Source organism: Tursiops truncatus, chromosome 1 (assembly GCF_011762595.2).
Source record: "Tursiops truncatus isolate mTurTru1 chromosome 1, mTurTru1.mat.Y, whole genome shotgun sequence".
NCBI lineage: Eukaryota > Metazoa > Chordata > Mammalia > Artiodactyla > Delphinidae > Tursiops > Tursiops truncatus.
In genome coordinates this window covers 73,962,632-74,034,720 of record NC_047034.1, presented here as the reverse complement: position 1 = coordinate 74,034,720, position 72,089 = coordinate 73,962,632, and the positions used below count along the sequence as shown (strand labels likewise).

The 72,089-nt window shown below is 39.9% G+C and overlaps 3 long non-coding RNA genes across 4 annotated transcripts; all 3 read left to right on the top strand.

Annotated features, from left to right (window-relative positions):
- Positions 1–15,149: 15,149 nt before the first annotated feature.
- Positions 15,150–30,851, top strand: LOC117312704 (uncharacterized). 2 transcript variants are annotated; one of them, XR_004527170.2, is made up of 4 exons: positions 15,150–15,263; positions 16,037–22,257; positions 23,031–29,279; positions 30,061–30,851. It is a non-coding gene; the product is annotated as an uncharacterized lncRNA (long non-coding RNA). The 2 variants fall into 2 exon arrangements; XR_012333051.1 differs by lacking the exon at positions 15,150–15,263 and adding an exon at positions 15,289–15,308.
- Positions 30,852–35,376: 4,525 nt separating this feature from the next.
- LOC117312708 (uncharacterized) lies at positions 35,377–37,827 on the top strand. The gene is made up of 2 exons (XR_004527177.2): positions 35,377–36,427; positions 37,187–37,827. It is a non-coding gene; the product is annotated as an uncharacterized lncRNA (long non-coding RNA).
- A 13,651-nt stretch (positions 37,828–51,478) lies between these two features.
- LOC109547418 (uncharacterized) lies at positions 51,479–59,127 on the top strand. Its single transcript, XR_004527174.2, has 2 exons — positions 51,479–52,355; positions 58,519–59,127. It is a non-coding gene; the product is annotated as an uncharacterized lncRNA (long non-coding RNA).
- Positions 59,128–72,089: the final 12,962 nt, after the last annotated feature.

The following is a 72,089-nucleotide window of genomic DNA, read 5'->3' as shown; positions in this document are numbered from 1 at the left end:
ATGAAAGATGACACAAATAGATGGAGAGATATACCATGTTCTTGGATTGGAAGAATCAACATTGTGAAAATGACTATACTACACAAAGCAGTCTACAGATTCAATGCTATCCCTATCAAATTACCAGTGTCATTTTTTGCAGAACTAGAACAAAAAAATCTTAAAATTTGTATGGAGACACAAAAGATCCTGAATAGCCAAAACAGTCTTGAGGAGAAAAAACGGAGCTGGAGGAATCAGACTCCCTGACTTCAGTCTAGACTACAAAGCTACAGTAATCAAGACAATATGGTACTGACACAAAAACAGAAATCTACATCGATGGATCAGGATAGAAAGCCCAAAGATAAACGCATGAACCTGTGTTCACCTAATCTATGACAAAGGAGGCACGGATATACAATGGAGAAAAGACAGTCTCTTCAGTAAGTGGTGCTGGAAAAACTGGACAGCTACATGTAAAACAATGAAATTACAACACTTACTAACACCATACACAAAAATAAACTCAAAATGGATTCGAGACCTAAATGTAATATTGGACACTATAAAACTCTTAGAGGAAAACATAGGAAGAACACTCTTTGACATAAATCATAGCAAGATCTTTTCTGACCCACCTCCTAGAGTAATGGAAATAAAAACAAAAATATAGAAATGAGACCTAATGATACTTAAAAGCTTTTGCACAACAAAGGAAACTATAAACAAGATGAAAAGACAACCCTCAAAATGGGAGAAAATATTTGCAAATGAATAAACAGACAAAGGATTAATCTCCAAAATATATAAACAGCTTATGCAGCTCAATATCAAAAAAACAAACAACCCAATCCAAAAAAGGGCAGAAGAGCTAAATAGACATTTCTCCAAAGAAGACATACAGATGGCCAAGAAGCACATGAAAAGCTGCTCAACATCATTAATTATTGGAGTACGCAAATCAAAATTACAATGAGGTATCACCTCCTATGGGTTAGAATGGGCATCATCAGAAAATCTACAAACAATAAATGCTGGATAGGGTGTGGAGAAAAGGGAACCCTTTTGCACTGTTGGTGGGAATATAAATTAATACAGCCACTATGGAGAACAGTATGGAGGTTTCTTAAAAAACTAATAGAATTGCCATATGACTCAGCAATCTCCCTACTGGGCATATACCCAGAGAAAACCATAATTCAAAAAGACAGATACACCCCAATGTTCATTGCAGCACTATTTACAATAGCCAGGTCATGGAAGCAACTTAAATGTCCATCGGCAGATGAAAGGATAAAGAAGATATGATATATAGAGACAATGGAATATTACTCAGGCTTAAAAAGGAATGAAACTGGGTCATTTGTAGAGATGTGGATGGACCTAGAGACTGTCATACAGAGTGAAGTAAGTCAGAAAGCGAAAAACAAATATCATATATTAATACATATATGTGGGATCTACCAAAATGGTAGAGACGAACTGGTTTGCAAGGCAGAAATAGAGACACAGATGTAGAGAACAAACGTACGGACACCAAGGGGGGAAAGTGGTGGGCATGGGGGTTGAGATGAATTGGAAGATTGAGATTGACATTTATGTACTAATATGTATGAAATAGATAAATAAGAACCTGCTGCATAGCACAGGGAACTCCACTTCGCTGTACAGTTGAAACTAGCACAGCATTGTAATACACTATACCCCAATTAAAATAAACTTTTTTTTAAAATTCACATCCAACTAAAATAAATAAATAAATAACCCATCTCCCAGCTTCTGACTAGTGGGCAAAGCTTTCAAAGGAAAGCTTCTGTTTTTTCTCTGTAGGTTGCCAGATTGGTAGGAGCAGAAGCCACATTTCTAGTGACTACGGAGGAAATTAGTAAGCAGGGTCTAGGAAGTAGTCATTAAAATGGTTTTCATTGAATGGAATTCGCCCAATATTAGCATTAGGAGCAATAGAGTGTTGCAACATCCAGACTTTGAGTCGCCATCAGTTATTTCCATTATCCATAGGAAGAGCAGTAGGCTCTGTTTATATCAGAGTTTCTACATGAAATGTTTGTATTTTAAATTTGTCATATTTTGATATTGTGAAGACACTATGGTCAACAGATAGAGTATATTTTTAAGGAATAAACCCTACTGGACCCTTTCAAAAGATTTTGAAATTTTGGTGGATGATCCAAACCCAGCTGTCTTTATTAGGAATATACAAGAGCTTGAAGCAGCCTATACAAAATATAAAGAAAAGATGGGATTACTTGAAAGAGAAACCTGGCGTCTTTTTCAAGAGTTAATATACCCACCTCACACCAGTTAGAATAGGCATCATCAGAAAATCTAGAAACAACAAATGCTGGAGAGGGTGTGGAGAAAAGGGAACCCTTTGCACTGTTAGTGGGAATGTAAATTGAAAACAGCATGCAGCTTCCTTAAAAAACTAAAAATAGAATTACCATATGACCCAGAAATCCCACTACTGGGCATATACCCAGAGAAAACCATAATTCAAAAAGACACATGCACTCCAATATTCACTGCAGCACAATTTACATTAGCCAGGTCATGGAAGCAACCTAAATGCCCATCGACAGATGAATGGATAAAGAAGATGTGATACATATACACAATGGACTATTACTCAGCCATAAACAGGAACAAAATTGGGTCATTTGTAGGGACGTGGATGGACCTAGAGACTGTCATACAGAGTGAAGTAAGTCAGAAAGAGAAAAACAAATATCGTATATTAATGCATATGTATGGAATCTAGAAAAATGGTGCAGATGAACTTGTTTGCAAGGCAGAAATAGAGACACAGATGTAGAGAAAAAAATGTATGGACACCAAGGGGGAAAAGTGTGTGTGGGGGGGTGGTGGGATGAACTGGGAGATTGGGATTGATATATATACACTAATATGTATAAAATAGATAACTAATAAGAATCTGCTGTATAAAAAATAAATTAAATAAATAAATAAATAAATAAATAAATAAATAAAAATAAAGGAAAGCTTCAAGGATGTGCAGGTGAGAGCTACATACAGAACAGCACAGTCGGCTCTGACAATCATCTTGAAACTGGTCTGGTCAGTGTCATCTTGATTGTTTTAAGCACAGTTAATCTTCAATTCCAGGGTCAATTTGTTCCCATTTTCTTGAGGCCAGTTCCTGGAATTGTGCAAACCATAGATTCAGTACTGCTCAAGATGGAGCAGTTTATGTCATGGCTACAATCTGGTCATCATGCAGTTAGCTTTTTCCCTCTAGCAGTGGTTATGGTACCTGCAAAACAACACAGGAATGTGTCTCAGATACTGTTATCTATGTACTTCAGGGAGAAACTAAAGATTCTGTGACTGCTATATGACTGCTTTACAGTGTAAATTGTAAACAGTTCTTCTGGCCCAGCTGCTATTTTTTCACTACATGTCTACATCCTTTCAATCATTAATTCTTGAGTCAGGCTTTTGTGACTCAGGAGAGGCCCCTAGAAGACTAAAGCCTTTTTCTGCAAACAAGAAACTGGGAACATGGAAGGGCTTTCGTACCAGGGAGGGCCCAGTCAGGGAGGGCCCAGCAGGGTCCTGCTCAATTTCAGCAACATTTTAAATTATTCTTAGAGATTACCTTGAATTTCACTGGGACATTTGAGAGTGTAGGGCCATCACAGATCAAGTGGTTTGAGGCAAGAAAGCATGAGACGAGTTTTGGAAACAGCAATCCCCTTAACAGCTGTGTTAAGGAAATGTGGGAGCTCAGATGGGAATTCTAGGTGGTGTCAGCTTGTGCAGGATTTTTAAACAGTTCATATCTTCTCTCCTTCTTCAAGTGCTTCAATTATTCTCACTCATAAATCCTAGCATACCACTCCCTGCTTTAGGTTAAGCCAGGGATGTGACTGTCTGCACATGTGGCCACTTCTGCCTCTCATAGCAGACATCTCTAATCAATATTCACACTCTTTCCAGTCAAGCCAAAACTCAGCCTCAGTGCTCTCAATTCACTGTTGATTTTGAAGGGATGAAATGCTGTTGCTTTCCCAGACCTAATCGTATGTTTCCAGGATCTTAGCCCTTAATGGGACCTTAGAGGAAATTTTAGCCAATCGTGTCATATTGGAGAACAAAAGAGTTGAGGCCCAGACAAGTTAAGGGATGTGCCCAACATCTCACAGGCGGTGAGGGGCAAGTATCAGTAGTGCTATCTCTTTACTCCCTTGGCTCCTTCCCTATGTCTCTAAGGACATTGTGTCACATCCAAGGAGAAGGTGACTAGTACTTTGGTACCACTCGACTCCCAAGAGGCAACATTGGCACTCTTCCCAGAGATGGATGCTTTGCCAATGCACCCCCTCCCCTTCCACAGCCAGTCTTCAACTTCCACAGGTGAGTGCATTGGTATTCCATTGGAACTAGCCTCTCACCAGGTCCAGGACTTTATTTCCCCCTTTACATAACTCCTAGGACAGTGGAGGGTCTTCTAGAAACATATCATAGGGGGACAAGGGGTGGAGGGAGGAGATAAACTATTCACACTTTTCTCGAGACTCATCCTCTCACTCTTCTCTCTCCATGGGACTGCTTTTAATGCTATGATACAGAACATCTCACATTAGGATCTGAGCATCTTATTTCCAAACTGATAAATTAAAGGGGGAAATGATTCATGTTGCAAATGGATTTCCCACATTAAAAAAAAAGGCCACAAGTTCTCTTTAAGTAGCATCTTCTAGAGTGTTTGTTGACAGATTGTTAAGTAATTAGCTGTGGTAAGCTCGAAACTGAAATGTTCTAAGCCATGACTGCTGGTTAAGTATCAAGCAGAAATTAAGATAAAGCAAATATCACATGATTATGACTTTTTTATGCTATTTTTTTACATCTTTATTGGAGTATAATTGTTTTACAATGGTGTGTTAGTTTCTGCTTTATAACAAAATGAATCAGTTATACATATACATATGTTCCCATATCTCTTCCCTCTTGTGTCTCCCTCCCTCCCACTCTCCCTATCCCACCCCTCCAGACGGTCACAAAGCACCGAGCTGATTTTTACAATAGGGTGCAATTTGCTTGGTTTTAAGTTTTTATTTTACTGGATTAGCAGCTAAAATACAGGAATGTTGGCAGCCCCAAACCTCCTCTGTCCTCTATACAAGGACAGTCCTCCCCTCCTAAAAGCCTCTTATGAGTAACCCAGAGCTCTCCTTTTTGATTTACTTTGTTTCATTCTTGGAAATAATGTGATAAATATGTTCCATGTGTCTCCAGATGGAGCCATCAACAACCCTTCTTTTCCCCCAAAGCCTAGAGAAAAAAGCGCCCTCATGAAAATGTGTCTAGATGGAGCATCAGATGATTAGCATTGTGTCTGGCATGGTCCCCTCCCAGTGTCATGTCTCTGCTGCCCAGTCACCCCATTGTTTGTCTGTAAGGTGGGGCTGGGGTTTCTCAAGCTTTGACTCACCTTCAGAAATGAGTCTTGCCTGTGCCCTCCCCTCCCTGATGGAGTCACAGGCGCATACCTGCTCTCAGTTGTCTGCTCCATAGAGAGGCAAGATGCAGAGCCTGGCTTCCTGATTTCAATACATTATGGTCCTTTGAAATGAGAGAACAGATGCAGGACTCATGTTCGACCAGGCAACAGTCCCATGGCCAGGCTGGGGAGATGTGGGTGGGAGCAGGCACTACAGAGTTGGCATTCCACATAGCTTCTCAGGCCCACCTCACCTGGAGAAGTTGTTTACATGAGGGTGATCTGAGGGGTGCCAGGAAGTCTCTCCTCCTTTGAAAGAACAATCCAATCCCCCAGCCATTTAGGGTGCCTGGCAACAAGCCATTATAGATTTCAGAGACTTGGGTGGGCCATCCTTTCTGGATTCCAGATCCAGCTACCATCAGAGCCACATTTTTCTCATCTATAACATTAATAATACAGTTAGCTTTCTTCATAGAGAATTGTGAAAACTGTATACAGAGGTGCTTTATAAGGTTTAATGACTAATAAAAATGCACCTGTGCCTGGCAGTGTAAGGGAGAGGGATGAGTTAGGGTCTCAGAGGAAGAAGGGTGGACAGGCTTGGTGGGAAAGAGAGCCTGGTGTGTGCCAGGGAAGAAAAACTATACTGTAATGGTACAAGAGGTGGAGACCACCAGAACCAGCTTCCTAATTTTGTCATTAATGTAGACCCTGGTAGAAAACAACACAGTGACACAGGCACTTCAGCTGACTGAAAATTGCTATGAAGTCAGAAGATCTGTGATCCAACTCTGGCTTTGACATTAACCCTGTGTGACCTTGGGTCAAGCATGTCCTCATTCCAAGTCTCAGTTTCTCCCTCTATAAAATGAGGATATTGTGGCCAAGAGGGAAGTTGAGTGCCAGAGTTTTGAAAGGTTTAACGCGTTAGATGCATATAAGCTTGAATGACTCTTGGAGATTTATGACCTAGAGGACACTGCCACCTCAACTCCAGCCATGTTCTCTATAAAGGCCACCCCTGGAGTACCCTCTGAGATGGCAACTGTGTTATAAGACAAGGTTGATCACTAGATAGAGTTCTCCAAACTAAGCAGGAGTTGTTGATGGACAAAGTAAGAGGCCAATGAGCAGACTGAGAAAAATAAAAAGTAACGTGTATTCCAGAGAAGCTGTGTGGGTGACAGACAGGTGGCACAATCCACCCCATCGTGAGCAGCACACGTACACTGATGCCTCCTACATGCCAGGCGCGGGAGAACACCTTGATCAGTGCCCACGCCAAATCCATCCTATCCCATGTTTCCCTTTTGGAGAATTTGCATCAGGATGAGCATACTGGAGTGGGAACAGGGGACAGGGGCATAGGTGGAGAAGGTATAGAGGGCAACCGACTTAACTCAGGCTACTGATTTAAATAATACTGTCATCCAAAATCATCCTTAGAGAAACACAAAGAATAATGTTTGACCAGAAAACTGGGGACCTGTGCAAGTGAATATGACCTATAAATTAACCTGAAAACCTTCCTTCCAGCACATTGACAAATTGTATGAAGAATGTAGAGCAGGAAATAGGTTCATTTGACACATGCTCCACCATGACAAAAATGGAAAATGCAAAAAATTGGTGAAAAATATAACAAACTTCTTATTACTGATTAAGAAGTTGTACATGAATGGCAATGAACTTCAGTGACTGATTTTTAATCAAGTGATTTCAACTTTCTCATGAATTTACCCTAGATTTGATGTGAAACAAAATGTGTTTAAATAATTCATATGTATTAAATACATACAAAATTAGTTGCGTGAATGGCATTGCATAATACATTGGGTTTCCCAATAATTTCAAAGCGACAGGAAGACAGAAAATTTGAACAATCCTCTGAGATTTCTTCAAAAATTGAAGACATCCAATGAGGTCACTTAGGAGAAATCAGATTGCGGCATCGGTTATGTCCCTTTGGCAGATATGAGCAAAAAGCTTCATTTCTGTTGTAAGTCTTGGGTCTGAGCTGCCAGCTCATCTGAGATATGGTAGGGGAAGCTCTGTGCTAGAGAATTCCTTGTGGCAAGAAGTAAAACAGATTTTAAAAGGTCACAGGAATTTGACTGCTGGATGTTCTTTATTTGAACGAGCAAACAGTGACAGGAGGACCGTAGTAGTCAACACGTTACTACACGTTTCCAAGTGTCAAGATAGGGAATCATATGAGATGATCTGCAAATTTCCCTCAGACCATTTTCAAAGACGAAACGACACTTTGTTTAGCAAACTATGAATCAAACCGAAATGAATTGTAAAAAAGACTTGAGGTAAAGACACATGTGTCACCAGGTAGTGAGGCCCATTTCAAACCAGTATGTACAACAAACTTGCCACCAGATCAAGTGTAACTAGGCAGGCAGTTTTAGAGTCAAGGATGGTGGAAGATAGGAAAGGGTCATCGTCCGCAGTCAAGGAATGGAACTTTTGACTCCAAGTTAGAGGACACTCCAAGTGCTCCCACTGCCTTAAACCACTGAAACTGAGAGCTAAGGCAGGGACTCTGTGAGTCATGGGAACATAATCCAGTTAGGAGATCCTGGAAGAGGATATTCCCTGTTTTCAGCATCCCTGCCAAGCCAGTTATGGATGGATTTGCATTTGGGTTGGGAAATGATTGGACCAGGCCAAGTTTGGTAGTTCCGATTACCCCTGGGTGGGGCAGTAAATTCCAATAAAAAGGTCTTCTGCTGCACGACGGCTATCCTCCTGCTATTCGAGTTCCGATTGCATTTGGACAACCTGGTGAGTCTGATTCTTCATTTCAACTTTGTTCTTGGACACCCAAAAGTTGAGTTTATGCTGGAGTCAGCAAGCTTGATGGGTCCAAAGTTATCATCATGGGTATAATTCTATTTGGTGGATGGGAACGTGGAATGTGGGCACAATGTTGTATTGTATTTACTAGATTACTGATACCTAGTTTGAATTCCTCTATTGAAAAAGAAATTAACAGGAAATATTGACATGAAGGGATAAAGAGCAAAGTATTTACCTTCTTCTATGCCTTTCTCTTGGACCTCTGCTGTGATTTCAGAGGCATTTATCTTAGAAGGTGTGAGACCCTTACACTCATCCTGATTGCCCTTTGCTCTGGATATAAATCATCCTGTTGGGACTTCATGAGAGAAAATGTTGATAGAAATTTCTTGTGAGCTTGCCCATGATTTTAGAACATGTGAGGGCCTTTTCTGAAGATGTCGTTTTCATAAAAAAGTAAAAAAGAAAGAAACAAAAAAAGAAAGAAAGAAGGAAACAAAGAAAGAAACCAAAAGAGAAAACATTGCATGTTTCTTCAAAACAAAAATATTTTCTTTAGAAAAATTGTATGAGAAAAGAGGTTTTCTCTGGGCTGATGTAAAGATTTTCTGAAGAGCGAGAGAGAAGTTAGAAATTCACTAAAAGGTATTAAAGATATTAAAGCTCATACATAGAGATTGGTGAGATACTATCTGTTGTTATTCCACAAGATTTTGCTGTTTTCTCTATAGGAATTCCTTGTTGTGAACACGGTCATATACTTTCTTTCAGATATTAAGACTCCAGAAAGATGTCTTCTCAACATCAGCAGTGCAAGCAGCCCTGCCAGCCACCACCAGTGTGCACACCAAAATGCCATGACCCTTGCCCACCTTGCAAGTGTCCAGACCCTTGCCCACCTTGCAAGTGTCCAGACCCTTGCCCACCTATAAAGTGCCCTGACCCATGCGTGCCTCAGCAGTGCAAGCAGAAATGCCCTCCTGGGGCACCTGTTCAACATTGCTAGCAGAAGTGCCCACCCAAGAGTAGGTAAGAGCTTGAGCTTTTATCTGCATCTGGAAAGGATAAGGACAATCAGCTCAACTAGTTCCAGAGCTCCACCTTCCTCTTCTCTTCAAAGCCTATCATGGATACGGAAGAAGCTTCTCCACCCTTCAGCCTCAATATGCGAGTGCTGCTTCCTGACAGACAGAGGTTTCTTACCTGTGAGTGCTGTACTGCTTCCCTCTGGGAGGTGCCCAAGAAAGCATCGCAGAGCCTCTGAATGAAGACCAGCCGCTCTCCTCCTGGGCGCCCTCTGAGGATTCTCTCGCTGTCTTCTGTGTTGGTCGGTCACCTGGGCATGGGTTTCTACCAGCTGAGCAATTGTTACTTATCCTCCACGTCCTGAATAAAATACAGTTCTTTTGTGAGATGGGAAAATATTTCCTTTCTTTGCAAACCTGCTTTTAGCAATATCATATGATAATGTTGCTTGATTTCTATCCTTCTTTGATCCCGAGTTTCAGGCTTTCACAGTCAGTGTTATCTGAATTTTGAGTCGTATCAATGATTATTTCTATACAGTTAAAAATCCAGGTTATTGTCCTACTTCTTGCTTGATTGATTTGAGGAACAAGTTATTTAACTTCTTGGGATTTCAAATCCTTTAATAAACTCTGGAGAAAATCACATTTACAGTGCCACTTGCTTAGCCATAAAAATTACATGAAAGTGTGTCATTTAGTTGGCACAATGCCGAGCATGTAATTGGCATTTGAGAGGTGGCAGATCATCATTGTCCCTGTCATCATCACCGTCACCACCACCCCAGGTGCTCCAAGCAGGGGAGTGGCTCTGACATACCTAGTAGAGCAAGCAAGGATATTCTTTAAACTCTATTATCCATTCATATTCTGTGTTGATTTTCTTTACCAGTTTAACTGAATTTTTAATCTGACCCCACAAAATAACCAGTTTGGGAAATTATTGGGATACTCTGTATAAAATTATAATAGTTCTGAAAACATGGGTAGTACAAAAGAAAGGGAACTTAAAGGGACCTTACCAGACAAAGTGCTACCTCTTCCCCATTTGTACAACGTGCTCTTCTTATTGCACAACTCAACAACCGCAGGGTCTTACTATGTTTTTTCACCTCGGAAATTACATTCTTCATTATTTTGACTCCACATTTGAGATACACAGGGGATTCCAATGTTTATCTTGATTTACAAAATGACTGTTACTATGCCGCTTGTTTTGCAAGTGCTTAGCTTGCTGGTCCAGTAAGCTGTGAAAAGGGATGTGTTCATTAAGCATATCCCTTCTTTTGGTTAGAAGTAAAGGAGTCAAAGATACCAGAACTGCAGACGCAAACAAATGCCCATGTTACTGTTCAATGCTCACCAGACTGTGTCATGAGTGAAAAATCAACACTGCTATTTGGGAGTTGTCTCTACTGTAGCTACTGTTATTTGACCTGACATAGAAATTAGTTCTTTGAGGTGGGATGCTCCTGTAACAAATCTTAAAAAAATTGTGGCATTGGCTCATGTGTCTGGAGGTGGTTGGAAAGGAATCTGATATTGGAAGCCGTAAATGTGGTGCTACATGGTATTCAAAGGCAAAATGTTTGAAGTAATGGTTGTCCATGGTATCTTTAGAGGCAAAGCAATGGTTGCTCACTTGCTGATTTGCCCAGGGTATTTCAGGAGATGTATGTTCAGGAAAATCTTTCTGGTTGACAGGCCAGAAATGTACAGAATAAAAAGAAAAATAATACAGTTCAGAAGTTCAAAACCTTGTTGAATTAGAAAACTCACCGCTTGTAAGTCCTAAAGAGTAAGAGATGCGATTAGAAGTGGTTTCCAACTAGAAGTTCAATTTCAGTGGACTGTTACAACAGGGAAAGTAGACAGAAGTTGTCTTCTTTCCACCTGTGTGCCAGGGAGCCTCATGGTTGCTGTATTATGTTAAGGGAAAAAGCAGTAATTTAATCAGGCCAGAAAATGCCTTCTACAAAAGGACCTAACTGAGATCTGTAGGACATAGAAATGATTGGGGGACTGAAATTATATCAGGTGCCTAATAAGTTTCTGACAGAATTGAGAACTAAATTAACTATGGGCCAAAACGAAAAAGAATGATTTTTAAGATTACTAACGACATTCCCGTGCACCTTTCCCTAATCTCCAACTAGAAAATCAGATATGGTCAGTACAGGTGACTAAAAGGGAATATCCACTCTGAGGTGACTACAAGGACCCCAGAGAATGATGGATAAAGGAAGCTCTCTCAGAGAATAGTATCAGATCCTGAGAGAGCCTAGGAGGGGAAGGAACACAGAGATGCTCAAACATTGTTACTCCGTTGTATGATTCTTATTCCTTCATGCTTTCCCTCTGGGTTTATTGAGGAATAATTAACAAATGAAATTGTACATATTTACTGTGTATAATGTGATGACTTGACATATGTGTACTTTATGCAGTCATTACCATCATCGGTCACTTAGAACATAAATCACTTCATCAGTAACAAGGTAATGTGTGTATGTCTCCCTGTTTCTGTGTGTGTGTGTGTGTGTGTGTGTGTGTGTGTGTGTGTGTCTATGTATGTGTGTGTGTGATGAGAATGCTTATGGTCTAATTTCCCATCAAGATTCAACTACACAAGTGAGTGTTATTACCTAGATCACCATGCTCTACTGTAGACTCTGAGAACTCATTCATTGTATGATTGCAGGCTTGTACCCGTGGCCAAACATCCGACATTTCCCTGACCCCTCAGACCCTGCTGACCACCATTCTACTCTCTGTTGCTCTGACATCTGTTAGTTTGGAAACACATTGCAAAATGAACAATGGTACGAAGGAGAAATAAGAAATAAATAGAAAATAACCTGAGATGAACGAAAATGAAAAGAAAACATACAAGAACATTCGGGATAAATGTAATGCAGCACAAAGAGAGCAACCTATGCCTAGAGATATCTATATTACAAAAGATGATCTCAAATCAGTAGCCTGATAGACATGGATGCATGTGTGTCGGTTTATGAAAATTGAAAACTCGTAACACTAAATACAGCAAAGTATCAGCAGTGATTGTTTTTGGCCGTTTAATACACATGCTCATTTTTTAACAGCTTTATGTTTTCCCCATTATATATTCAATGGTATACCTTCATTTTAATAACAACGTATCATATTGTTGAAAATATATATAGGAGTCAGTGAAGATGTGGCTGAGCTGCAAGCAAAGTTTACGACCTGGTCTTCTGGCACATGCCTAGCTGATGACTTTCACACGATTCAAGTGTCTCCTCTTTCTCCTCCTCTACTCCTCATTTCCCTCTTCCTCCTGCTGTCCCATTATAAAACCCCATTCTTAAGAAGCTTCCTGATTATTCGGCCAAGACAAGTTACTAGGCCAGTTCTTCCTTCTGACTGCAGGAAGAATTATGAAAGGACTATTATTAAATGCATGGGCGATATGTCAAAGTACCAAATTGGACGGTTAAGGGGTAGATATTGACAGTGAAGATAATATGGCAGGTTGAGGGTTCTGGCACGTGAAGAAGAAGACAAAGAATAAACGGTGAACATTTTTTTCAAATTTCTCTCTTCAAAGACCTAAAACATTGTTGGACTGAGTGGAAAAAAGCAAATATATCAGATGTGCCCTAAGTTCACATTTCATCCAGCTGTCAGACCTGTAGTGCTTTGCTTATCTTTCCCCTCCCAGCGTCACTCTGAATCATTTCTATGTGATGCTCTGAATCTGAAATGGTACCTTATATCTACTTTTGGTTTCACACAATTGAAACGTCGTATTCACTTCTGGAATACAAGAGATTTATTTCCTGATAAAGGAATTTTAAGTGCAGGACAGCGGTCTAGGGAAGAGTTTACGTAAGCTGAGGTGGGATATCCCGATTCCATTAAACATCTGTTCCCACATTCTACAGTATCATAAAGCGAGATTTGCAACTCTATTCCTAAACCAGACAGGGCCCTCACCAACCATGATCCATCAAAACACTCTTCAGTGCCCATGGCGACAGCATAGAAAAGAGTAGTGTTCATATCCAGGATACAAGGGAGGAACTTAGAAAACCTGTTAACATCTAAATCACTGAAAAGGCAGAAATGAAGTCTTTGGTGGACGTGCTAAGGCAATGGTTCCTGAACTTCAGTTATTTGCTAATAGCTCATTATATTTGTCATAATTCCACATCCCATGTGTCATATTACATTAATATGTTTGGCTTTAAATTCACTTCAAAATACCTTTGAAAATTTTTATTTTAATTGGCCATAGGTAATCACGTACATGAAATGACAGATGAAATATTCAAATTATATATTACAACCTGTAGGTACGTATATACATACAGAAATATGTTACAGAAACTGGGACAAGGACAGAGAGAGAGAGATTAAAATGTCTGGAACACGCAAAATCTGCAGAGCTGAAACTCCTAGAAGTCCATCTGACAGAGGAATATTCTTTTACCTGAGGGAACGTCAGCCTTGTTCTATTCAGGCCGTCAGTGGATTGGATGAGAACTTCCCACGTTATAGAGGGCAACCGACTTAACTCAGGCTACTGATTTAAATAATACTCTCATCCAAAATCATCCTTACAGAAACACACAGAATAATGTTTGTCCAGTAAATGGGGGACCTGTGCCAGTGAATCTGACCCATAAATTAACCATCAAACCTTCCTTCCAGCACATTGACAAATTGTATGAAGAAAGTACAGCACGATATAGGTTTATTTGACACATGCTCCACCGTGACCTAAATGGAAAATGCAAAACATAGGTTTAAAATATAACAAAATTCTTATTAATGATTAAGAAGTTGTACATGAATGGCAATGAACTTCAGTGACTGCATTTTTAATCAAGTGATTTCAACTTTCTCATGAATTAACCCTAGATTTGATGGGAAACAATATGTGTTTCAATAATTCATAAGTATTAAATACATACAAAATTAGTTGCGTGAATGGCATTGCATAATACATTGGGTTTCCCAATAATTTTACAGTGACAGGAAGCCAGAAAATTTGAACAATCCTCTGAGGTTTCTTCAAAAATTGAAGACATCCGAAGAGGTCAGTTGGAGAAATTGGATTGGAGCATGTGTTATGTCCCTTTGGGAGGTATGAGCAATGAAGCAAAAAGCTTCATTTCTGTTGTTAGTCTTGGGTCTGAGCTGCCAGCTCATCTCAGTTATGGTAGGGGATGCTATGTGCCTAGTGGATTCCTTGTGGCAGGAAGTAAAACAGATTTATAAAGGTCACAGGCATCTGACTGCTGGATGTTCTTTATTTGAAGGAGCAAACAGTGAAAGGAGGACCGTAGTGGTCAACACTTTACTACACGTTTCCAAGTGTCAAGATAGGGAATCATATGAGATGATCTGCAAATTTCCCTCAGACCATTTTCGAAGACGAAACGAGACTTTGTTTAGCAAGCCATGAATCAAACCGAAATGAATTGAAAGAAAGACTTGAGGTAATGTGACATGTGTCACCAGGTAGCGAGGCCCATTTCAAACCAGTATGTACAACAAACTTGCCACCAGCTCAAGTGCAACTAGGCAGGCAGTTTTAGAGTCAAGGATGGTGAAAGATACGAAAGGGTCATCCTCCCCAGTCAAGGAATGGAACTTTTGACTCCAAGTTAGAGGACACTCCAAGTGCTCCCACTGCCTTAAACCACTGAAACTGAGAGCTAAGGCAGGGCCTCTGTGAGTCATGAGAACATAATCCAGTGAGGAGATCCGGGATCAGGATATTTCCTGTTTTCAGAGTCCCTGCCAAGCCAGTAGTGGATGGATTTGCATTTGAGTTGGGAAATGATTGGACTAGGCCAAGTTTGGTAGTTCCGCTTCCCCCTGGGTGGGGCAGTAAGCGCCAATAAATAGGTCCTCTGCTGCACGACAGCTATCCTCCTGCCACTCGAGTTCTGATTGACTTTGGAGACCTGGTGAGCCTTATTCTTCATTTCAACTTTGTTCATGGACACCCAAATGTTGAGTTTAGGCTGGACTCAGCAAGCTTGATGGGTCCAAAATTATGATCATGGGTATAATGCTACTTAGTGGATGAGAACTTGGAATCTGGGCACAATGTTGTATTGTATTTACTAGATTACTGATACCTAGTTTGAATTCCTCTATTGAAAAAGAAATTAACAGGAAATATTGACATGAAGGGATAAAGAGCAAAGTATTTACCTTCTTCTATGCCTTCCTCTTGGACCTCTGCTGTGATTTCAGAGGCATTTATCTTAGAAGGTGTGAGACCCTTACACTAATCCTGATTGCCCTCTGCTCTGGATATAAGTCATCCTGTCGGGACGTCATGAGAGGAAATGTTGATACAAATTGCTTGTGAGCTTGCAAATGATTTTAAAACGTGTGAGGGCCTTTTCTGAAGATGTCGTTTCCATTAAAAAGAAAAAAGGAAAGAAGGAAAGAAAGAAAGAAAGAAACCAAAAGAGAAAACATTGCATGTTTCTTCAAAGCAAAGATATTTTCTTTAGAAAAGCTGTATGAGAAAAGGGAAGGTTTTCTCTGGGCTGATGTAACGATTTTCTGAAGAGCGAGAGAGAAGTCAGAAATTCATTAAAAAGTACTAAACAGATTAAAGCACATACTTAGAGATTGGTGAGATACTATCTGTTGTTATTCCACAAGATTTTGCTGTTTTCTCTATAGGAATCCCTTGTTGTGAACACGGTCATATACTTTCTTTCAGATATTAAGACTCCAGAAAGATGTCTTCTCAACATCAGCAGTGCAAGCAGCCCTGCCAGCCACCACCAGTGTGCACACCAAAATGCCATGACCCTTGCCCACCTTGCAAGTGTCCAGACCCTTGCCCACCTTGCAAGTGTCCAGACCCTTGCCCACCTATAAAGTGCCCTGACCCATGCGTGCCTCAGCAGTGCAAGCAGAAATGCCCTCCTGGGGCACCTGTTCAACATTGCTAGCAGAAGTGCCCACCCAAGAGTAGGTAAGAGCTTGAGCTTTTATCTGCATCTGGAAAGGATAAGGACAATCAGCTCAACTAGTTCCAGAGCTCCACCTTCCTCTTCTCTTCAAAGCCTATCATGGATACGGAAGAAGCTTCTCCACCCTTCAGCCTCAATATGCGAGTGCTGCTTCCTGACAGACAGAGGTTTCTTACCTGTGAGTGCTGTACTGCTTCCCTCTGGGAGGTGCCCAAGAAAGCATCGCAGAGCCTCTGAAGGAAGACCAGCAGCTCTCCTCCTGGGCGCCCTCTGAGGATTCTCATGCTGTCTTCTGTGTCGGTCGGTCACCTGGGCATGGGTTTCTACCAGCTGAGCAATTGTTACTTATCCTCCACGTCCTGAATAAAATACAGTTCTTTTGTGAGATGGGAAAATACTTTCTTTCTTTGCAAACCTGCTTTTAGCAATATCATATGATAATGTTGCTTGATGTGTATCCTTCTTTGATCCCGAGTTTCAGGCTTTCACAGTCAGTGTTATCTGAATTTTGAGTCATATCAATGATTATTTCTATACAGTTAAAAATGCAGGTTATTTTCCTAATTATTGCTTGACTCATTTAAGGAACAAGCTTTGTAACTTCTTGGGATTTCAAATCCTTTGATAAACTCTGGGGAAAATCACATATACAGTGCCCACTTGCTTAGCCATAAAAATTACATGAACGTGTGTCATTTAGTTGGCACAATGCCGAGCATGTAATTGGCATTTGAGAGGTGGCAGATCATCATTGTCCCTGTCATCATCACCGTCACCACCACCAACACAGTCACCACCACCCCAGGTGCTCCAAGCAGGGGAGTGGCTCTGACATACCTAGTAGAGCAAGCAAGGATATTCTTTAAACTTTATGATCCATTCATATTCTGTGTTGATTTTCTTTACCAGTTTAACTGAATTTTTAATCTGACCCCACAAAATAACCAGTTTGGGAAATTATTGGGATACTCTGTATAATATTATAGTAGTTCTGAAAACATGGGTAGTACAAAAGAAAGGGAACTTAAAGGGACCTTACCAGACAAAGTGCTACCTCTTCCCCATTTGTACAACGTGCTCTTCTTATTGCAAAACTCAACAACCGCAGGGTCTTATTATGTTTTTTCACCTCGGAAATTACATTCTTCATTATTTTGACCCCACATTTGAGATACACAGGGGATTCCAATGTTTATCTTGATTTACAAAATGACGGTTACTGTGCCGCTTGTTTTCCAAGTGCATAGCTTACTGGTCCAGTAAGCTGTGAAAAGGGATGTGTTCATTAAGCATATCCCTTCTTGTGGTTAGAAGTAAAGGAGTCAAAGATGCCAGAACTGCAGAAGCAAACAAATGCCCGTGTTACTGTTCAACGCTCACCAGACTGTGTCATGAGTGAAAAATCAACACTGCTATTTGGGAGTTGTCTCTACTGTAGCTACTGTTATTTGACCTGACATAGAAATTAGTTCTTTGAGGTGGGATGCTCCTGTAACAAATCTTAAAATTGTGGCATTGGCTTATGTGTCTGGAGGTGGTTGGAAAGGAATCTGATATTGGAAGCCGTAAATGTGGTGCTACATGTTATTCAAAGGCAAAATGTTTGAAGTAATGGCTGTCCATGGTATCTTTAGAGGCAAAGCAATGGTTGCTCACTTGCTGATTTGCCCAGGGTATTTCAGGAGATGTATGTTCAGGAAAATCTTTCTGGTTGACAGGCCATGAATGTACAGAATGAAAAGAAAAATAATACAGTCCAGAATTTCAAAACCTTGTTGAATTAGAAAACTCACCGCTTGTAAGTCCTAAAGAGTAAGAGATGAGATTAGAAGTGGTTTCCAACTAGAAGTTCAATTTCAGTGGACTGTTACAACAGGGAAAGTAGACAGAAGTTGTCTTCTTTCCACCTGTGTGCCAGGGAGCCTCAGGGTTGCTGTATTATGTTAGGGGAAAAGGCAGTGATTTAATCAGGCCAGAAAATTCCTTCTACAAAAGGACCTAACTGAGATCTGTAGGACATAGAAATGATTGGGGGACTGAAATTATATCAGGTGCCTAGTATGTTTATGAGGGAGTTGAGAACTAAATTAACTATGGGCCAAAACGAAAAAGAATGATTTTGAAGATTACTAACGACATTCCCGCGCACCTTTCCCTAATTTCCAACTAGGAAATCAGATATGGTCAGTACAGGTGACTAAAAGGGAATATCCACTCTGAGGTGACTACAAGGACCCCAGAGAATGATGGATAAAGGAAGCTCTCTCAGAGAATAGTATCAGATTCTGAGAGAGCCAAGGAGGAGAAGGAACACAGAGATGCTCAAACATTGTTACTCCGTTTTATGACACATATTGCTTCATGCTTTCCCTCTGGGTTTATTGAGGAATAATTAACAAACGAAATTGTACATATTTACTGTGTATAATGTGATGACCTGACATATGTGTACGTTATGCAGTCATTACCATCATCGGTCACTTAGAACATTAATCACTTCATCAGTAACAATGTAATGTGTGTATGTCTCCCTGTTTCTCTGTGTGTGTGTGTGTGTGTGTGTGTGTGTGTCTTTGTATGTGTGTGTGTGATGAGAATGCTTATGGTCTAATTTCCCAGCAAGATTCAACTACACAAGTGAGTGCTATTACCTAGATCACCATGCTCTACTGTAGACTCTGAGAACTCATTCATTGTATGACTGCAGGCTTGTACCCGTGGCCAAACATCCGACCTTTCTCCGACCCCTCACACCCTGCTGACCACCATTCTACTCTCTGTTGCTCTGACAACTGTTAGTTTGGAAACACATTCCAAAATGAACAATGGTACGAAGGAGAAATAAGAAAAAAATAGAAAATAACCTGAGATAAACGAAAATGAAAAGAAAACATACAAGGACATTCGGGATAACTGTAATGCAGAACAAAGAGAGCAACCTATGCCTAGAGATATCTATATTACAAAAGATGATCTCAAATCAGTAGCCTGATAGACATGGATGCATGTGTGTGGGTTTATGAAAACTGAAAACTCGTAACACTAAATACAGTAAAGTATAAGCAGTGATTGTTTTTGGCCGTTTAATACACATGCTCATTTTTTAACAGCTTTATGTTTTCCCATTATATATTAAATGGTATACCTTCATTTTAATAACAACGTATAATATTGTTAAAAATATATATAGGAGTCAGTGAAGATGTGGCTGAGCTGCAAGCAAAGTTTACGACCTGGTCTTCTGGCACATGCCTAGCTGATGACTTTCACACGATTCAAGTGTCTCCTCTTTCTCCTCCTCTACTCCTCATTTCCCTCTTCCTCCTGCTGTCCCATTATAAAACCCCATTCCTAAGAAGCTTCCTGATTATTCGGCCAAGACAAGTTACTAGGCCAGTTCTTCCTTCTGACTGCAGGAAGAATTATGAAAGGACTATTACTAAATGCATGGGCGATATGTCAAAGTACCAAATTGGACGGTTAAGGGGTAGATATTGGCAGTGAAGATAATATGGCAGGTTGAGGGTTCTGGCACGTGAAGAAGAAGACAGAGAATAAACGCTGAACATTTTTTTCAAATTTCTCTCTTCAAAGACCTAAAACATTGTTGGACTGAGTGGAAAAAAGCAAATATATCAGATGTGCCCTAAGTTCACATTTCATCCAGCTGTCAGACCTGTAGTGCTTTGCTTATCTTTCCCCTCCCAGCGTCACTCTGAATCATTTCTATGTGATGCTCTGAATCTGAAATGGTACCTTATATCTACTTTTGGTTTCACACAATTGAAACGTCGTATTCACTTCTGGAATACAAGAGATTTATTTCCTGATAAAGGAATTTTAAGCGCAGGACAGCGGTCTAGGGAAGAGTTCACGTAAGCTGAGGTGGGATATCCCGATTCCATTAAACATCTGTTCCCACATTCTACAGTATCAAAAGCGATATTTGCAACTCTATTCCTAAACCAGACAGGGCCCTCACCAACCATGATCCATCAAAACACTCTTCAGTGCCCATGGCGACAGCATAGAAAAGAGTAGTGTTCATATCCAGGATACAAGGGAGGAACTTAGAAAACCTGTTAACATCTAAATCACTGAAAAGGCAGAAATGAAATCTTTGGTGGACGTGCTAAGGCAATGGTTCCTGAACTTCAGTTATTTGCTAATAGCTCATTATATTTGTCATAATTCCACACCCCATGTGTCATATTACATTAATATGTTTGGCTTTAAATTCACTTCAAAATACCTTTGAAAATTTTTATTTTAATTGGCCATAGGTAATCACGTACATGAAATGACAGATGAAATATTCAAATTATATATTACAACCTGTAGGTACGTATATACATACAGAAATATGTTACAGAAACTGGGACAAGGACAGAGAGAGAGAGATTAAAATGTCTGGAACACGCAAAATCTGCAGAGCTGAAACTCCTAGAAGTCCATCTGACAGAGGAATATTCTTTTACCTGAGGGAACGTCAGCCTTGTTCTATTCAGGCCGTCAGTGGATTGGATGAGAACTTCCCACGTTATAGAGGGCAACCGACTTAACTCAGGCTACTGATTTAAATAATACTCTCATCCAAAATCATCCTTACAGAAACACACAGAATAATGTTTGTCCAGTAAACGGGGGACCTGTGCCAGTGAATCTGACCCATAAATTAACCATCAAACCTTCCTTCCAGCACATTGACAAATTGTATGAAGAAAGTACAGCACGATATAGGTTTATTTGACACATGCTCCACCGTGACCTAAATGGAAAATGCAAAACATAGGTTTAAAATATAACAAAATTCTTATTAATGATTAAGAAGTTGTACATGAATGGCAATGAACTTCAGTGACTGCATTTGTAATCAAGTGATTTCAACTTTCTCATGAATTTACCCTAGATTTGATGGGAAACAATATGTGTTTCAATAATTCATAAGTATTAAATACATACAAAATTAGTTGCGTGAATGGCATTGCATAATACATTGGGTTTCCCAATAATTTTACAGTGACAGGAAGCCAGAAAATTTGAACAATCCTCTGAGATTTCTTCAAAAATTGAAGACATCCGAAGAGGTCAGTTGGAGAAATTGGATTGGAGCATGTGTTATGTCCCTTTGGGAGGTATGAGCAATGAAGCAAAAAGCTTCATTTCTGTTGTTAGTCTTGGGTCTGAGCTGCCAGCTCATCTCAGTTATGGTAGGGGATGCTATGTGCCTAGTGGATTCCTTGTGGCAGGAAGTAAAACAGATTTATAAAGGTCACAGGCATCTGACTGCTGGATGTTCTTTATTTGAAGGAGCAAACAGTGAAAGGAGGACCGTAGTGGTCAACACTTTACTACACGTTTCCAAGTGTCAAGATAGGGAATCATATGAGATGATCTGCAAATTTCCCTCAGACCATTTTCGAAGACAAAACGAGACTTTGTTTAGCAAGCCATGAATCAAACCGAAATGAATTGAAAGAAAGACTTGAGGTAAAGTGACATGTGTCACCAGGTAGCGAGGCCCATTTCAAACCAGTATGTACAACAAACTTGCCACCAGCTCAAGTGCAACTAGGCAGGCAGTTTTAGAGTCAAGGATGGTGAAAGATACGAAAGGGTCATCCTCCCCAGTCAAGGAATGGAACTTTTGACTCCAAGTTAGAGGACACTCCAAGTGCTCCCACTGCCTTAAACCACTGAAACTGAGAGCTAAGGCAGGGCCTCTGTGAGTCATGAGAACATAATCCAGTGAGGAGATCCGGGATCAGGATATTTCCTGTTTTCAGAGTCCCTGCCAAGCCACTTATGGATGGATTTGCATTTGGGTTGGGAAATGATTGGACCAGGCCAAGTTTGGTAGTTCCGCTTCCCCCTGGGTGGGGCAGTAAGCGCCAATAAATAGGTCCTCTGCTGCACGACAGCTATCCTCCTGCCACTCGAGTTCTGATTGACTTTGGAGAACCTGGTGAGTCTTATTCTTCATTTCAACTTTGTTCATGGACACCCAAATGTTGAGTTTCTGCTGGATTCAGCAAGCTTGATGGGTCCAAAATTATGATCATGGGTATAACGCTACTTAGTGGATGAGAACTTGGAATCTGGGCACAATGTTGTATTGTATTTACTAGATTACTGATACCTAGTTTGAATTCCTCTATTGAAAAAGAAATTAACAGGAAATATTGACATGAAGGGATAAAGAGCAAAGTATTTACCTTCTTCTATGCCTTTCTCTTGGACCTCTGCTGTGATTTCAGAGGCATTTATCTTAGAAGGTGTGAGACCCTTACACTAATCCTGATTGCCCTTTGCTCTGGATATAAGTCATTCTGTCAGGACGTCATGAGAGGAAATGTTGATACAAATTGCTTGTGAGCTTGCCCATGATTTTAGAACATGTGAGGGCCTTTTCTGAAGATGTCGTTTCCATTAAAAAGAAAAAAGGAAAGAAGGAAAGAAAGAAAGAAAGAAACCAAAAGAGAAAACATTGCATGTTTCTTCAAAGCAAAGATATTTTCTTTAGAAAAGCTGTATGAGAAAAGGGAAGGTTTTCTCTGGGCTGATGTAACGATTTTCTGAAGAGCGAGAGAGAAGTCAGAAATTCATTAAAAAGTATTAAACAGATTAAAGCACATACTTAGAGATTGGTGAGATACTATCTGTTGTTATTCCACAAGATTTTGCTGTTTTCTCTATAGGAATCCCTTGTTGTGAACACGGTCATATACTTTCTTTCAGATATTAAGACTCCAGAAAGATGTCTTCTCAACATCAGCAGTGCAAGCAGCCCTGCCAGCCACCACCAGTGTGCACACCAAAATGCCATGACCCTTGCCCACCTTGCAAGTGTCCAGACCCTTGCCCACCTTGCAAGTGTCCAGGCCCTATCCCACCTATAAAGTGCCCTGACCCATGCGTGCCTCAGCAGTGCAAGCAGAAATGCCCTCCTGGGGCACCTGTTCAACATTGCTAGCAGAAGTGCCCACCCAAGAGTAGGTAAGAGCTTGAGCTTTTATCTGCATCTGGAAAGGATAAGGACAATCAGCTCAACTAGTTCCAGAGCTCCACCTTCCTCTTCTCTTCAAAGCCTATCATGGATACGGAAGAAGCTTCTCCACCCTTCAGCCTCAATATGCGAGTGCTGCTCCCTGACAGACAGAGGTTTCTTACCTGTGAGTGCTGTACTGCTTCCCTCTGGAAGGTGCCCAAGAAAGCATCGCAGAGCCTCTGAAGGAAGAGCAGCCGCTCTCCTCCTGGGCACCCTCTGAGGATTCTCTCGCTGTCTTCTGTGTCGGTCGGTCACCTGGGCATGGGTTTCTACCAGCTGAGCAATTGTTACTTATCCTCCACGTCCTGAATAAAATACAGTTCTTTTGTGAGATGGGAAAATATTTCCTTTCTTTGCAAACCTGCTTTTAGCAATATCATATGATAATGTTGCTTGATTTCTATCCTTCTTTGATCCCGAGTTTCAGGCTTTCACAGTCAGTGTTATCTGAATTTTGAGTCGTATCAATGATTATTTCTATACAGTTAAAAATGCAGGTTATTTTCCTAATTATTGCTTGACTCATTTAAGGAACAAGCTTTGTAACTTCTTGGGATTTCAAATCCTTTGATAAACTCTGGGGAAAATCACATATACAGTGCCCACTTGCTTAGCCATAAAAATTACATGAACGTGTGTCATTTAGTTGGCACAATGCCGAGCATGTAATTGGCATTTGAGAGGTGGCAGATCATCATTGTCCCTGTCATCATCACCGTCACCACCACCAACACCGTCACCACCACCCCAGGTGCTCCAAGCAGGGGAGTGGCTCTGACATACCTAGTAGAGCAAGCAAGGATATTCTTTAAACTTTATGATCCATTCATATTCTGTGTTGATTTTCTTTACCAGTTTAACTGAATTTTTAATCTGACCCCACAAAATAACCAGTTTGGGAAATTATTGGGATACTCTGTATAATATTATAGTAGTTCTGAAAACATGGGTAGTACAAAAGAAAGGGAACTTAAAGGGACCTTACCAGACAAAGTGCTACCTCTTCCCCATTTGTACAACGTGCTCTTCTTATTGCAAAACTCAACAACCGCAGGGTCTTATTATGTTTTTTCACCTCGGAAATTACATTCTTCATTATTTTGACCCCACATTTGAGATACACAGGGGATTCCAATGTTTATCTTGATTTACAAAATGACGGTTACTGTGCCGCTTGTTTTCCAAGTGCTTAGCTTACTGGTCCAGTAAGCTGTGAAAAGGGATGTGTTCATTAAGCATATCCCTTCTTGTGGTTAGAAGTAAAGGAGTCAAAGATGCCAGAACTGCAGAAGCAAACAAATGCCCATGTTACTGTTCAACGCTCACCAGACTGTGTCATGAGTGAAAAATCAACACTGCTATTTGGGAGTTGTCTCTACTGTAGCTACTGTTATTTGACCTGACATAGAAATTAGTTCTTTGAGGTGGGATGCTCCTGTAACAAATCTTAAAATTGTGGCATTGGCTTATGTGTCTGGAGGTGGTTGGAAAGGAATCTGATATTGGAAGCCGTAAATGTGGTGCTACATTTACGGCTTACATTTACGGTTATTCAAAGGCAAATTGTTTGAAGTAATGGTTGTCCATGGTATCTTTAGAGGCAAAGCAATGGTTGCTCACTTGCTGATTTGCCCAGGGTATTTCAGGAGATGTATGTTCAGGAAAATCTTTCTGGTTGACAGGCCATGAATGTACAGAATGAAAAGAAAAATAATACAGTCCAGAATTTCAAAACCTTGTTGAATTAGAAAACTCACCGCTTGTAAGTCCTAAAGAGTAAGAGATGAGATTAGAAGTGGTTTTCAACTAGAAGTTCAATTTCAGTGGACTGTTACAACAGGGAAAGTAGACAGAAGTTGTCTTCTTTCCACCTGTGTGCCAGGGAGCCTCAGGGTTGCTGTATTATTTTAGGGGAAAAGGCAGTGATTTAATCAGGCCAGAAAATTCCTTCTACAAAAGGACCTAACTGAGATCTGTAGGACATAGAAATGATTGGGGGACTGAAATTATATCAGGTGCCTAGTAAGTTTATGAGGGAGTTGAGAACTAAATTAACTATGGGCCAAAACGAAAAAGAATGATTTTTAAGATTACTAACGACATTCCCGTGCACCTTTCCCTAATTTCCAACTAGGAAATCAGATATGGTCAGTACAGGTGACTAAAAGGGAATATCCACTCTGAGGTGACTACAAGGACCCCAGAGAATGATGGATAAAGGAAGCTCTCTCAGAGAATAGTATCAGATCCTGACAGAGCTTAGGAGGGGAAGGAACACAGAGATGCTCAAACATTGTTACTCCATTGTGTGATACTTATTCCTTCATGCTTTCCCTCTGGGTTTATTGAGGAATAATTAACAAACGAAATTGTACATATTTACTGTGTATAATGTGATGACTTGACATATGTGTACTTTATGCAGTCATTACCATCATCGGTCACTTAGAACATAAATCACTTCATCAGTAACAATGTAATGTGTGTATGTCTCCCTGTTTCTGTGTGTGTGTGTGTGTGTGTGTGTGTGTGTGTGTGTGTGTCTATGTATGTGTGTGTGTGATGAGAATGCTTATGGTCTAATTTCCCAGCAAGATTCAACTACACAAGTGAGTGCTATTACCTAGATCACCATGCTCTACTGTAGACTCTGAGAACTCATTCATTGTATGATTGCAGGCTTGTACCCGTGGCCAAACATCCGACCTTTCCCCGACCCCTCAGACCCTGCTGACCACCATTCTACTCTCTGTTGCTCTGACATCTGTGTTAGTTTGGAAACACATTCCAAAATGAACAATGGTACGAAGGAGAAATAAGAAATAAATAGAAAATAACCTGAGATGAACGAAAATGAAAAGAAAACATCCAAGAACATTCGGGATAAATGTAATGCAGCACAAAGAGAGCAACCTATGCCTAGAGATATCTATATTACAAAAGATGATCTCAAATCAGTAGCCTGATAGACATGGATGCATGTGTGTGGGTTTATGAAAATTGAAAACTCGTAACACTAAATACAGCAAAGTATCAGCAGTGATTGTTTTTGGCCGTTTAATACACATGCTCATTTTTTAACAGCTTTATGTTTTCTGCATTATATATTAAATGGTATACCTTCATTTTAATAACAACGTATCATATTGTTAAAAATATATATAGGAGTCAGTGAAGATGTGGCTGAGCTGCAAGCAAAGTTTACGACCTGGTCTTCTGGCACATGCCTAGCTGATGACTTTCACACGATTCAAGTGTCTCCTCTTTCTCCTCCTCTACTCCTCATTTCCCTCTTCCTCCTGCTGTCCCATTATAAAACCCCATTCTTAAGAAGCTTCCTGATTATTCGGCCAAGACAAGTTACTAGGCCAGTTCTTCCTTCTGACTGCAGGAAGAATTATGAAAGGACTATTACTAAATGCATGGGCGATATGTCAAAGTACCAAATTGGACGGTTAAGGGGTAGATATTGGCAGTGAAGATAATATGGCAGGTTGAGGGTTCTGGCACGTGAAGAAGAAGACAGAGAATAAACGCTGAACATTTTTTTCAAATTTCTCTCTTCAAAGACCTAAAACATTGTTGGACTGAGTGGAAAAAAGCAAATATATCAGATGTGCCCTAAGTTCACATTTCATCCACATGTCAGACCTGTAGTGCTTTGCTTATCTTTCCCCTCCCAGCGTCACTCTGAATCATTTCTATGTGATGCTCTGAATCTGAAATGGTACCTTATATCTACTTTTGGTTTCACACAATTGAAACGTCGTATTCACTTCTGGAATACAAGAGATTTATTTCCTGATAAAGGAATTTTAAGCGCAGGACAGCGGTCTAGTGAAGAGTTCGCGTAAGCTGAGATAGGATATCCCGATTCCATTAAACATCCGTTCCCACATTCTACAGTATCAAAGCGATATTTGCAACTCTATTCCTAAACCAGACAGGGCCCTCACCAACCATGATCCATCAAAACACTCTTCAGTGCCCATGGCGACAGCATAGAAAAGAGTAGTGTTCATATCCAGGATAGAAGGGAGGAACTTAGAAAACCTGTTAACATCTAAATCACTGAAAAGGCAGAAATGAAATCTTTGGTGGACGTGCTAAGGCAATGGTTCCTGAACTTCAGTTATTTGTTAATAGCTCATTATATTTGTCATAATTCCACACCCCATGTGTCATATTACATTAATATGTTTGACTTTAAATTCACTTCAAAATACTTTTGAAAATTTTTATTTTAATTGGCCATAGGTAATCACGTACATGAAATGACAGATGAAATATTCAAATTATATATTACAACCTGTAGGTATGTATATACATACAGAAATATGTTACAGAAACTGGGACAAGGACAGAGAGAGAGAGATTAAAATGTCTGGAACACGCAAAATCTGCAGAGCTGAAACTCCTAGAAGTCCATCTGACAGAGGAATATTCTTTTACCTGAGGGAACGTCAGCCTTGTTCTATTCAGGCCGTCAGTGGATTGGATGAGAACTTCCCACGTTATAGAGGGCAACCGACTTAACTCAGGCTACTGATTTAAATAATACTCTCATCCAAAATCATCCTTACAGAAACACACAGAATAATGTTTGTCCAGTAAACGGGGGACCTGTGCCAGTGAATCTGACCCATAAATTAACCATCAAACCTTCCTTCCAGCACATTGACAAATTGTATGAAGAAAGTACAGCACGATATAGGTTTATTTGACACATGCTCCACCGTGACCTAAATGGAAAATGCAAAACATAGGTTTAAAATATAACAAAATTCTTATTAATGATTAAGAAGTTGTACATGAATGGCAATGAACTTCAGTGACTGCATTTGTAATCAAGTGATTTCAACTTTCTCATGAATTTACCCTAGATTTGATGGGAAACAATATGTGTTTCAATAATTCATAAGTATTAAATACATACAAAATTAGTTGCGTGAATGGCATTGCATAATACATTGGGTTTCCCAATAATTTTACAGTGACAGGAAGCCAGAAAATTTGAACAATCCTCTGAGATTTCTTCAAAAATTGAAGACATCCGAAGAGGTCAGTTGGAGAAATTGGATTGGAGCATGTGTTATGTCCCTTTGGGAGGTATGAGCAATGAAGCAAAAAGCTTCATTTCTGTTGTTAGTCTTGGGTCTGAGCTGCCAGCTCATCTCAGTTATGGTAGGGGATGCTATGTGCCTAGTGGATTCCTTGTGGCAGGAAGTAAAACAGATTTATAAAGGTCACAGGCATCTGACTGCTGGATGTTCTTTATTTGAAGGAGCAAACAGTGAAAGGAGGACCGTAGTGGTCAACACTTTACTACACGTTTCCAAGTGTCAAGATAGGGAATCATATGAGATGATCTGCAAATTTCCCTCAGACCATTTTCGAAGACAAAACGAGACTTTGTTTAGCAAGCCATGAATCAAACCGAAATGAATTGAAAGAAAGACTTGAGGTAATGTGACATGTGTCACCAGGTAGCGAGGCCCATTTCAAACCAGTATGTACAACAAACTTGCCACCAGCTCAAGTGCAACTAGGCAGGCAGTTTTAGAGTCAAGGATGGTGAAAGATAGGAAGGGGTCATCCTCCCCAGTCAAGGAATGGAACTTTTGACTCCAAGTTAGAGGACACTCCAAGTGCTCCCACTGCCTTAAACCACTGAAACTGAGAGCTAAGGCAGGGCCTCTGTGAGTCATGAGAACATAATCCAGTGAGGAGATCCGGGATCAGGATATTTCCTGTTTTCAGAGTCCCTGCCAAGCCACTTATGGATGGATTTGCATTTGGGTTGGGAAATGATTGGACCAGGCCAAGTTTGGTAGTTCCGCTTCCCCCTGGGTGGGGCAGTAAGCGCCAATAAATAGGTCCTCTGCTGCACGACAGCTATCCTCCTGCCACTCGAGTTCTGATTGACTTTGGAGAACCTGGTGAGTCTTATTCTTCATTTCAACTTTGTTCATGGACACCCAAATGTTGAGTTTCTGCTGGATTCAGCAAGCTTGATGGGTCCAAAATTATGATCATGGGTATAACGCTACTTAGTGGATGAGAACTTGGAATCTGGGCACAATGTTGTATTGTATTTACTAGATTACTGATACCTAGTTTGAATTCCTCTATTGAAAAAGAAATTAACAGGAAATATTGACATGAAGGGATAAAGAGCAAAGTATTTACCTTCTTCTATGCCTTCCTCTTGGACCTCTGCTGTGATTTCAGAGGCATTTATCTTAGAAGGTGTGAGACCCTTACACTAATCCTGATTGCCCTCTGCTCTGGATATAAGTCATCCTGTCAGGACGTCATGAGAGGAAATGTTGATACAAATTGCTTGTGAGCTTGCCCATGATTTTAGAACATGTGAGGGCCTTTTCTGAAGATGTCGTTTCCATTAAAAAGAAAAAAGGAAAGAAGGAAAGAAGGAAAGAAAGAAAGAAAGAAACCAAAAGAGAAAACATTGCATGTTTCTTCAAAGCAAAGATATTTTCTTTAGAAAAGCTGTATGAGAAAAGGGAAGGTTTTCTCTGGGCTGATGTAACGATTTTCTGAAGAGCGAGAGAGAAGTCAGAAATTCATTAAAAAGTATTAAACAGATTAAAGCACATACTTAGAGATTGGTGAGATACTATCTGTTGTTATTCCACAAGATTTTGCTGTTTTCTCTATAGGAATTCCTTGTTGTGAACACGGTCATATACTTTCTTTCAGATATTAAGACTCCAGAAAGATGTCTTCTCAACATCAGCAGTGCAAGCAGCCCTGCCAGCCACCACCAGTGTGCACACCAAAATGCCATGACCCTTGCCCACCTTGCAAGTGTCCAGACCCTTGCCCACCTTGCAAGTGTCCAGACCCTTGCCCACCTATAAAGTGCCCTGACCCATGCGTGCCTCAGCAGTGCAAGCAGCCCTGCCAGCCACCACCAGTGTGCACACCAAAATGCCATGACCCTTGCCCACCTTGCAAGTGTCCAGACCCTTGCCCACCTTGCAAGTGTCCAGACCCTTGCCCACCTATAAAGTGCCCTGACCCATGCGTGCCTCAGCAGTGCAAGCAGAAATGCCCTCCTGGGGCACCTGTTCAACATTGCTAGCAGAAGTGCCCACCCAAGAGTAGGTAAGAGCTTGAGCTTTTATCTGCATCTGGAAAGGATAAGGACAATCAGCTCAACTAGTTCCAGAGCTCCACCTTCCTCTTCTCTTCAAAGCCTATCATGGATACGGAAGAAGCTTCTCCACCCTTCAGCCTCAATATGCGAGTGCTGCTTCCTGACAGACAGAGGTTTCTTACCTGTGAGTGCTGTACTGCTTCCCTCTGGGAGGTGCCCAAGAAAGCATCGCAGAGCCTCTGAAGGAAGACCAGCAGCTCTCCTCCTGGGCGCCCTCTGAGGATTCTCATGCTGTCTTCTGTGTCGGTCGGTCACCTGGGCATGGGTTTCTACCAGCTGAGCAATTGTTACTTATCCTCCACGTCCTGAATAAAATACAGTTCTTTTGTGAGATGGGAAAATACTTTCTTTCTTTGCAAACCTGCTTTTAGCAATATCATATGATAATGTTGCTTGATGTGTATCCTTCTTTGATCCCGAGTTTCAGGCTTTCACAGTCAGTGTTATCTGAATTTTGAGTCATATCAATGATTATTTCTATACAGTTAAAAATGCAGGTTATTTTCCTAATTATTGCTTGACTCATTTAAGGAACAAGCTTTGTAACTTCTTGGGATTTCAAATCCTTTGATAAACTCTGGGGAAAATCACATATACAGTGCCCACTTGCTTAGCCATAAAAATTACATGAACGTGTGTCATTTAGTTGGCACAATGCCGAGCATGTAATTGGCATTTGAGAGGTGGCAGATCATCATTGTCCCTGTCATCATCACCGTCACCACCACCAACACAGTCACCACCACCCCAGGTGCTCCAAGCAGGGGAGTGGCTCTGACATACCTAGTAGAGCAAGCAAGGATATTCTTTAAACTTTATGATCCATTCATATTCTGTGTTGATTTTCTTTACCAGTTTAACTGAATTTTTAATCTGACCCCACAAAATAACCAGTTTGGGAAATTATTGGGATACTCTGTATGAAATTATAGTAGTTTTGAAAACATGGGTAGTACAAAAGAAAGGGAACTTAAAGGGACCTTACCAGACAAAGTGCTACCTCTTCCCCATTTGTACAACGTGCTCTTCTTATTGCAAAACTCAACAACCGCAGGGTCTTATTATGTTTTTTCACCTCGGAAATTACATTCTTCATTATTTTGACCCCACATTTGAGATACACAGGGGATTCCAATGTTTATCTTGATTTACAAAATGACGGTTACTGTGCCGCTTGTTTTCCAAGTGCTTAGCTTACTGGTCCAGTAAGCTGTGAAAAGGGATGTGTTCATTAAGCATATCCCTTCTTGTGGTTAGAAGTAAAGGAGTCAAAGATGCCAGAACTGCAGAAGCAAACAAATGCCCATGTTACTGTTCAACGCTCACCAGACTGTGTCATGAGTGAAAAATCAACACTGCTATTTGGGAGTTGTCTCTACTGTAGCTACTGTTATTTGACCTGACATAGAAATTAGTTCTTTGAGGTGGGATGCTCCTGTAACAAATCTTAAAATTGTGGCATTGGCTTATGTGTCTGGAGGTGGTTGGAAAGGAATCTGATATTGGAAGCCGTAAATGTGGTGCTACATGTTATTCAAAGGCAAATTGTTTGAAGTAATTGTTGTCCATGGTATCTTTAGAGGCAAAGCAATGGTTGCTCACTTGCTGATTTGCCCAGGGTATTTCAGGAGATGTATGTTCAGGAAAATTTTTCTGGTTGACAGGCCAGAAATGTACAGAATGAAAAGAAAAATAATACAGTCCAGAAGTTCAAAACCTTGTTGAATTAGAAAACTCACCGCTTGTAAGTCCTAAAGAGTAAGAGATGCGATTAGAAGTGGTTTTCAACTAGAAGTTCAATTTCAGTGGACTGTTACAACAGGGAAAGTAGACAGAAGTTGTCTTCTTTCCACCTGTGTGCCAGGGAGCCTCATGGTTGCTGTATTATGTTAGGGGAAAAGGCAGTGATTTAATCACGCCAGAAAATTCCTTCTACAAAAGGACCTAACTGAGATCTGTAGGACATAGAAATGATTGGGGGACTGAAATTATATCAGGTGCCTAATAAGTTTCTGAGGGAATTGAGAACTAAATTAACTATGGGCCAAAACGAAAAAGAATGATTTTGAAGATTACTAACGACATTCCCGCGCACCTTTCCCTAATTTCCAACTAGGAAATCAGATATGGTCAGTACAGGTGACTAAAAGGGAATATCCACTCTGAGGTGACTACAAGGACCCCAGAGAATGATGGATAAAGGAAGCTCTCTCAGAGAATAGTATCAGATCCTGAGAGAGCCAAGGAGGAGAAGGAACACAGAGATGCTCAAACATTGTTACTCTGTTGTATGATACTTATTCCTTCATGCTTTCCCTCTGGGTTTATTGAAGAATAATTAACAAACAAAATTGTACATATTTACTGTGTATAATGTGATGACTTGACATATGTGTACTTTATGCAGTCATTACCATCATCGGTCACTTAGCACATAAATCACTTCATCAGTAACAATGTAATGTGTGTATGTCTCCCTGTTTCTGTGTGTGTGTGTGTGTGTGTGTGTGTCTTTGTATGTGTGTGTGTGATGAGAATGCTTATGGTCTAATTTCCCAGCAAGATTCAACTACACAAGTGAGTGCTATTACCTAGATCACCATGCTCTACTGTAGACTCTGAGAACTCATTCATTGTATGATTGCAGGCTTGTACCCGTGGCCAAACATCCGACCTTTCCCCGACCCCTCAGACCCTGCTGACCACCATTCTACTCTCTGTTGCTCTGACATCTGTGTTAGTTTGGAAACACATTCCAAAATGAACAATGGTACGAAGGAGAAATAAGAAATAAATAGAAAATAACTTGAGATGAACGAAAATGAAAAGAAAACATCCAAGAACATTCGGGATAAATGTAATGCAGCACAAAGAGAGCAACCTATGCCTAGAGATATCGATATTACAAAAGATGATCTCAAATCAGTAGCCTGATAGACATGGATGCATGTGTGTGGGTTTATGAAAATTGAAAACTCGTAACACTAAATACAGCAAAGTATCAGCAGTGATTGTTTTTGGCCGTTTAATACACATGCTCATTTTTTAACAGCTTTATGTTTTCTGCATTATATATTAAATGGTATACCTTCATTTTAATAACAACGTATCATATTGTTAAAAATATATATAGGAGTCAGTGAAGATGTGGCTGAGCTGCAAGCAAAGTTTACGACCTGGTCTTCTGGCACATGCCTAGCTGATGACTTTCACACGATTCAAGTGTCTCCTCTTTCTCCTCCTCTACTCCTCATTTCCCTCTTCCTCCTGCTGTCCCATTATAAAACCCCATTCTTAAGAAGCTTCCTGATTATTCGGCCAAGACAAGTTACTAGGCCAGTTCTTCCTTCTGACTGCAGGAAGAATTATGAAAGGACTATTACTAAATGCATGGGCGATATGTCAAAGTACCAAATTGGACGGTTAAGGGGTAGATATTGGCAGTGAAGATAATATGGCAGGTTGAGGGTTCTGGCACGTGAAGAAGAAGACAGAGAATAAACGCTGAACATTTTTTTCAAATTTCTCTCTTCAAAGACCTAAAACATTGTTGGACTGAGTGGAAAAAAGCAAATATATCAGATGTGCCCTAAGTTCACATTTCATCCACATGTCAGACCTGTAGTGCTTTGCTTATCTTTCCCCTCCCAGCGTCACTCTGAATCATTTCTATGTGATGCTCTGAATCTGAAATGGTACCTTATATCTACTTTTGGTTTCACACAATTGAAACGTCGTATTCACTTCTGGAATACAAGAGATTTATTTCCTGATAAAGGAATTTTAAGCGCAGGACAGCGGTCTAGTGAAGAGTTCGCGTAAGCTGAGATAGGATATCCCGATTCCATTAAACATCCGTTCCCACATTCTACAGTATCAAAGCGATATTTGCAACTCTATTCCTAAACCAGACAGGGCCCTCACCAACCATGATCCATCAAAACACTCTTCAGTGCCCATGGCGACAGCATAGAAAAGAGTAGTGTTCATATCCAGGATAGAAGGGAGGAACTTAGAAAACCTGTTAACATCTAAATCACTGAAAAGGCAGAAATGAAATCTTTGGTGGACGTGCTAAGGCAATGGTTCCTGAACTTCAGTTATTTGCTAATAGCTCATTATATTTGTCATAATTCCACACCCCATGTGTCATATTACATTAATATGTTTGACTTTAAATTCACTTCAAAATACTTTTGAAAATTTTTATTTTAATTGGCCATAGGTAATCACGTACATGAAATGACAGATGAAATATTCAAATTATATATTACAACCTGTAGGTATGTATATACATACAGAAATATGTTACAGAAACTGGGACAAGGACAGAGAGAGAGAGATTAAAATGTCTGGAACACGCAAAATCTGCAGAGCTGAAACTCCTAGAAGTCCATCTGACAGAGGAATATTCTTTTACCTGAGGGAACGTCAGCCTTGTTCTATTCAGGCCGTCAGTGGATTGGATGAGAACTTCCCACGTTATAGAGGGCAACCGACTTAACTCAGGCTACTGATTTAAATAATACTCTCATCCAAAATCATCCTTACAGAAACACACAGAATAATGTTTGTCCAGTAAACGGGGGACCTGTGCCAGTGAATCTGACCCATAAATTAACCATCAAACCTTCCTTCCAGCACATTGACAAATTGTATGAAGAAAGTACAGCACGATATAGGTTTATTTGACACATGCTCCACCGTGACCTAAATGGAAAATGCAAAACATAGGTTTAAAATATAACAAAATTCTTATTAATGATTAAGAAGTTGTACATGAATGGCAATGAACTTCAGTGACTGCATTTGTAATCAAGTGATTTCATCTTTCTCATGAATTTACCTTAGATTTGATGGGAAACAATATGTGTTTCAATAATTCATAAGTATTAAATACATACAAAATTAGTTGCGTGAATGGCATTGCATAATACATTGGGTTTCCCAATAATTTTACAGTGACAGGAAGCCAGAAAATTTGAACAATCCTCTGAGATTTCTTCAAAAATTGAAGACATCCGAAGAGGTCAGTTGGAGAAATTGGATTGGAGCATGTGTTATGTCCCTTTGGGAGGTATGAGCAATGAAGCAAAAAGCTTCATTTCTGTTGTTAGTCTTGGGTCTGAGCTGCCAGCTCATCTCAGTTATGGTAGGGGATGCTATGTGCCTAGTGGATTCCTTGTGGCAGGAAGTAAAACAGATTTATAAAGGTCACAGGCATCTGACTGCTGGATGTTCTTTATTTGAAGGAGCAAACAGTGAAAGGAGGACCGTAGTGGTCAACACTTTACTACACGTTTCCAAGTGTCAAGATAGGGAATCATATGAGATGATCTGCAAATTTCCCTCAGACCATTTTCGAAGACAAAACGAGACTTTGTTTAGCAAGCCATGAATCAAACCGAAATGAATTGAAAGAAAGACTTGAGGTAAAGTGACATGTGTCACCAGGTAGCGAGGCCCATTTCAAACCAGTATGTACAACAAACTTGCCACCAGCTCAAGTGCAACTAGGCAGGCAGTTTTAGAGTCAAGGATGGTGAAAGATAGGAAGGGGTCATCCTCCCCAGTCAAGGAATGGAACTTTTGACTCCAAGTTAGAGGACACTCCAAGTGCTCCCACTGCCTTAAACCACTGAAACTGAGAGCTAAGGCAGGGCCTCTGTGAGTCATGAGAACATAATCCAGTGAGGAGATCCGGGATCAGGATATTTCCTGTTTTCAGAGTCCCTGCCAAGCCACTTATGGATGGATTTGCATTTGGGTTGGGAAATGATTGGACCAGGCCAAGTTTGGTAGTTCCGCTTCCCCCTGGGTGGGGCAGTAAGCGCCAATAAATAGGTCCTCTGCTGCACGACAGCTATCCTCCTGCCACTCGAGTTCTGATTGACTTTGGAGAACCTGGTGAGTCTTATTCTTCATTTCAACTTTGTTCATGGACACCCAAATGTTGAGTTTAGGCTGGATCAGCAAGCTTGATGGGTCCAAAATTATGATCATGGGTATAATGCTACTTAGTGGATGAGAACTTGGAATCTGGGCACAATGTTGTATTGTATTTACTAGATTACTGATACCTAGTTTGAATTCCTCTATTGAAAAAGAAATTAACAGGAAATATTGACATGAAGGGATAAAGAGCAAAGTATTTACCTTCTTCTATGCCTTTCTCTTGGACCTCTGCTGTGATTTCAGAGGCATTTATCTTAGAAGGTGTGAGACCCTTACACTAATCCTGATTGCCCTTTGTCATTCTGTCAGGACGTCATGAGAGGAAATGTTGATACAAATTGCTTGTGAGCTTGCCCATGATTTTAGAACATGTGAGGGCCTTTTCTGAAGATGTCGTTTCCATTAAAAAGAAAAAAGGAAAGAAGGAAAGAAAGAAAGAAAGAAACCAAAAGAGAAAACATTGCATGTTTCTTCAAAGCAAAGATATTTTCTTTAGAAAAGCTGTATGAGAAAAGGGAAGGTTTTCTCTGGGCTGATGTAACGATTTTCTGAAGAGCGAGAGAGAAGTCAGAAATTCATTAAAAAGTATTAAACAGATTAAAGCACATACTTAGAGATTGGTGAGATACTATCTGTTGTTATTCCACAAGATTTTGCTGTTTTCTCTATAGGAATCCCTTGTTGTGAACACGGTCATATACTTTCTTTCAGATATTAAGACTCCAGAAAGATGTCTTCTCAACATCAGCAGTGCAAGCAGCCCTGCCAGCCACCACCAGTGTGCACACCAAAATGCCATGACCCTTGCCCACCTTGCAAGTGTCCAGACCCTTGCCCACCTTGCAAGTGTCCAGACCCTTGCCCACCTATAAAGTGCCCTGACCCATGCGTGCCTCAGCAGTGCAAGCAGAAATGCCCTCCTGGGGCACCTGTTCAACATTGCTAGCAGAAGTGCCCACCCAAGAGTATGTAAGAGCTTGAGCTTTTATCTGCATCTGGAAAGGATAAGGACAATCAGCTCAACTAGTTCCAGAGCTCCACCTTCCTCTTCTCTTCAAAGCCTATCATGGATACGGAAGAAGCTTCCCCACCCTTCAGCCTCAATATGCGAGTGCTGCTTCCTGACAGACAGAGGTTTCTTACCTGTGAGTGCTGTACTGCTTCCCTCTGGAAGGTGCCCAAGAAAGCATCGCAGAGCCTCTGAAGGAAGACCAGCAGCTGTCCTCCTGGGCGCCCTCTGAGGATTCTCTTGCTGTCTTCTGTGTCGGTCGGTCACCTGGGCATGGGTTTCTACCAGCTGAGCAATTGTTACTTATCCTCCACGTCCTGAATAAAATACAGTTCTTTTGTGAGATGGGAAAATACTTTCTTTCTTTGCAAACCTGCTTTTAGCAATATCATATGATAATGTTGCTTGATTTCTATCCTTCTTTGATCCCGAGTTTCAGGCTTTCACAGTCAGTGTTATCTGAATTTTGAGTCATATCAATGATTATTTCTATACAGTTAAAAATCCAGGTTATTTTCCTAATTATTGCTTGACTCATTTAAGGAACAAGCTTTGTAACTTCTTGGGATTTCAAATCCTTTGATAAACTCTGGGGAAAATCACATATACAGTGCCCACTTGCTTAGCCATAAAAATTACATGAACGTGTGTCATTTAGTTGGCACAATGCCGAGCATGTAATTGGCATTTGAGAGGTGGCAGATCATCATTGTCCCTGTCATCATCACCGTCACCACCACCAACACCGTCACCACCACCCCAGGTGCTCCAAGCAGGGGAGTGGCTCTGACATACCTAGTAGAGCAAGCAAGGATATTCTTTAAACTTTATGATCCATTCATATTCTGTGTTTTCTTTACCAGTTTAACTGAATTTTTAATCTGACCCCACAAAATAACCAGTTTGGGAAATTATTGGGATACTCTGTATAATATTATAGTAGTTCTGAAAACATGGGTAGTACAAAAGAAAGGGAACTTAAAGGGACCTTACCAGACAAAGTGCTACCTCTTCCCCATTTGTACAACGTGCTCTTCTTATTGCAAAACTCAACAACTGCAGGGTCTTATTATGTTTTTTCACCTCGGAAATTACATTCTTCATTATTTTGACCCCACATTTGAGATACACAGGGGATTCCAATGTTTATCTTGATTTACAAAATGACGGTTACTGTGCCGCTTGTTTTCCAAGTGCTTAGCTTACTGGTCCAGTAAGCTGTGAAAAGGGATGTGTTCATTAAGCATATCCCTTCTTGTGGTTAGAAGTAAAGGAGTCAAAGATGCCAGAACTGCAGAAGCAAACAAATGCCCATGTTACTGTTCAACGCTCACCAGACTGTGTCATGAGTGAAAAATCAACACTGCTATTTGGGAGTTGTCTCTACTGTAGCTACTGTTATTTGACCTGACATAGAAATTAGTTCTTTGAGGTGGGATGCTCCTGTAACAAATCTTAAAATTGTGGCATTGGCTCATGTGTCTGGAGGTGGTTGGAAAGGAATCTGATATTGGAAGCCGTAAATGTGGTGCTACATGTTATTCAAAGGCAAAATGTTTGAAGTAATGGCTGTCCATGGTATCTTTAGAGGCAAAGCAATGGTTGCTCACTTGCTGATTTGCCCAGGGTATTTCAGGAGATGTATGTTCAGGAAAATCTTTCTGGTTGACAGGCCATGAATGTACAGAATGAAAAGAAAAATAATACAGTCCAGAATTTCAAAACCTTGTTGAATTAGAAAATTCACCGCTTGTAAGTCCTAAAGAGTAAGAGATGAGATTAGAAGTGGTTTCCAACTAGAAGTTCAATTTCAGTGGACTGTTACAACAGGGAAAGTAGACAGAAGTTGTCTTCTTTCCACACATGTGCCAGGGAGCCTCAGGGTTGCTGTATTATGTTAGGGGAAAAGGCAGTGATTTAATCAGGCCAGAAAATTCCTTCTACAAAAGGACCTAACTGAGATCTGTAGGACATAGAAATGATTGGGGGACTGAAATTATATCAGGTGCCTAGTATGTTTATGAGGGAGTTGAGAACTAAATTAACTATGGGCCAAAACGAAAAAGAATGATTTTGAAGATTACTAACGACATTCCCGCGCACCTTTCCCTAATTTCCAACTAGGAAATCAGATATGGTCAGTACAGGTGACTAAAAGGGAATATCCACTCTGAGGTGACTACAAGGACCCCAGAGAATGATGGGTAAAGGAAGCTCTCTCAGAGAATAGTATCAGATCCTGAGAGAGCCAAGGAGGAGAAGGAACACAGAGATGCTCAAACATTGTTACTCCGTTTTATGACACATATTGCTTCATGCTTTCCCTCTGGGTTTATTGAGGAATAATTAACAAACGAAATTGTACATATTTACTGTGTATAATGTGATGACCTGCCATATGTGTACGTTATGCAGTCATTACCATCATCGGAAACTTAGAACATAAATCACTTCATCAGTAACAATGTAATGTGTGTATGTCTCCCTGTTTCTGTGTGTGTGTGTGTGTGTGTGTGTGTGTGTGTGTGTGTCTTTGTATGTGTGTGTGTGATGAGAATGCTTATGTTCTAATTTCCCAGCAAGATTCAACTACACAAGTGAGTGTTATTACCTAGATCACCATGCTCTACTGTAGACTCTGAGAACTCATTCATTGTATGATTGCAGGCTTGTACCCGTGGCCAAACATCCAACATTTCTCCGACCCCTCAGACCCTGCTGACCACCATTCTACTCTCTGTTGCTCTGACAACTGTTAGTTTGGAAACACATTCCAAAATGAACAATGGTACGAAGGAGAAATAAGAAATAAATAGAAAATAACCTGAGATGAACGAAAATGAAAAGAAAACATCCAAGAACATTCGGGATAAATGTAATGCAGCACAAAGAGAGCAACCTATGCCTAGAGATATCTATATTACAAAAGATGATCTCAAATCAGTAGCCTGATAGACACGGATGCATGTATGTGGGTTTATGAAAACTGAAAACTCGTAACAGTAAATACAGTAAAGTATAAGCAGTGATTGTTTTTGGCCGTTTAATACACATGCTCATTTTTTAACAGCTTTATGTTTTCCCATTTTATATTAAATGGTATACCTTCATTTTAATAACAACGTATCATATTGTTAAAAATATATATAGGAGTCAGTGAAGATGTGGCTGAGCTGCAAGCAAAGTTTACGACCTGGTCTTCTGGCACATGCCTAGCTGATGACTTTCACACGATTCAAGTGTCTCCTCTTTCTCCTCCCCTACTCTTCATTTCTCTCTTCCTCCTGCTGTCCCATTATAAAACCCCATTCTTAAGAAGCTTCCTGATTATTCGGCCAAGACAAGTTACTAGGCCAGTTCTTCCTTCTGACTGCAGGAAGAATTATGAAAGGACTATTACTAAATGCATGGGCGATATGTCAAAGTACCAAATTGGACGGTTAAGGGGTAGATATTGGCAGTGAAGATAATATGGCAGGTTGAGGGTTCTGGCACGTGAAGAAGAAGACAGAGAATAAACGCTGAACATTTTTTTCAAATTTCTCTCTTCAAAGACCTAAAACATTGTTGGACTGAGTGGAAAAAAGCAAATATATCAGATGTGCCCTAAGTTCACTTTTCATCCAGCTGTCAGACCTGTAGTGCTTTGCTTATCTTTCCCCTCCCAGCGTCACTCTGAATCATTTCTATGTGATGCTCTGAATCTGAAATGGTACCTTATATCTACTTTTGGTTTCACACAATTGAAACGTCGTATTCACTTCTGGAATACAAGAGATTTATTTCCTGATAAAGGAATTTTAAGCGCAGGACAGCGGTCTAGGGAAGAGTACGCGTAAGTTGAGATGGGATATCCCGATTCCATTAAACATCTCTTCCCACATTCTACAGTATCAAATTGTTATTTGCAACTCTATTCCTAAACCAGACAGGGCCCTCACCAACCATGATCCATCAAAACACTCTTCAGTGCCCATGGCGACAGCATAGAAAAGAGTAGTGTTCATATCCAGGATAGAAGGGAGGAACTTAGAAAACCTGTTAACATCTAAATCACTGAAAAGGCAGAAATGAAATCTTTGGTGGACGTGCTAAGGCAATGGTTCCTGAACTTCAGTTATTTGTTAATAGCTCATTATATTTGTCATAATTCCACACCCCATGTGTCATATTACATTAATATGTTTGGCTTTAAATTCACTTCAAAATACTTTTGAAAATTTTTATTTTAATTGGCCATAGGTAATCACGTACATGAAATGACAGATGAAATATTCAAATTATATATTACAACCTGTAGGTACGTATATACATACAGAAATATGTTACAGAAACTGGGACAAGGACAGAGAGAGAGAGATTAAAATGTCTGGAACACGCAAAATCTGCAGAGCTGAAACTCCTAGAAGTCCATCTGACAGAGGAATATTCTTTTACCTGAGGGAACGTCAGCCTTGTTCTATTCAGGCCGTCAGTGGATTGGATGAGAACTTCCCACGTTATAGAGGGCAACCGACTTAACTCAGGCTACTGATTTAAATAATACTCTCATCCAAAATCATCCTTACAGAAACACACAGAATAATGTTTGTCCAGTAAACGGGGGACCTGTGCCAGTGAATCTGACCCATAAATTAACCATCAAACCTTCCTTCCAGCACATTGACAAATTGTATGAAGAAAGTACAGCACGATATAGGTTTATTTGACACATGCTCCACCGTGACCTAAATGGAAAATGCAAAACATAGGTTTAAAATATAACAAAATTCTTATTAATGATTAAGAAGTTGTACATGAATGGCAATGAACTTCAGTGACTGCATTTTTAATCAAGTGATTTCAACTTTCTCATGAATTTACCCTAGATTTGATGGGAAACAATATGTGTTTCAATAATTCATAAGTATTAAATACATACAAAATTAGTTGCGTGAATGGCATTGCATAATACATTGGGTTTCCCAATAATTTTACAGCGACAGGAAGCCAGAAAATTTGAACAATCCTCTGAGATTTCTTCAAAAATTGAAGACATCCGAAGAGGTCAGTTGGAGAAATTGGATTGGAGCATGTGTTATGTCCCTTTGGGAGGTATGAGCAATGAAGCAAAAAGCTTCATTTCTGTTGTTAGTCTTGGGTCTGAGCTGCCAGCTCATCTCAGTTATGGTAGGGGATGCTATGTGCCTAGTGGATTCCTTGTGGCAGGAAGTAAAACAGATTTATAAAGGTCACAGGCATCTGACTGCTGGATGTTCTTTATTTGAAGGAGCAAACAGTGAAAGGAGGACCGTAGTGGTCAACACTTTACTACACGTTTCCAAGTGTCAAGATAGGGAATCATATGAGATGATCTGCAAATTTCCCTCAGACCATTTTCGAAGACAAAACGAGACTTTGTTTAGCAAGCCATGAATCAAACCGAAATGAATTGAAAGAAAGACTTGAGGTAATGTGACATGTGTCACCAGGTAGCGAGGCCCATTTCAAACCAGTATGTACAACAAACTTGCCACCAGCTCAAGTGCAACTAGGCAGGCAGTTTTAGAGTCAAGGATGGTGAAAGATAGGAAGGGGTCATCCTCCCCAGTCAAGGAATGGAACTTTTGACTCCAAGTTAGAGGACACTCCAAGTGCTCCCACTGCCTTAAACCACTGAAACTGAGAGCTAAGGCAGGGCCTCTGTGAGTCATGAGAACATAATCCAGTGAGGAGATCCGGGATCAGGATATTTCCTGTTTTCAGAGTCCCTGCCAAGCCACTTATGGATGGATTTGCATTTGGGTTGGGAAATGATTGGACCAGGCCAAGTTTGGTAGTTCCGCTTCCCCCTGGGTGGGGCAGTAAGCGCCAATAAATAGGTCCTCTGCTGCACGACAGCTATCCTCCTGCCACTCGAGTTCTGATTGACTTTGGAGAACCTGGTGAGTCTTATTCTTCATTTCAACTTTGTTCATGGACACCCAAATGTTGAGTTTCTGCTGGATTCAGCAAGCTTGATGGGTCCAAAATTATGATCATGGGTATAACGCTACTTAGTGGATGAGAACTTGGAATCTGGGCACAATGTTGTATTGTATTTACTAGATTACTGATACCTAGTTTGAATTCCTCTATTGAAAAAGAAATTAACAGGAAATATTGACATGAAGGGATAAAGAGCAAAGTATTTACCTTCTTCTATGCCTTCCTCTTGGACCTCTGCTGTGATTTCAGAGGCATTTATCTTAGAAGGTGTGAGACCCTTACACTAATCCTGATTGCCCTCTGCTCTGGATATAAGTCATCCTGTCAGGACGTCATGAGAGGAAATGTTGATACAAATTGCTTGTGAGCTTGCCCATGATTTTAGAACATGTGAGGGCCTTTTCTGAAGATGTCGTTTCCATTAAAAAGAAAAAAGGAAAGAAGGAAAGAAAGAAAGAAAGAAACCAAAAGAGAAAACATTGCATGTTTCTTCAAAGCAAAGATATTTTCTTTAGAAAAGCTGTATGAGAAAAGGGAAGGTTTTCTCTGGGCTGATGTAACGATTTTCTGAAGAGCGAGAGAGAAGTCAGAAATTCATTAAAAAGTACTAAACAGATTAAAGCACATACTTAGAGATTGGTGAGATACTATCTGTTGTTATTCCACAAGATTTTGCTGTTTTCTCTATAGGAATCCCTTGTTCTGAACACGGTCATATACTTTCTTTCAGATATTAAGACTCCAGAAAGATGTCTTCTCAACATCAGCAGTGCAAGCAGCCCTGCCAGCCACCACCAGTGTGCACACCAAAATGCCATGACCCTTGCCCACCTTGCAAGTGTCCAGACCCTTGCCCACCTTGCAAGTGTCCAGACCCTTGCCCACCTATAAAGTGCCCTGACCCATGCGTGCCTCAGCAGTGCAAGCAGCCCTGCCAGCCACCACCAGTGTGCACACCAAAATGCCATGACTCTTGCCCACCTTGCAAGTATCCAGACCCTTGTTCACCTATAAAGTGCCCTGACCCATGCGTGCCTCAGCAGTGCAAGCAGAAATGCCCTCCTGGGGCACCTGCTCATCATTGCTAGCAGAAGTGCCCACCCAAGAGTAGGTAAGAGCTTGAGCTTTTATCTGCATCTGGAAAGGATAAGGACAATCAGCTCAACTAGTTCCAGAGCTCCACCTTCCTCTTCTCTTCAAAGCCTATCATGGATACGGAAGAAGCTTCTCCACCCTTCAGCCTCAATATGCGAGTGCTGCTTCCTGACAGACAGAGGTTGTGCTGTACTGCTTCCCTCTGGGAGGTGCCCAAGAAAGCATCGCAGAGCCTCAGAAGGAAGAGCAGCCGCTCTCCTCCTGGGCGCCCTCTTAGGATTCTCTCGCTGTCTTCTGTGTCGGTCAGTCACCTGGGCATGGGTTTCTACCAGCTGAGCAATTGTTACTTATCCTCCACGTCCTGAATAAAATACAGTTCTTTTGTGAGATGGGAAAATACTTTCTTTCTTTGCAAACCTGCTTTTAGCAATATCATATGATAATGTTGCTTGATGTCTATCCTTCTTTGATCCTGAGTTTCAGGCTTTCACAGTCAGTGTTATCTGAATTTTGAGTCGTATCAATGATTATTTCTATACAGTTAAAAATCCAGGTTATTTTCCTAATTATTGCTTGACTCATTTAAGGAACAAGCTTTGTAACTTCTTGGGATTTCAAATCCTTTAATAAACTCTGGGGAAAATCACATTTACAGTGCCAACTTGCTTAGCCATAAAAATTACATGAATGTGTGTCATTCAGTTGGTACGATGCCGAGCATGTAATTGGCATTTGAGAGGTGGCAGATCATCATTGTCCCTGTCATCATCACCGGCACCACCACCAACACCGTCACCACCCCCCCCCAGGTGCTCCGAGCAGAGGAGTGGCTCTGACATACCTCGTAGAGCAAGCAAGGAGATTCTTAAACTCTATTACCCATTCATATTCTGTGTTGTTTTTCTTTTCCAATTTAACCCAATTTTTAATCTGACACCACAAAATAACCAGTTTGGGAAATTATTGGGATACTCTATAAAATTATAATAGTTCTGAAAACATGGGTAGTACAAGAGAAAGGGAATTTAAAGGGACCTTACCAGACAAAGTGCTACCTGTTCTCCATGTGTACAACGTGCTGTTCTTACTGAAAAGCTCAACAACCACAGGGTCTTATTATATTTTTTCACCTCGGAAATTACATACTTGATTGTTTTGACCCCACCTTTGAGATACACTGGGAATTCCAATGTTTATCTTGATTTACAAAATGACTGTTGCTATGCAGCTTGTTCTCCAAGATGGTCCAGTAAGCTGTGAAAAGGGAGGTGTTCATTAAGCGTATCCCTTCTTGTGGTTAGAAGTAAAGGAGTCAAAGATGCCAGAACTGCAGAAGCAAACATATGCCCATGTTACTGTTCAACGCTCTTCAGACTATGACATGAGTGGAAAATCAACAGTGCTATTTGGGAGATGTCTCTACTGTAGCTACTGTTATTTGATCTGACATAGAAATTAGTTCTTTGAGGTGGGATACTCCTGTAACAAATCTTAAAATTGAGGCATTGGCTTATGGGTCTGGAGGTGGTTGGAAAGGAATCTGATACTGGAAGCCGTAAACGTGGTGCTCCATATTATTCAATAGCAAAATGTTTGCAGTAATGGCTGATCATGGTATCTTTAGAGGCAAACCAAAGGTTGCTCATTTGTTGATTTGCCCAGGGTATTTCAGGAGACGTATGTTCAGGAAAAACTTTCTGGTTGACAGGCCAGAAATGTAAAGAATGAAAAGAAAAATAATACAGTCCAGAAGTTCAAAACCTTGTTGAATTAGAAAACTCACCACTTGTAACCCCTAAAGAGTAAGAGATGAGATTAGAAGTGGTTTTCAACTAGAAGTTCAATTTCAGTGGACTGTTACAACAGGGAAAAGAGACAGAAGTTGTCATCTTTCCACCTGTGTGCCAGGGAGCCTCATGGTTGCTGTATTATGTTAGGGGAAAAGGCAGTAATTTAATCAGGCCAGAAAATTCCTTCTACAAAAGGACCTAACTGAGATCTGTAGGACATAGAAATGATTGGGGGACTGAAATTATATCAGGTGCCTAATAAGTTTCTGAGGGAATTGAGAACTAAATTAACTATGGGCCAAAACGAAAAAGAATGATTTTCAAGATTACTAACGACTTTCCCGCCCACCTTTCCCTATTTTCCACCCTAGGAAATCAGATATGGTCAGTACAGGTGACTAAAAGGGAATATCCACTCTGAGGTGATTACAAGGACCCCAGAGAATACTGTATAAAGGAAGCTCTCTCAGAGAATAGTATCAGATCCTGAGAGAGCCTAGGAGGAGAAGGAACACAGAGATGCTCAAACATTGTTACTCTGTTGTGTGATGCTTATTCCTTCTGCTTTCCCTCCGGGTTTATTGAGGAATAATTGACAAATGAAATTGTACATATTTACGGTGTATAATGTGATGACTTGACGTATGTGTACTTTATGCAGTGATTACCAACATCGGTCACTTAGCACATAGATCACTTCATAAGTAAAAATGAAATGTGTGTATGTCTCTCTGTTTTGTGTGTGTGCGTGTGTGTGTGTGTGTGTGTGTGAGATGAGAATGCTTATGGTCTAATTTCTCAGCAAGATTCAAATAGACACCTGAGTGTTATTAGCTAGATCACCATGCTGTACTGTAGACTATGAGACTCATTCATTGTATGATTGCAGGCTTGTACCGTTGGCCCAAAACCTCCACCTTTGTCCAACCCGTGAGACCCTGCTGACCACCATTCTACTCTCTGTTGCTGTGACATCTGTTAGTTTGGAAACACATTCTTAAATAAACAATGGTGCAAAGAAGAAATAACAAATAAATAGAAAATAACTTGAGATGAATGAAAATGCAAAGAAAACATACAAGAACTTTGGGGATAAATGTAAGGCAGCACAAAGAGAGCAACTTATGCCTGGAGATATCTATATTACAAAAGATGATCTCAAATCAGTAGCCTGATACACATGGATGCATGTGTGTAGGTATATGAAAATTGAAAACTCGTAACACTAAATACAGCAACGTATAAGCAGTGAATAATTTTGGCCGTTTAATGGACATGATCACTTTTTAACAGCTTTATGTTTTCCCCATTATATATTCAATTATATACCTTTATTTATATAAAAATGTATCATATTGTTAAAAATATAAATATCAGTCAGTGAAGATGTGTCTGAGCTGCAAGGAAAGTTTACGACCGGGTCTCCTGGCACATGCCTAGCTGATGACTTTCACAGGATTCAAGTGTCTCCTCTTTCTCCTCCTCTACTCCTCATTCCCCTCTTCTTCCTGCTGTCCCATTATAAAACCCCATTCCTAAGAAGCTCCTGATTATTTGGCCAAGACAAGTTACTAGGCCAGTTCTTCCTTCTGACTGCAGGAAGAATTATGAAAGGACTATTACTAAATGCATGGGCGATATGTCAAAGTACCAAATTGGACGGTTAAGGGGTAGATATTGGCAGTGAAGATAATATGGCAGGTTGAGGGTTCTGGCACGTGAAGAAGAAGACAGAGAATAAACGGTGAACATTTTTTTTCAAATTTCTCTCTTCAAAGACCTAAAACATTGTTGGACTGAGTGGAAAAAAGCAAATACAGATGTGCCCTAATTTCACATTTCATCCAGATGTCACACCTTTAGTGCTTTGATTATCTTTGCCCTCTCAGTGTCACTCTGAAACATTTATATGTGATACTCTGAATCTGAAATGGTACCTTATATCTACTTTTGGTTTCACACAATTGAAACGTCGTATTCACTTCTGGAATACAAGAGATTTATTTCCTGATAAAGGAATTTTAAGCGCACGACAGCGGTCTAGGGAAGAGTTCGCGTAAGCTGAGATAGGATATCCTGATTCCACTAAACATCTGTTCCCACATTCTACAGTACCATAAAGCAAGATTTGCAACTCTATTCCTAAACCAGACAGGGCCTTCACCAACCATGTCCCATCAAAAGACTCTTCAGTGCCCATGGGGACAGCATAGAAAAGAGTAGTGCTCATATCCAGGACCGAAGGGAGGAACTTAGAAAACATGTTAACATCTAAATCACTGAAAAGGCAGAAATGAAATCTTTGGTGGACATGCTAAGGCAATGGTTCTGGAACTTCAGTTCTTGGCTAATAGCTCAGTATATTTGTCGTAATTCCACACCCCATGTGTCATATTACATTAATATGCTTGGCTTTAAGTTCACTTCAAAATACCTTTGAAAATTATTATTTTAATTGGCCATAGGTAATCATGTACATGAAATGACAGATGAAATATTCAAATTATATATTACAAATGTGCGTACATATATACATAGAGAAATATGCTACTGAAAGAGGGACAAGAACAGAGAGAGAGAGATTAATATGTGTGGAACACGCAAAGTCTGAAGAGCTGAAACTCTGCTGCAAGTCCATTGGAGAGGGGAATATTCCTGTACCTGAGGGAGCGTCAGTCTTGTTCTATTCAGGCCATCAGTGGATTGGATGAGAACTTCCCACATTATAGAGGGCAACCGACATAACTCAGGCTACTGATTTAAATAATACTCTCATCCAAAATCATCCTTAGAGAATCACAAAGAATAATGCTTGACCAGAAAACTGGGGACCCGTGCAAGTGAATATGACCCATAAATTAACCTGAAAACCTTCCTTCCAGCACATTGACAAATTGTATGAAGAATGTAGAGCAGGAAATAGGTTCATTTGACACATGCTCCACCATGACAAAAATGGAAAATGCAAAATATTGGTTTAAAATATAACAAAATTCTTATTAATGATTAAGAAGTTGTACATGAATGGCAATGGACATCAGTGACTGCATTTTTAATCAAGTGATTTCAACTTCCTCTTGAATTTACCCTAGATTTGATGTGAAACAAAATGTGTTTAAATGATTCATATGTATTAAATACATAAAAATTAGTTGCATGAATGGCTTTGCATAATAGGTTGGGTTTCACAATAAATTCAAAGCAACAGGAAGCCAGAAAAATTGAACAATCCTCTGAGATTTCTTCAAAAATTGAAGACATCCAATGAGGTCATTTGGGAAAAATTAGATTGGAGCATGTGTTATGTCCCTTTGGGAGATATGAGCAAAAAGCTTCATTTCTGTTGTAAGTCTTGCATCTGGGCTGCCAGCTCATCTGATATATGGTAGGGGATGCTATGTGACTAGTGAATTCCTTGTGGCAGGAAGTAAAACAGATTTATAAAGGTCACAGGAATCTGACTGCTGCATGCTCTTTATTTGAACGAGCAAACGGTGAAAGGAGGACCGTAGTGGTCAATACGTTACTACACGTTTCCAAGTGTCAAGATAGGGAATCATATGAGATGATATGCAAATGTCCCTCAGACCTTTTTTGAAGATGAAACGAGACTTTGTTTAGCAAGTCATGAATCAAACTGAAAGGAATTGTAAAAAACACTTGAGGCAAAGTGACATGTGTCACCAGGTAGCGAGGCCCATTTCAAACCAGTATGTACAACAAATTTTCCAACAGATCAAATGCAATTAAGCAGGAAATTGTAGAGTCAAGGATAGTGGAGGATACGAAGGGGTGATCCTCCACAGTCAAGCATGGAAGTTTTGACTACAAGTTAGGGAGGGCTCCAAGAGCTCCCACTGCCTTAGATGACTGAAACTCAGAGCTAAGGCAGGGAATCTGTGAGTCATGAGAACATAATCCAGTGAGGAGATCCTGGAAGAGGATATTCCCTGTTTTCAGCGTCCCTGCCAAGCCAGTTATGGATGGATTTGCATTTGGGTTGGGAAATGATTGGACCAGGCCAAGTTTGGTAGTTCCGCTTCCCCCTGGGTGGGGCAGTAAGTTCCAATAAAAAGGTCTTCTGCTGCACGATGGCTATCCTCCTTCTATTCGAGTCCAATTGAATTTGGAGAACCTGGTGAGTCTGATTCCTCATTTCAACTTTGCTCTTGGACATCTGAATGTTCAGTTTCTGCTGGATTCAGCAAGATTGATGGGTCCAAAGTTATCATCATGAGTATAATTCTATTTGGTGGATGGGAACGTGGAATGTGGGCACAATGTTGTATTGTATTTACTAGATTTCTGCTACCTAGTTTGAATTCCTCTATTGAAAAAGAAATTAACAGGAAATTTTGACATGAAGAGACATAGAGAAAAGTATTTACCTTTTTCTATGACTTTCTCTTGGACCTCTGCTGTGATTTCAGAGACATTTATCTTAGATCGTGTGAGACCCTTACACTCATCCTGATTGCCCTTTGCTCTGGATATAAGTCATCATATCGGGAACTCATGAGAGAAAATGTTGATCAAAATTTCTTGTGATCTTGCCCATGATTTTAGAACATGTGAGGTCCTTTTCTGAAGATGTCGTTTTCATAAAAAAGTAAAAAAGAAACAAAGAAGGAAACAAGGAAAAAAACCAAAAGAGAAAACATTGCATGTTTCTTCAACACAAAGATATTTTCTTTAGAAAAGTTCTATGAGGAAAGAGAAGGTTTTCTCTGGGCTGATGTAACGATTTTCTGAAGAGCGAGAGAGAAGTCAGAAATTCACTAAAAGGTATTAAAGAGATTAAAGCACATACTTAGAGATCGGTGAGATATTATCTGTTGCTATTCCACAAGATTTTGCTGTTTTCCCTATAGGAATTCCTTGTTGTGAACACGGTCATATACTTTCTTTCAGATATTAAGACTCCAGAAAGATGTCTTCTCAACATCAGCAGTGCAAGCAGCCCTGCCAGCCACCACCAGTGTGCACACCAAAATGCCATGACCCTTGCCCACCTTGCAAGTGTCCAGACCCTTGCCCACCTTGCAAGTGTCCAGACCCTTGCCCACCTATAAAGTGCCCTGACCCATGCGTGCCTCAGCAGTGCAAGCAGAAATGCCCTCCTGGGGCACCTGGTCAACATTGCTAGCAGAAGTGCCCACCCAAGAGTAGGTAAGAGCTTGAGCTTTTATCTGCATCTGGAAAGGATAAGGACAATCAGCTCAACTAGTTCCAGAGCTCCACCTTCCTCTTCTCTTCAAAGCCTATCATGGATACGGAAGAAGCTTCTCCACCCTTCAGCCTCAATATGCGAGTGCTGCTTCCTGACAGACAGAGGTTTCTTACCTGCGGGTGCTGTACTGCTTCCCTCTGGGAGGTGCCCAAGAAAGCATCGCAGAGCCTCAGAAGGAAGAGCAGCCGCTCTCCTCCTGGGCGCCCTCTGAGGATTCTCTCGCTGTCTTCTGTGTCGGTCGGTCACCTGGGCATGGGTTTCTACCAGCTGAGCAATTGTTACTTATCCTCCACGTCCTGAATAAAATACAGTTCTTTTGTGAGATGGGAAAATATTTCCTTTCTTTGAAAACCTGCTTTTAGCAATATCATATGATAATGTTGCTTGATGTCTATCCTTCTTTGATCCCGAGTTTCAGGCTTTCACAGTCAGTGTTATCTGAATTTTGAGTCGTATCAATGATTATTTCTATACAGTTAAAAACCCAGGTTATTTTCCTAATTATTGCTTGACTCATTTAAGGAACAAGTTTTGTAACTTCTTGGGATTTCAAATCCTTTGATAAACTCTGGGGAAAATCACATTTACAGCGCCAACTTGCTTAGGCATAAAATTTACAAGAATGTGTGTCATTCAGTTGGCACAGTGCCGTGCACGTAATTGGCATTTGAGAGGTGGCCGATCATCATTATCCCTGTCTTCATCACCAACACCAACACCAGCAGCGTCACCACCCGCACCCCAGGTGCTCCGAGCAGGGGAGTGTCTCTGACATACCTCGGAGAGCAAGTAAGGAGATTCTTAAACTCTATTACCCATTCATATTCTGTGTTGTTTTTCTTTTCCAATTTAACCCAATTTTTAATCTGACACCACAAAATAACCAGTTTGGGAAATTATTGGGATACTCTGTATAAAATTATAATAGTTCTGAAAACATGGGTAGTACAAAAGAAAGGGAATTTAAAGGGACCTTACTAGACAAAATGCTACCTATTCTCCATGTGTACAACGTGCTCTTCTTTCTGCAAAACTCAACAACCGCAGGGTCTTATGATGTTTTTTCACCTCGGAAATTACATTCTTGATTATTTTGACCCCACCTTTGAGATACACTGGGGATTCCAATGTTTATCTTGATTTACAAAATGACTGTTGCTATGCAGCATGTTTCCCAAATGCTTAGCTTACTGGTCCAGTAAGCTGTGAAAAGGGATGTGTTCATTATGCATATCCCTTCTTGTGGTTAGAAGTAAAGGAGTCAAAGATGCCAGAACTGCAGAAGCAAACAGATGCCCATGTTACTTTTCAACGCTCATCAGACTATGACATGAGTGGAAAATTAACAGTGCTATTTGGGAGTTTTCTCTACTGTAGCTACTGTTATTTGAGCTGACATGGAAATTAGTTCTTTGAGGTGGGATGCTCCTGTAACAAATCTTAAAATTGAGGCATTGGCTTATGTGTCTGGAGTTGGTTGGAAAGGAATGTGATATTGGAAGTCGTAAATATGGTGCTACATGTTATTCCCTAGCAAAATGTTTGCAGTTATGGTTGTCTATGGTATCTTTAGAGGCAAACTAAAGGTTGCTCATTTTTTAATTTACCAGGGTATTTCGGTAGACGTATGTTCAGAAAAAACTTTATGGTTGACAGGCCAGAAATGAAAAGAAAAGTAATACAGCCCAGAAATTCAAAAGCTTGTTGAATTAGATAACTCACTGCTTTTAAGTCCTAAAGTGCAAGAGATAAGATTAGAAATGATTTTCAACTAGAATTCCAATTTCAGTTTACTGTTACAACAGAGAAAAGAGACAGAAGTTGTCATCTTTCCACTTGTGTGTCATGGAGCCTCATGGTAGGTCTGTTACGTTAGGGGGAAAAACAGTAATTTAATCAGGCCAAAAAATTACTTCTACAAAAGTACTTTACTGAGATCCTTAGGACATAGAAATGATTGGAGGACTAAATTATATCAGGTGCCAAATAAGTTTTTGAAGGAATGGAGAACTAAGTCAACTATGTGCCAAAATGAAAAAGAATGATTTTCAAAATTACTAACTACTTTCCTACCCACATTTCCCCACTTGCCACCCTACCCAAATCAGATATGGTCAGTACAGGTGATTCATAGGGAATATCCACTCTGAGATGGGTACAAGGCCCCAAGATAATAATGGATAAATGAAGCTCTCTCAGCGAATAGTATCACATCCTAAGAGAATCAAGGAGGAGAAGGAACACAGAGATGCTCAAACATTGTTACTCTCTTGTATGATGGTTATTCCTTCATGCTTTCCCTCCGGGTTTATTGAGGTATAATTGACAAATGAAATTGTACATATTTACGGTGTATAATGTGATGACTTGACATATGTGTACTTTGTGCAGTGATTACCACCGTTGGTCACTTAGTACATTAATCACTTTATAAGTAACAATGTAATGTGTGTATGTCTGTGTGTGTGTGTGTGTGTGTGTGTTTGTGTGAGTGATGGGAATGCTTATGGTCTAATTTCTCAGCAAGATTCAAGTACACAACTGAGTGTTATTAGCTAGATCACCATGCTCTACTGTAGACTCTGAGAACTCATTCATTGTATGATTGCAGGCTTGTACGCTTGGCCCAACATCTCCACTTTTGCCTGACCCCTCAGACCCTCTTGACCACGATTCTACTCTGTGTCTGTGACATCTGTGTATTTGGAAACACATTCGTAAATAAACAATGGTGCGAAGAAGAAATAAGAAATAAATAGAAAATAACTTGTGTGAATGAAAATGAAAAGAAAACATATAAGATCTTTCCGGATAAATGTAATGCAGCACAAAGTGCAACCTATGCCTGGAGATATCTATATTACAAAAGATGATCTCAAATCAGTAACCTGATAGACATGTATGCATGTGTGTGGGTATATGAAAATTGAAAACTCGTAACACTAAATACAGCAAAATATAAGCAGTGATTATTTTTGGCCGTTTAATAGACATGCTCATTTTTTAACAGCTTTATGTTTTCCCCATAATATATTAAATGATATAGCTACATTTTTATAAGAATGTATCATATTATTTTAAAAATATATAGTAGTCAGTGAAGATGTGACTGAGCTCAGGGAAAGTTTAATTCTGGCCTTCTGGCACATGCCCAGCTGATGAGTCTTTCCTAGTTTTCAAGTGTCTCCTCTTTCTTTCCCTCTCCTCCTCATTCTCCTCTTCCTCCTGCTGTCCCATTATAAAACCCCATTCCTAAGAAGCTTCCTTATTATTTCGGCTAGACAAGGTACTAAGCCAGTTCTTCCTTCTGACTGCAGGAAAAATTGAAAAAATGAAATATATGAAAGGACTATTACTAAATGCATGGGCGATATGTCAAAGTACCAAATTGGACGGTTAAGGGGTAGATATTGGTAGTGAAGATAATATGGCATGTTGAGGGTTCTGGAACGTTGAAGAGGATGAGAGAGAATAAACAGTGAAATTTTTTTTTCAAATTACTGTCTTCAAAAACCTAAAATATTGTTGGAATGAGTAGAGCAAAGCAAATATATCAGATGTGCCCTAAGTTCACATTTCAGCCAGATGTCAGACCTGTAGTGCTTTGCTTCTCTCTCCCAGCCAAAGTCACTCTGAATCATTTATATGTGGTGCTCTGAGTCTTCAGTGGTATCTTGTATCTAGTTTTGGTTTCACACAATTGAAATCTGGTATTTTCTTATGGAATACAAGAGTATTATTTCCTGATAAAGGAATTTTACATGCACGACATCGGTCTAGGGAAAAGTTCGCGTCAGGTGAGATGGGACATCCTGATTCCATTAAACATGTGTTTCCACATTCTACAGTATCATAAAGTGAGATTTGCAACTCTATTCCTAAACTAGACAAGGGCCTTCACCTACCATGACCCAGCACAAGATTCTTCAGTGCCGAATGGGACAGCATAGAGAAGAGTAGTGTTCATGTCCAGTATAGAAGGGAGGAGCTGTAGAAAAACTGTTGACAGCTAAATCACTGAAAAGGCAGAAAAGAAATCTTTGGAGTACATGCTAAGGCACTGGTTCCTGCACTTCAGTTATTTGATAAAAGCTCATTATATTTGTCATAATTCCACACCCCATGTGTCATATTATATTACTATGTTTGGCTTTAACTTCACTTCCTAATAACTTTGAAAATTTTTATTTTAATTGGCCATAGGTAAACATGTACATGAAATGACAGAGGAAATATTCAAATTATATATTACAATATATATGTACATATATACATACAGAAATATGTTACAGAAAGTGGGACAAGGACAGAGAGAGAGAAAGAGAGTGAGAGAATAAAATGTCTGGAAACGCAAAGTCTGCAGAGCTGAAACTCTGCTGGAAGTCCCTCTGACAGGGGAATACTCTTTTACCTGGGGGATCGTCAGCCTTGTTCTATTCAGGCTTTCAGTGGATTGGATGAGAACTTCCCACCTTATAGAGGGCAACCGCCTTAACTCAGGCCACTGATTTAAACAATACTCTTGTCCAAAATCATCCTTACAGGAACACACAGATAATGTTTTACCAGAAAACTGGAGACCTGTGCCAGTGAATCTGACCCATAAATTAAACATCATAGCTTCCTTCCAGCACATTGACAAATTGTATGAAGAACGTAGAGCAGGAAATAAGTCTATTTGACATATGCTCCACTGTTACCAATACTGAAAATATAAAAAGTAGGCTAAAATTATAACAAAATTATTACTAATGATTAAGAAGTTGTATATGAATGACAATGAACTTCAGTGACTCCTTTTTTTTTAAAACTTAGTAATTTTTTAAATTTATTTTTTAGCATCTTTATTGGAATAGAATTGCTTTAAAATGGTGTGTTAGTTTCTGCTTTATAACAACGTTAATCAGCTTACGTATACGTATATCTCCATATCTTGTCCTTCTTGCATTTCCCTCTCACCCTCCATATCCCAGCCCTCTAGTTGGTCACAAAGCACCGAGCTGATCTCCCTGTGCTATGCAGCTGCTTCCCACTAGCTATCTATTTTACATTTGGGAGTGTATATATGTCCATGCCACTCTCTCACTTTTTCTCAGCTTACCCTTCCCCCTCAGTGAGTGCATTATTAATAAAGTGATTTCAATTTTTTATTGAATTTACCTATAGATTTGATTCGAAACAGCATGTTTTTAAATAATTTATAAATATTAAATATATATAACATTAATTGTTTGAATGGCATTGCATATTAAATTGGGTTTTCCCAAAATTTCAAAGGCCAAGAAGCAAGAAAATTTGCACACTTCTCTGAGCTTTCCTCAAAAGTTGAAGAAATCTAAACAGGTCAGTTGGGAGAAATTAGGTAGGAGCCAGTCGTACGTCACTTTTGGGAGGTATGAGCAAAAAACTTCATTTCTGTTGTAAGTCTAGGGTCTGAGCTGCCAGCTCATCTGAGTTATGGTAGGTGATGCTACACTCCTACTGAATTCCTTGTGGCCGGAAGTGAAACCAACTTGTAAATGGACCTGACTGCTGGATGTTCTTTATTTGAAGGAGCAAAGCAGTGAAAGGTGGATCCTAGAGGTCACCACTTTATTAAACTTGCCTACCTATCATGGTGGTAATTCATCTGAAATGATATGCAACCTTCCCTCAGTCCATTTTAGAAGAAGAAAGGATACTTCCTTTAGAAACCAATGGATCAAGGGGAAATGCGTTAAAGAAGGACTTGAGGTAAAGAGAAATGATTCACCAGGTGGCCTGGCTATTTTCAAACCAGTTTGTACAACAAAATTGCCACCAGTTCAAGTGCAACTAGGCAGGAAGTTTTAGAAGTCAAGGAAGGTGAAAGATAGAAATTGGTCATATTCCCCAATCAAGAAAGGGAACTTTTGACTACAAGTTAGAGAACCCCCCAAATCCTTCCACTGCCATAAACCACAAAAACGGAGAGCTAAGGCAGGGTCTCTCTGAATGATGAGAACATAATCCAGACAGGAATTCCTGGAGCACAACATTTACTGTTTTCAGAGTCCCTACCAAGCCAATTATGGATGGATTTGCATTCTGGATGGGAAGTGTTTGGACCAAGCCAGTTTGTCAGCTCCACTTCCCCCTGGGTGTGGCAGAAAGCCCCAATAATAGGTCCTCTGCTGCATGACGGCCATCCTCCTGCTACTCGGGTTCCGACTGAGTTTGCAGACACTTGTGAGCCTGATTCTTCAGTTCAACATTTTCTTGGGCTTTCAAATGTTGAGTTTATCATGGAGACAGCAAATTTGATGGGTCCAAAGTTATCAACATGGGCTTAATGTTACTTAGTGAATGGGAACTTGGAATTTGGGCACAATGGTACACTGCATTTATTAGATTTCTAATACATATTTTGAATTCCTTATTGAGAAAGAAATTAATAGGAAATTTTGACATGAAGAGATAAGGAACAATGTATTTTTCCTTTTTCTATACCTTTTTCATGTCCCTCTGCTTGATGACAGAGGTATTTATCTTAGAACGTGTGAGACACTTACATTCTTCCTAATTGCCCTTTGCTCTGCACATAAGTCATACTGTCGGGACCTCATGATAGAAAATGTTGATAGGAATTGCTTGTGAGCTTGCTCAGGATTTTAGAAATTGTGGTGGCCTTTTCTGAAGATGTTGTTTTCATTAAAAAAAAAAACTAAACAAAAACAGAAAACACTGCTTTTTCTTTCAAACAACGATATTTTCTTTGGAAAAGTTGCATGAGAAAAGAGAAGGTTTTCTCTGGGTTGATGAAACGATTTGCTAAAAAGCAAGAGAGAAGTCAGAAATTCATTCAAATGTGTTAAAGAGATTAAAGCACATACTTAGCGATTGGAGAGATACTATCTGTTTTTATTACGCAAGCTTTTGCGCTTCTCTCTGTAGGAAGTCCTTCTTGTGAACAGTGTCATATGCTTTCTTTCAGATTCTAAGACTCCAGAAAAATGTCTTCTCAACAGCAGCAGTGCAAGCAGCCCTGCCAACCACCACCAGTGTGCCCACCTAAGTGCCCTGAGTCTTGCCCACCTATGTGCTCAGAGCTTTGCCCATCTATAAAGTGCCCTGAGCCATGCCTGCCTCAGCATTCCAGCAGAAATGTCCTCCTGTGCCACTTCTCCAACAATGCCAGCAGAAGTGCCCACCCAATAACAAGTAACAGCTTGAGCTTTTATCTGCCTCAGGAAAGGATAAGGACAATTGGCTCCCCTAGTTCCACAGCACCACCTTCATCTTCTCTTCAAAGCCTCTCGTGGATATAGAAGAAGCTTCTCCACCCTTCAGCCTGCATTATTCCTCTGGTGATTCCTGACAGCCAGAGGTTTCCTTCCTGAGGCTGGTATATCGCTTCCCTCTGAGAGGTAGCTGAAAAAGCATCACAGAACTTTAGAAGGAAGAGTAGAAACTTTCCTTCTGCTCACCAGTTGAGGATTCTCTCACTGTCTTCTGTGTCTGTTTGTCACTTGGGCAGATGAGCCATTGTTACTTATCCTCCACTTCCTGAATAAAATACAGTTCTTTTGTGTGATGGTAAAAATATCTTCTTTCTTTTAAAACCTGCTTTTAGCAATATCACATTATAATTTTGGTTGATTTCTCTCCTCCTTTGATCCCAAATTTCAGGCTCTCCCAATCCGTGTTATCTTAGTTTTGAGTCATATCGATGATTATTTGTATATAATTTCAAATCCAGGTTATTTTCTTAATTATTGCTTGATTGATTTGAGGAAAAATTATTTAACTCCTCACAATATCAGTCTCTTTACTAAAATTGGGGAAAATCATTTTTGTTGCAAACTTGACTGGGGAATAAAGATTCCACAAATGTGTGTAATTCAGTTGGCACAATGCTGGACACACAATTTTTTTAGGCCGCAGGTCATCACTATTTCTGTCATCATCACCATCACCACCAACACCACCATCACCACAACAATGTTTGCTCCAGCTGGAAAGTTGCCCAGACATAACTAGTATAGCAAACAGAAGATTCTTAAACTCTATTACCCTTTCATAATCTGTTGCTCTTTTTCTCTTGAAATTAACCTTATTTTAAAACAATTTTTAATAAATTTTTGTCTGCGTCAGGCCTTCGTTGCAGCACACAGGATCTTTGTTGTGGCATGTGAGATACTTCTTTTCAGCACGTGCACTGTTCACTGAGGACTGTGGGCTTCTCTCTAATTGTGGATCGTGGGCTCAGTAGTTGTGGTGCTCAGGCTCAGTTGCCCCACATCATGTGGAATCTCAGTTCTCTGACCAGGGATTGAATCTGCGTCTCCTGCATTGGAATACAGATTCTTTACCACTGGACCACCGTGGAAGTCTTTAATTAACCTTATTTGTAATGTGATATTGCAGATGAAGAACTTTTGGAATTAGTGGGGTATTCTGAAAAAACTTACACTAGTTCTTAAATCCTGGGTAGTACAGAAGAAAGGGAAATAAGAAAGGTCCTTAGCAGGTAAAGGGTTGCCTTCTCTTCACGGGTACGACCTGCTCTTCTTATTCCAAAAACTCATCAAAATCCAGGGTCCTACTATATTTTTTCACTTCTGAGATTACTTTTTTGATTGTTTTGAAGAACACATTGGAGTTTACAATGTTTATTTAGATTTGTAAATTTATTGTTGCTATGCACCTTTTTTCTAAGTTCTTAACCTACTCTGAAGTAAGCTGGGAAATGAGAGATATGTTCTTTAAGTGTATCTTTTCTTGTGGTCCTAAGGTTCCACAAACAGAATAGTTAATTCAGACCACACATACACACGTGCACACACACACTGATAAATATAGTATTATTTTTAAAGCGACAAAGTCTTCATATTAAATCATACTACACTTAAATATAATTAAGATTAAGAGCACCTTTCTCTTTCTACATTGTTCACTCACAAACCTAGAAGTAAAGGACTCCAAGATGACACAACTAAAGATGGAAAAAGATAATGATATTACTGCTCAACCCTCATCAGGTTGAGGGAAAAATCAACACTGATATTTGGGAGTTGTCTCTACTGTAGCTAGTGTTATTTGATCTGATACAGAAATTAGTTCTTTGAGGTGGGGTGCTCCTGTAACATATCTTAAAATTGTGGCATTGGCTTATGTGTCTGGAGGTGGTTGGCAAGGAAACTTTATTGGAAACCATAAGTATGTTGATGCATGTTATTCAATGGTGAAACTTTTGCTATATTGATAACTTGGGAGGCAGACCAAATGCTGGTTATTTGTTGTGTTCACCAGGGTATTTCAGTGGACATATGTTCAGAAATTATTATCTAGTTTTCAGGCCAGAAATGAAAAGGAAAAAATGTAACCCAAAAATTCAAAACCTTTTTGAAGTAGAAAACCTCAACACTTGTAAACCCTAAAGAGTAAGAGATGAGATTAAAAGTGCTTTTGAACTTTGTCTGTTGACTGTAACAACAGAGAAAGACAGAAGTTGTAGCCTTTACACATGTGTGCCATGGAGCCTCACGGTAGCTCTATTATGATCAGAAAGAAAGAGAGCAAAATAAATCAGGCCAGAAAATTACTTCCAGGAAAGGACCTGAGTGTTGTTTCTAGGATATAGAAATGATTGGAAGAATGAAATATATCAAGTGCCTAATACGTTTCTGAGGTAATCAATAACTAAATAAAGTATGTGCCAAAACTAAAAAGACTGATTTTTCAAGAATAGAAACAACTTTCCAGCACTTCTTTCCCCACTTTCCACACTACCCACTTCAGATGTGGTCAGTACAGGTGACTTAAAAGGGAATTACCACTGTGAGATGGATACAAGGCCCACAGAATAATGGATAAGGGATGTTCTCTCAGAGAATAGTATCAGAGCCTAAGAGAGACAAGGAGGAGAAGGAACACAGAGATTCTCAAACTTTGTTACTCTTTTATATGATGGTTATTCTTTCATCTTTTTCCCTCCACGTTTATTGAGGTCTAATTGACAAATTAAGTTGTATATATTTATGGTGTATAAGGTGATGATTTGACATATGTGTACTTTGTGCAATGATTAACACCATCGTGTATTTCACACATTAATCTCTTCGTTAGTAATCATTAGTGTCTGTGTGTGTGTGTGTGTAGTGAGAAAGCTTACTTTCTTAGCAGTTTCAAGTACACGACATAGTGTTATTAGCTAGTGTCACTATGCTCTACATTAGATTTCCAGAGCTTACTCATCTTATAACTGAAGGTTTTTATCCTTTGCCCAACAGCTCCAGTTTTGCCCCTCCTCTTTGCCCCTGCTAACCACCATTCTACTCTCTGTTATTTTGAGTTCTATGAGTTCCACAACACATTCCTAAATAAACAATGGCTCAAAGAAGAAATAACAAGTAAAATTAGAAAATATTATATTAAAAATGATGGGGGGGGGTGCTTCCCTGGTGGCGCAGTGGTTGAGAGTCCGCCTGCTGATGCAGGGGACGCAGGATCCTGCCCTGGTCTGGGAGGATCCCACATGATGCGGAGTGGCTGGGCCCGTGAGTCATGGCCTCTGAGACTGCGAGTCCGGAGCCTGTGCTCTGCAACAGGAGAGGCCACAACAGCGAGAGGCCCATGTTCCGAAAAAAAAAATGATGGGAGGGGGGTTCCGAGAAGATGACAGAAGAGTAAGATGCGGAGATCACCTTCTGACCCACAGATACATCAGAAATACATCTACACGTGGAACTGCTCCTATAGAACACCCACTGAATGCTGGCAGAAGACCTCAGACCTCCCAAAAGGCAAGACACTCCCCAGGTACCTAGGTAGGGCAAAAGAAAAAGAAAAAACAGAGTCAAAGAATAGGGACGGGACCTGCACCTGTGGGAGGGAGCTGTGAAGGAGAAAAGGTTTCCACACACTAGGAAGGCCCTTCGCGGGCAGAGATTGCAGGTGGCGGAGGGAGGAAGCTTCAGAGCCGCAGAGGAGAGCACAGCAACAGGAGTGCGGAGGGCAAAGCGGATAGATTCCCGCACAGAGGATCGGTGCCGATCAGCATTCAACAGCCCGGGAGACTTGTCTGCTCACCGCCGTGGCGGCCGGGGGCTGGGAGCTGAGGCTCGAGCTTCAGTCGGTTCACAGGGAGAGGAAAGTGGTTGGCAGCGTGAACACAGCCTAAAGGGACTAGTGCGCCACGGCTAGTGGGGAGAGAGTCCGGGAAAAAGTCTGGACCTGCTGAAGAGACAAGAGACTTTTTCTTCCCTCTTTGTTTCCTGGTGCGTGAGGAGAGGGGATGCAGAGCGCCACTTAAAGGAGCTCCAGAGATGGGCACAAGCCGCGGCTATTAGCGCGGACCCCAGAGATGGGCATGAGACGCTAAGGCTGCTGCTGCTGCCACCAAGAAGCCTGTGTGCGAGCACAGGTCACTCTCCACACCTGCCTTCTGGGGAGTCTGTGCAGGCCGCCACTGTCAGGGTCCTGTGATCCAGGAACAACTTCCCCGGGAGAACGCACAGCACGCATCAGGCTGGTGCAAAGTCACGGCAGCCTCTGCCGCTGCATCTGTACCCCTCCCTCCCCCAGACCTGAGTGAGCCAGAGCCCCCGAATCAGCTGCTCCTTTAACTCCATCCTGTCTGAGTGAAGAACAGACGCCCTCAGGCGGCCTACATGCAGAGGCGGGGCCAAATCTAAAGCTGAAAGCCGGGAGCTGTGGGAACAAAGAAGAGAAAGGGAAATCTCTCCCAACAGCCTCAGGAGCAGCGGATTAAATCTCCACAATCAACTTGATGTACCCTGCAACTGTGGAATACCTGAATAGACAACGAATCATCCCAAATTGAGGCGGTGGTCTTTGGGAGCAAGATATATTATTTTTTCTCTTTTCCTCTTTTTGTGAGTGTGTATGTGTATGATTCTGTGTGAGATTTTGTCTGTATAGCTTTGCTTTCACCATTTGTCCTAGGGTTCTATCCATCCGTTTTTTTTTCTTTTCTTTTTCTTTTTTTTTTGTTTGTTTTTACTATTTAAAATTTTTTCGTAAAAATTATTTTTTATTTTAATAACATTAATGTATTTTATCTTGCTTTATTTTATTTTATCCTCTTTCTTGCTTGTTTTCTATGTTTTCTCCCTTGGATTCTGAGCCGTGTGGATGACAGGCTCCTGGTGCTCCAGGCAAGACTCAGCGCTGTGCCTCTGAGGTGGGAGAGCCAAATTCAGGACACTGGTCCACAAGAGACGTCCCAGCTCCATGTAATATCAAATGGCAAAAATCTCCCAGAGATCTCCATCTCAACCCAACACCCAGCTTCATTCAACGACCAGCAAGCTACAGTGCTGGACACCCTATGACAAAAAACTAGCAAGACAAGAACACAACCCCAACCATTAGCAGAGAGGCTGCCTAAAATCATAATTAGGCCACAGACACCCCAAAACACACCACCAGAAATAGACCTGCCCACCAGAAAGACAAGATCCAGCCTCATCCACCAGAAAACAGGCAATAAACCCCTCCAAAATGAAGTCTACACAACCCACTGAACAAAATTTAGGCACTGGACAGACACCAAAAACAATGGGAACTATGAACCTGCAGCCTGAGAAAAGGAGACCCCAAACACACTAAGTTAAGCAAAATGAAAAGACAGAGAAACAAACAGCAGATGAAAGAGCAAGGTAATAACCCAGCAGACCTAACAAATGAAGAGGAAATAGACACTCTACCTGAAAAAGAATTCAGAATAATGATGGTAAAGATGATCCAAAATATTGGAAATAGAATAGAGAAAATGCAAGAAACATTTAACAAGGACCTAGAAGAACTAAAGAGGAAACAAGCAATGATGAACAACACAATAAATTAAATTTAAATACTCTAAAAGGGATCAAGAGCAGAATAACTGAGGCAGAAGAACGGATAAGTGATCTGGAAGATAAAATAGTGGAAATAACTACTGCAGAGCAGAATAAATAAAAAAGAATGCAAAGAACTGAGAACAGTCCCAGAGACCTCTGGGACATTAAACACACCAACATTCGAATCATAGAGGTCCCAGAAGAAGAAGAGAAAAGGAAGGGCCTGAGGAAATATTTGAAGAGATGATACTTGAAAACTTCCCTGATATGGGAAAGGAAATAGTTAATCAATTCCAGGAAGCACAGAGATGCCCATACAGGATAAATCCAAGGAGAAACATGCTAAGACATATAATAATCAAACTATCAAAAATTAAATGCAAAGAAAACATATTAAAAGCAGCAAGAGAAAAACAACAAATAACACTCAAGGGAATCCCCATAAGGTTAACAGCTGATCTTTCAGCAGAAACTCTGCAAACCATAAGGGAGTGGCAGAACATAATTAAAGTGATGAAGGAAATAAACCTACAACCAAGATTACTCTACTGAGCAACGATCTCATCCAGCTTTGATGGAGAAATTAAAACCTTTACAGACAAACAAAAGCTGAGAGAATTCAGCACCACCAAACCAGCTTTACAACAAATGCTAAAGGAATTTCTCGAGGCAAGAAACACAAGAGAAGCAAAAGACCTACAATAACAAACCCAAAACAATTAAGAAAATGGGAATAGGAACATACATAGCGATAATTACCTTAAATATAAATCGTTTAAATGCTTCCACCAATAGACACAGACTGGCTAAATGGATACAAAAACAAGACCCATATGTATGCTGTCTAAAAGAGACCTACTTCAGACCTAGGGAAACATACAGACTGAAAGTGAGGGGGTAGAAAAAGATATTCCATGCAAATGGAAATCAAAAGAAATCTGGAGTAGCAATGCTCATATCAGACAAAAGAGATTTTAAAATAAAGACTATTAGAAGAGACAAAGAAGGACACTACATAATGATCAAGGGATTCATCCAAGAAGAACATATAACAATTGTAAATATTTATGCACCCAACATAGGGGAACCTCAATACATAAGGCAAATACTAACAGCCAGGAAAAGGGATATCGACAGTAACACAATCATAGTAGGGGACTTTAACAGCACACTTTCACCAATAGACAGATCATCCAAAATGAAAATAAATAAGGAAACACAAGCTTTAAATAATACATTAAACAAGATGGACTTAATTGATATTTATAGGACATTCCATCCAAAAACAACAGAATACACATTTTTCTCAAGTGCTCATGGAACATTCTCCAGGATAGATCATATCTTGGGTCACAAATCAAGCCTTGGTAAATTTAAGAAAATTGAAATCGTATCAAGTATCTTTTCTGACCACAACGCTATGAGACTAGATATCAATTACAGGAAAGGAACTGTGAAAAATACAAACACATAGAAGCTAAACAATACACTACTTAATAACGAAGTGATCACTCAAGAAATCAAGGAGGATATCAAAAAATACCTAGAAACAAATGGAGACATGACGACCCAAAACCTATGGGATGCAGCAAAAGCACTTCTAAGAGAGAAGTTTATAGCAATACATTCTATATTAAGAAACAAGAAACATCTCAAACAAACAACCTAACCTTGCACCTAAAGTAATTAGAGAAAGAAGAACAAAAAATCCCCAAAGTTAGCAGAAGGGAAGAAATCATAAAGATCAGATCAGGAATAAATGAAAACAAAATGATAACAAAGATCAATAAAACTAAAAGCTTGTTCTTTGAGAAGATAAACAAAATTGATAAACCATTAGCCAGACCTATCAAGAAAGAAAGGGTGAAGACTCAAATCAATAAAATTAGAAATGAAAAAGGAGAAGTAACAACTGACACTGCAGAAATACAAAGGATCATGAGAGATTACTACAAACAACACTATGCCAACAAAATGGACAACCTGGAAGAAATGGATAAATTCATAGAAATGCACAATGTGCCGGGACTGAACCAGGAAGAAATAGAAAATATGAACAGACCAAACACAAGCACTGACATTGAAACTGTGATTAAAAATCTTCCAACAAACAAAGGCCCAGGACCAGATGGCTTCACAGGCGAATGCTATCAAACATTTAGAGAAGAGCTAACATCTATCTTTCTCTAACTCCTCCAAAATATAGCAGAGGGAGGAGCACTCCCTAACTTTTTCTACGAGGCCACCATCGCCCTGGTACCAAAACCAGACAAAGATGTCACAAAGAAAGAAAACTACAGAGCAATATCACTAATGTGCATAGATGCAAAAATCCTCAACAAAATACTAGCAAACAGAATCCAAGAGCACATAAAAAGGATCATAAACCATGATGAAGTGAGGTTTATTCCAGGAATACAAGGATTCTTCAATATACACAAATCAATCAACGTGATACACCATATTAACAATTTGAAGACGAAAAACCATATGATCATCTCAATACATGCAGAAGAAGCTTTCAACAAAATTCAACACGCATTTATAATAAAATCCCTGCAGAAAGTAGGCATAGAGGGAACTTTCCTCTACATAATAAAGGCCATATATGACAAACCCATAGCCAACATCATCCTCAACGGTGAAAATCTGAAACCATTTCCACTAAGATCAGGAACAAGACAAGGTTGCCCACTCTCACCACTATTATTCAACATAGTTTTGCAAATTTTAGCCACAGCAATCAGAGAAAAAAAAGAAATAAAAGGAATCCAAATCAGAAAAGAAGAAGTAAAGCTGTCACTGTTTGCAGATGACATGACACTCTACATAGAGAATCCTAAAGATGCTACCAGAAAGCTACTAGAGCTAATCAATGAATTTAGTAAAGTAGCAGGATACAAAATTAATGCACAGAAATCTCTCGCATTCCTATACACTAATGATCAAAAATCTGAAAGTGAAATTAAGAAAACAATCCCATTTACCATTGCAACAAAAAGAATAATATACCTAGGAGTAAACCTACCTAAGGAGACAAAAGACCTGTAGGGAGAAAATTATAAGACACTGATGAAAGAAATTAAAGATGATACAAATAGATGGAGAGATATACCATGTTCTTGGTTTGGAAGAATCAACACTGTGAAAATGACTCTACTACCCAAAGCAATCTACAGATTCAATGCAATCACTATTAAACTACCACTGGTATTTTTCACAGAACTAGAACACAAAATTTCACAATTTGTATGGAAACACAAAAGACCCCGAATAGCCAAAGCAATCTTGAGAAAGAAAAATGGAGCTGGAGGAATCAGGATCCCTGACTTCAGACTATACTACAAAGCTACAGTTATCAAGATGGTATGGTACTGGCACAAAAACAGAAAGATAGATCAATGGAACAGGATAGAAAGCCCAGAGATAAATCCATGCACATATGGACACCTTATCTTTGATAAAGGTGGCAGTAATGTACAGTGGAGAAAGGACAGCCTCTTCAATAAGTGGTGCTGGGAAAACTGGACAGGTACATGTAAAGTATGAGATTAGATCACTCCCTAACACCATACACAAAAATAAGCTCAAAATAGATTAAAGATCTAAATGTAAGGCCAGAAACTATCAAACTCTTAGAGGAAAACATAGGCAGAACACTCTATGACACAAATCACAGCAAGATCCTTTCTGACCCACCTCCTAGAGAAATGGAAATAAAAACAAAAATAAACAAATGGGACCTAATGAAACTTCAAAGCTTTTGCACAGCAAAGGAAACCATAAACAAGACCAAAAGACAACCCTCAGAATGGGAGAAAATATTTGCAAATGAAGCAACCGACAAAGGATTAATCTCCAAAATTTACAAGCAGCTCATGCAGCTCAATAACAAGAAAACAAACAACCCAATCCAAAAATGGGCAGAAGACCTAAATAGACATTTCTCCAAAGAAGATATACAGACTGCCAACAAACACATGACAGAATGCTCAACATCATTAATCATTAGAGAAATGCAAATCAAAACTACAATGAGATATCATCTCACACCAGTCAGAATGGCCATCATCAAAAAATCTAGAAACAATAAATGCTGGAGAGGGTGTGGAGAAAAGGGAACACTCTTGCACTGCTGGTGGGAATGTGAATTGGTTCAGCCACTATGGAGGACAGTATGGAGGTTCCTTAAAAAACTAAAAATAGAACTACCATATGACCCAGCAATCCCACTACTGGGCATATACCCTGAGAAACCCGAAATTCAAAAAGAGTCATGTACCAAAATGTTCATTGCAGCTCTATTTACAATAGCCCGGAGATGGAAACAACCTAAGTGCCCATCATCGGATGAATGGATAAAGAAGATGTGGCACATATATACAATGGAATATTACTCAGCCATAAAAAGAAACGAAATTGAGCTATTTGTAATGAGGTGGATAGACCTAGAGTCTGTCATACTGAGTGAAGTAAGTCAGAAAGAGAAAGACAAATACCGTATGCTAACACATATATATGGAATTTAAGAAAAAAAAATGTCATGAAGAACCTAGGGGTAAGGCAGGAATAAAGATGCAGACCTCCTAGAGAACGGACTTGAGCTTATGGGGAGGGGGAAGGGTGAGCTGTGACAGGGCGAGAGAGAGTCATGGACATATACACACTAACAAACGTAGTAAGGTAGATAGCTAGTGGGAAGCAGCCACATGGCACAGGGATATTGGCTCGGTGCTTTGTGACAGCCTGGAGGGGTGGGATAGGGAGGGTGGGAGGGAGGGAGACGCAAGAGGGAAGAGATATGGGAACATATGTATATGTATAACTGATTTACTTTGTTATAAAGCAGAAACTAACACACCATTGTAAAGCAATTGTACCCCAATAAAGATGTTAAAAAAAAATCTACAGTAATCAAGACAGTATGGTACTGGCACAAAAACAGAAAGATAGATCAACGGAATAGGATAGAAAGCCCAGAGATAAACCTACACACATATGGTCACTTTATCTTTGATAAAGGAGGCAGGAATGTACAGTGGAGAAAGGACAGCCTCTTCAATAAGTGGTGCTGAGAAAACTGGTCAGGTACATGTAAAACTATGAAATTAGAACACACCCTAACACCATACACAAGAATAAACTCAAAATGGATTAAAGACCTAAATGTAAGGACAGAAACTTCAAACTCTTAGTGGAAAACATAGGCAGAACACTGTATGACATAAATCACAACCAGATCCTTTTTGACCCACCTTCTAGAGTAATGGAAATAAAAACAAAAATAAACAAATAGGACCTAGTGAAACTTCAAAGCTTTTGCACAGCAAAGGAAACCATAAATAAGACCAAAAGACCACCCTCCAAATGGTAGAAAATATTTGCCAATGAAGTAACTGACAAAGTATTAATCTCCAAAATTCACAAGCAGCCCATGCAGCTCAATAACAAAAAAACAAACACCTCAGTCCAGAAATGAGCAGAAGACATAAATAGACATTTCTCCAAAGAAGATATACTGATTGCCAACAAACACATGAAAGAATGCTCAACATCATTAGTCATTAGAGAAATGTAAATCAAGACTACAATGAGATATCATCTCACACCACTCAGAATGGCCATCATAAAAAATGTAGAAACAATAAATGCTGGAGAGGATGTGGAGGAAAGGGAACACTCTTGCACTGTTGGTGGGAATGTAAATTGATAGAGCCACTATGGAGAACAGTATGGAGGTTCCTTAAAAAACTACAAATAGAACTACCATATGACCCAGCAATCCCACTACTGGGCATATACCTTGAGAAAACCACAATTCAAACTGAGTCATGTACCAAAATATTCATAACAACTCTATTTACAATAGCAAGGACGTGTAAGCAACCTAAGTGTTCATCAACAGATGAATGGATAAAGTAGATATGGCCCATATATATAATGGAATATTACTCAGCCATAAAAAGAAATGATATTGAGTTATTTGTAGTGAGGTGGATGGACCTAGAGTCTTTCATACAGAGTGAAGTAAGTCAGAAAGGGAAAAACAAATACCAGATGCTAATACATATATATGGAATCTAAGAGAAAAAAAAAAAAGGTCCTGAAAAACCTAGGGGTCAGGCAGGAAGAAAAACACAGACCTACTACAGAATGAACTTGAGGATATGGGCGGGGGAAGGATAAGCTGTGACGAAGTGAGAGAGTGGCATGGACATATATACACTACCAAACCTAAAATAGATAGCTACTGGGAAGAAGCCACATAGCAGAGGGAGATCAGCTTGGTGGTTTGTGATCACCTAGAAGGGTGGGATAGGGAGGGTGGGAGGGAGGGAAATGCAAGAGGGAAGAGATATAAGAACATAAATATATGTATAGCTGATGCACTTTGTTATAAAGTAGAATCTAACACACAATTGTGAAGCAATTTTACTCCAATAAAGATTTTTTTAAATTATAAAATAAAATAAAATGGCTGTATAGCCCTCCACCATTTAAAAAAATGATGAAAGATCTGAAATCAATAACCTTATAGAACTTGAAGACAAAGAACAGCAAAAAAAAAAAAGTCGAAATAATATACACTAGAGCAGAAACAAACGAATTAAAAATAGAAAAACAAAAGAAGGAATAAAAATAATGAGTTGGTTCTTTGAAAGAATCAACAAGATTGACAACCCTACAGGGAGTTTGTTTTGGACAAAAATGTAGAAGACTCATGTTATTGAAATCAGCAAAGAAGATGAGACATCACTACTCACCTTATAGAAATAAAAGGATTATAAGTGAATACTGTGAACACCAACAAATTAGATAACAGAGACAAAATGGTTAGATTCCCAGACAGACACAAAGGAAAATCTGAATACCAGTAACACATAAAGAGATAGCATTAATAACACAAAGATTTCCACAGAGGAAGGTCCTGGCCCAGCCAACGTCTACCTAACTTTTAAAGAATAATTAACATAAATCTTTCATGAACTCTTGAAAAAAATAGAATAGGAGGACTTAAAACCACAAAACTGTAGACTTAAAAATGATTTAGGATGATATATTTTATGTTATGTGTATTTTACCATAATTAAGAGTAATTTTAAAATGTAGAAAATGAGGGGACATTTACCAACTCATTATATGAGGCCAGTAGTATATTGATGCCAAAACCAGAAAATGACATCAGAAGGGAAGAAAACGGCACATAAATATCCCTTAAGGATATAGACGAAAAATTCTCCATAAAATACTAGCAAACCAAATCCATTACCATATAAGAAAGATTATACACCATAAGCAAGAGGGATTTATTCCTGGAATGCAAGCTTGGTTTAACATACAGAATCAATCAATGTAATACACCATATTTATAAAATAAAGACAAAAAACACATGACCATGTCAGTAGACATTTGACAAAATGCAATATCCTTTCATGATAAAATGAAAAAACACTCAACCAACTTGAAATAGAAGGGATATTCCTAAACTGATAAAAGTCATCTATGAAAAACCCACAGGCAACATCATACTTAATGGTGAAAGACTAAATGTATTCTCACTAACATCAGGAATAATACAAGGATGTGCATTCTTGTCACTTCTATTGAACTATTAAATATTGCACAGGAAGTTCTAGCTAGGGCAATTAGGCAAGAAAAAAAAAAAAAAGACATCCAGATTGGAGAAGAAGATATAGAGCT